This window comes from Capsella rubella, unplaced genomic scaffold, assembly GCF_000375325.1.
Source record: "Capsella rubella cultivar Monte Gargano unplaced genomic scaffold, Caprub1_0 scaffold_6, whole genome shotgun sequence".
Lineage (NCBI taxonomy): Eukaryota > Viridiplantae > Streptophyta > Magnoliopsida > Brassicales > Brassicaceae > Capsella > Capsella rubella.
Genome location: NW_006238918.1, coordinates 14,816,429 through 14,882,991, shown reverse-complemented (window position 1 = coordinate 14,882,991; position 66,563 = coordinate 14,816,429). Strand labels below are relative to the sequence as shown.

At 35.8% G+C, this 66,563-nt stretch overlaps 11 protein-coding genes and 1 pseudogene across 16 annotated transcripts; 5 read left to right on the top strand and 7 right to left on the bottom strand.

Annotated features, from left to right (window-relative positions):
* Nucleotides 1–2,669: 2,669 nt before the first annotated feature.
* On the top strand, nucleotides 2,670–6,060 carry LOC17883194 (uncharacterized protein At4g04980). Its single transcript, XM_006286992.2, has 8 exons — nucleotides 2,670–2,848; nucleotides 2,945–3,325; nucleotides 3,453–3,548; nucleotides 3,712–3,835; nucleotides 3,918–5,109; nucleotides 5,180–5,345; nucleotides 5,424–5,741; nucleotides 5,813–6,060. The coding sequence occupies exons 1-8, from the start codon at nucleotides 2,777–2,779 to the stop codon at nucleotides 6,032–6,034; spliced, it is 2,571 nt and encodes an 856-aa protein (XP_006287054.1). The 5' UTR covers nucleotides 2,670–2,776; the 3' UTR covers nucleotides 6,035–6,060.
* Nucleotides 6,061–6,168: 108 nt separating this feature from the next.
* On the bottom strand, nucleotides 6,169–7,166 carry LOC17884369 (transcription initiation factor IIE subunit alpha). Its single transcript, XM_006288844.2, has 2 exons — nucleotides 6,626–7,166; nucleotides 6,169–6,518 (listed from the first exon to the last, which is right to left on the bottom strand). Exons 1-2 carry the CDS (start codon nucleotides 6,777–6,779, stop codon nucleotides 6,301–6,303), a joined length of 372 nt encoding a protein of 123 aa, XP_006288906.1. The 5' UTR covers nucleotides 6,780–7,166; the 3' UTR covers nucleotides 6,169–6,300.
* A 178-nt stretch (nucleotides 7,167–7,344) lies between these two features.
* On the bottom strand, nucleotides 7,345–11,946 carry LOC17883903 (annotated as a pseudogene).
* Nucleotides 11,947–12,150: 204 nt separating this feature from the next.
* Nucleotides 12,151–14,527, bottom strand: LOC17883102 (L-type lectin-domain containing receptor kinase VII.1). Its single transcript, XM_023781367.1, has 2 exons — nucleotides 13,761–14,527; nucleotides 12,151–13,670 (listed from the first exon to the last, which is right to left on the bottom strand). The coding sequence occupies exons 1-2, from the start codon at nucleotides 14,386–14,388 to the stop codon at nucleotides 12,328–12,330; spliced, it is 1,971 nt and encodes a 656-aa protein (XP_023637135.1). The 5' UTR covers nucleotides 14,389–14,527; the 3' UTR covers nucleotides 12,151–12,327.
* A 4,517-nt stretch (nucleotides 14,528–19,044) lies between these two features.
* Nucleotides 19,045–22,383, bottom strand: LOC17882113 (allantoinase). Its single transcript, XM_023781545.1, has 15 exons — nucleotides 22,242–22,383; nucleotides 22,037–22,136; nucleotides 21,704–21,827; nucleotides 21,542–21,615; nucleotides 21,351–21,427; nucleotides 21,217–21,253; nucleotides 21,041–21,126; nucleotides 20,885–20,944; nucleotides 20,646–20,785; nucleotides 20,426–20,552; nucleotides 20,185–20,340; nucleotides 19,995–20,105; nucleotides 19,739–19,849; nucleotides 19,522–19,620; nucleotides 19,045–19,420 (listed from the first exon to the last, which is right to left on the bottom strand). Exons 1-15 carry the CDS (start codon nucleotides 22,335–22,337, stop codon nucleotides 19,292–19,294), a joined length of 1,527 nt encoding a protein of 508 aa, XP_023637313.1. The 5' UTR covers nucleotides 22,338–22,383; the 3' UTR covers nucleotides 19,045–19,291.
* Nucleotides 22,384–24,594: 2,211 nt separating this feature from the next.
* LOC17881496 (monothiol glutaredoxin-S17) lies at nucleotides 24,595–26,821 on the top strand. Its single transcript, XM_006287558.2, has 3 exons — nucleotides 24,595–24,871; nucleotides 24,966–25,040; nucleotides 25,377–26,821. Exons 1-3 carry the CDS (start codon nucleotides 24,701–24,703, stop codon nucleotides 26,592–26,594), a joined length of 1,464 nt encoding a protein of 487 aa, XP_006287620.1. The 5' UTR covers nucleotides 24,595–24,700; the 3' UTR covers nucleotides 26,595–26,821.
* A 5,536-nt stretch (nucleotides 26,822–32,357) lies between these two features.
* On the bottom strand, nucleotides 32,358–33,422 carry LOC17882003 (putative FBD-associated F-box protein At1g05080). Its single transcript, XM_023780362.1, has 2 exons — nucleotides 33,237–33,422; nucleotides 32,358–33,086 (listed from the first exon to the last, which is right to left on the bottom strand). Exons 1-2 carry the CDS (start codon nucleotides 33,420–33,422, stop codon nucleotides 32,358–32,360), a joined length of 915 nt encoding a protein of 304 aa, XP_023636130.1.
* A 1,337-nt stretch (nucleotides 33,423–34,759) lies between these two features.
* Nucleotides 34,760–40,890, top strand: LOC17881716 (WD repeat-containing protein 36). The gene is made up of 18 exons (XM_006286958.2): nucleotides 34,760–35,074; nucleotides 35,175–35,202; nucleotides 35,295–35,395; nucleotides 35,619–35,822; nucleotides 35,939–36,182; nucleotides 36,328–36,503; nucleotides 36,586–36,668; nucleotides 36,979–37,051; nucleotides 37,470–37,535; nucleotides 37,728–37,770; nucleotides 38,120–38,259; nucleotides 38,546–38,758; nucleotides 38,870–38,954; nucleotides 39,115–39,409; nucleotides 39,513–39,777; nucleotides 39,890–40,115; nucleotides 40,205–40,422; nucleotides 40,544–40,890. The coding sequence occupies exons 1-18, from the start codon at nucleotides 34,949–34,951 to the stop codon at nucleotides 40,691–40,693; spliced, it is 2,736 nt and encodes a 911-aa protein (XP_006287020.1). The 5' UTR covers nucleotides 34,760–34,948; the 3' UTR covers nucleotides 40,694–40,890.
* Nucleotides 40,891–45,762: 4,872 nt separating this feature from the next.
* LOC17881667 (sphingolipid delta(4)-desaturase DES1-like) lies at nucleotides 45,763–47,820 on the bottom strand. The gene is made up of 2 exons (XM_006289467.2): nucleotides 47,512–47,820; nucleotides 45,763–46,914 (listed from the first exon to the last, which is right to left on the bottom strand). The coding sequence occupies exons 1-2, from the start codon at nucleotides 47,689–47,691 to the stop codon at nucleotides 46,087–46,089; spliced, it is 1,008 nt and encodes a 335-aa protein (XP_006289529.2). The 5' UTR covers nucleotides 47,692–47,820; the 3' UTR covers nucleotides 45,763–46,086.
* Nucleotides 47,821–48,897: 1,077 nt separating this feature from the next.
* LOC17883105 (mediator of RNA polymerase II transcription subunit 16) lies at nucleotides 48,898–56,863 on the bottom strand. Of its 6 annotated transcripts, none has more exons than XM_023781787.1 (16): nucleotides 56,214–56,863; nucleotides 56,049–56,117; nucleotides 55,858–55,946; nucleotides 55,641–55,753; nucleotides 55,401–55,502; nucleotides 54,969–55,059; nucleotides 54,186–54,782; nucleotides 53,391–54,009; nucleotides 53,235–53,314; nucleotides 52,803–52,885; nucleotides 52,119–52,355; nucleotides 51,549–51,720; nucleotides 50,695–51,194; nucleotides 50,259–50,435; nucleotides 49,717–50,094; nucleotides 48,898–49,596 (listed from the first exon to the last, which is right to left on the bottom strand). In XM_023781787.1, the coding sequence occupies exons 1-16, from the start codon at nucleotides 56,537–56,539 to the stop codon at nucleotides 49,450–49,452; spliced, it is 3,780 nt and encodes a 1,259-aa protein (XP_023637555.1). In that variant the 5' UTR covers nucleotides 56,540–56,863; the 3' UTR covers nucleotides 48,898–49,449. The 6 variants fall into 6 exon arrangements, with proteins under 6 accessions (XP_023637555.1, XP_006286915.1, XP_023637556.1 ...); XM_006286853.2 differs by having other exon boundaries at nucleotides 50,695–51,197; nucleotides 56,214–56,862; XM_023781788.1 differs by lacking the exons at nucleotides 55,858–55,946; nucleotides 56,049–56,117; nucleotides 56,214–56,863 and having other exon boundaries at nucleotides 50,695–51,197; nucleotides 55,397–55,502; nucleotides 55,641–55,732.
* Nucleotides 56,864–57,430: 567 nt separating this feature from the next.
* LOC17883649 (vesicle-fusing ATPase) lies at nucleotides 57,431–63,327 on the top strand. Its single transcript, XM_023781792.1, has 21 exons — nucleotides 57,431–57,658; nucleotides 57,978–58,073; nucleotides 58,157–58,238; nucleotides 58,326–58,376; nucleotides 58,766–58,936; nucleotides 59,124–59,278; nucleotides 59,367–59,475; nucleotides 59,695–59,794; nucleotides 59,884–59,939; nucleotides 60,176–60,241; nucleotides 60,312–60,394; nucleotides 60,563–60,696; nucleotides 60,910–61,120; nucleotides 61,569–61,700; nucleotides 61,773–61,833; nucleotides 61,917–61,976; nucleotides 62,059–62,117; nucleotides 62,220–62,307; nucleotides 62,380–62,502; nucleotides 62,757–62,822; nucleotides 62,923–63,327. The coding sequence occupies exons 1-21, from the start codon at nucleotides 57,483–57,485 to the stop codon at nucleotides 63,064–63,066; spliced, it is 2,223 nt and encodes a 740-aa protein (XP_023637560.1). The 5' UTR covers nucleotides 57,431–57,482; the 3' UTR covers nucleotides 63,067–63,327.
* A 1,629-nt stretch (nucleotides 63,328–64,956) lies between these two features.
* On the top strand, nucleotides 64,957–66,268 carry LOC17882430 (CRIB domain-containing protein RIC10). The gene is made up of 4 exons (XM_023781674.1): nucleotides 64,957–65,032; nucleotides 65,288–65,391; nucleotides 65,559–65,658; nucleotides 65,793–66,268. The coding sequence occupies exons 1-4, from the start codon at nucleotides 64,975–64,977 to the stop codon at nucleotides 65,996–65,998; spliced, it is 468 nt and encodes a 155-aa protein (XP_023637442.1). The 5' UTR covers nucleotides 64,957–64,974; the 3' UTR covers nucleotides 65,999–66,268.
* Nucleotides 66,269–66,563: the final 295 nt, after the last annotated feature.

Here is a 66,563-nt window from a genome sequence, read left to right as displayed (position 1 = left end):
TGTTTATTTCATGTGTTGCTACAGCATGACCGATTGTCTATGCTAGGATTACAGACAGTGCATTGTGAATGAAAATGGTGCGAGCATGTGACTTAGATTGATAATTAGATTTTTATTAGTTTGATAAAAATAAATATTTAAACGAGGAATATGAGTATCCCGTCTAAATCTTTTGCCAAGTTTCTTATAATAAACATTGGCAAATGATTATATTTTAGAAAGAAACGATTATGGAATAGAAATTTTATGACAGATAGAAGACGGGAAGGGACGGGACGGGTCAGGACGAGACGGAAAGGAACAGGACGGGTTTCCATTCTAAACTACACATAAAACAATTCAAAATAAAGCCAAACCCAAATCCGATTGAACATCTCTAAGCAAACAGTTAGAAATGTTTTGATTAGTTTAAAAAAAAAACATGTAATATCACTTATCATTTTCATTTAAAAAATGTTAAAATTGTAATTTTAAAATTTTATCATGTAATACAATATCTATATTTTACAACTGTATATCTATATATAGTTTATCAAATAAACTCATATAACAAAATTTTACCGAAATAACATCTACTTAAAAAATCGTAATTTTGTAAAAATAACTTCGCACGTACGTGCGGGTCCATCACTAGTTTTTAAATTAAAGGGCCAATGAAAGTTTCACTATGCTTTAGATATATATAATAGCTAGTATTCTAGTGTTAGTGTGTGTGTATGTAGATATAATATGCATGCCTTAATGTACACGCATATGATCGTCAAGTAAATATACTTTATTTACACTCCTGACGTTGCATGGCAATCCTGTTTTATAATTTATGATACATAATGTTTACACAATTAAATTAACGCATTCGGCATACATTAATTTATATAGTCTATATATGAATCAAAACGAATATGAATAAGCTTATAAACGAACCAAAAATATGTTTTTTTTTACATAATTTGGTAATATATTAAACTGATATCAATCGACCAAATCGAATATAATAGTGAATTCCATTTAAAAAAAATTCGCATTTAGTTAAACTTTGGAAAAAAAAAAACAATCTAAATGTATACAACCCTATCAATTCACTTATTATACACATGCTTAATTAAGCTTAGTAATATTCTATCTTTTTAGAGCAATTTGATCTTAAAAAAACTAATTCACTTGAGAAAAGATTGCCATATATTGATATAGGTGAGGAGTCAATTCTCTTTGGACGAAAAAATAACTAATCCTTCCAATGGTCCTGTCCATATGTTGTCATATTTTACATCCATTACAATATCATAAGGATGAGTGAAATACTCAATAATTATACCCATCTGAACAAATTAGTGATAAAAGTCAAAATCATCCCCTGATTATTGGAAAAAATTGATCTCGTAGAACGAAAGTCACAATATGAGTTTCGCAAGTGGAAACAGTATATATCTTTAACTATAAATGTCTAAAAGCACAAACTCTTCTGATCCTGCTGATCAATGCATCATGCATGCATGCATTTGGCTCATCAGTTAGGATCTGTGTTCTGCTTGACTCTTTCAATATAACTGATGGGAATTGTATTTAATAAGAGAAACTATCATATCAATACAGCTAATTTCATCTTATACAAATTCTCATGGAAAATGATGTATGAAGTTTCGAGGGCTCTTCTTACCTGTTGAAACTAGATTGGATTTTCATCACCTAAAGATCTCAATCGGTCATCTTGAGTCATTGTGACGTTGACCAGTCAAATCCATGTCGAGTGACGAAATAATTTGCATTGCTATACAATTTGAATCTTGACTTATAATTATATATATAAATCTTCATGTCGAAAAACAACATTTAGAACCATTTTTTTTTTAATGCTCACAATTTCTTATCAAGAACAGGGATAAATGTATGTTTAACAACGTAAATGGCTGTACAAACAATGTCGAAATCGATTTATCTTTGATCAATCTTTTTGGTTATTAAAGCTTTGGATTGATTTCTATTTTCTGTACAACATTTCCTAATTATGGTCCGTCAGATCATGCCCTGCCACGACGAAGGGTGCACCATGCATATAGAGTATTTTGTTTATAACTTTTTATAAACCCATAATATTTTGGAGTTGGTATTAGTGAGTTGGGCTTGTTAATAAAGAGCATTAATCAGGGTTTATGAGTTATGACTCAATCCACACACTTTTAATTCAGTTGTTTCTTTCTCAAGAAATTTATATAATTAGGTTTCTGCAGACTATATCCTTTGATCCCATGTTTTTCTCCTTATATGTCTTGAGCTTGTTAAATCGATCGATTTGATGATATAATTGGAGTAAATCTAACTTTTAGAGTCTCTAATTATTTTCAACCGTTCAAAACAAAAACAAGCTCTTAGTAAACCTAAGAATAAACACCTAAACTCCAACGGTAATATATACTCTTCGCTTCTACAATATTTAGCGTAATTAACCTTAAGGAGAATCCAAAGTGTTTTAAATAGATTTCACAGAAGTGATAATAATAGTCAAAGATCTCTATCATTCGAGACTTTCTAATAATAAACCAAAAGAGTTAGAGATCGAGATAGAGAGAGAAAGAGATTGATTCAATCTTTCTAGGATTTTTCAGACTGATCTTGTTTTTTTGAGTTTTTTTCTTGGCAAGAGGGACTTTTGTTTAACAGAATCACAAATATATTCATTAAGAAAGAGAGTCCAAATCTCTTTCTAATGGATTCTCCTGATTAACTCTTCTTTTTTTTCTTGGTCGAGAAATCGTTTTTTTCGATTTCAAAACTCGCAATGTCAAGCGGGAGGCTTTGCGGCTTCACGCCAAATCCAATAACCTTCTGTCGCAAGATCTCAAGATTGCAGGTCTTTTTTTTCTGACGTCTTTTATAAACTATACACCAAGTGTTCATTTGTGTTTTATAAGTTTAGTTGTGTTTTTGACAATGTTGTTTCTTATAGGTAGCAAGAGGGCTTGCTCTAAAAAGGCTTATCAAGGGAAAACACGATTTTAGACGAACAGCAACATCAAAGAACAATGTTGAGAAAAGGAAAAACAAAGAGATCAAACGCACAGTTTCAGAGATATCTTCTGTTGTAGAAGCTTCTCCAAAGAGTTTGAATTCTATAAAACATGTTTCTACTCCCCGTGCCGCGGCTTCTCCTATCTCGGTAAAGAATGGAAACAAGAAAGTGAATACACCTAGAAAGAACAACTTAGATGATTCTTCGCCAAAATGTATGGCAAATTTCATTTTGATGGTGGAGTTAAGGAAGAACATCTTTGCTTTTAGAGACATGATTGATTTACCTTCTCTTGATGGTTCTCTATCCGTCACCGAGGTTAGTCTGCGAAAAATAAACCTTTCTCTTAACGAACTTGTGTTCAGTTTATATGGGCATCTCTTCTTGAGTGTACATGCTAAAAACTTTAGGTCTTTTTTTGTTTTGTTTTTGAGTTTTTTTATAGATTATTACACAAACGATGAAGGATTTACAAAAGCTTTCTCCTGAGATTGTAACCATTAATCAATCTTTTGAAATGGAAGGAGCTGACATGGATAAGGTACACACATATATATATGATTTTAACCGATTTTTTGGAGTTACTTTATATAAACATACCGACAACAACAAAAAAACATAACAGTTCTTGAGTTAGTGTCATTTGTTTAGTTGATGAGTCTTGTTAATCTGATTGATGAATCCCAGAAATGCCCCAAAAACAGATGTTAATTTTCTTCTACGAAGATCTCAGAGCTATTGGGGATTCTTGGATTATGGATAGTGACTGGATATATCGATCTAAGTACAAAAACAGTGGTGTTGGCAAGAATAAGTCTGATCGTCTAGGTTTGTTTACTTCAACACTTTTTGTTAAGTTGAGAGTTTTGGTAATCATATAGAGACTAAGGTTTTTTTTTGATGTTTTCAGTGGAGCATGTATTAGCAGCTCTTGATGGACTAATCAAGACGACTAGAGAAAGGTTTGGTATGATGGATCTTGAATCTGAAGGAAGAAAGAGTTTTACACCAAAAGGTGTTACATCAGAAGCAAGAAGAAGCTTTACAAGATCTGCTTCTTATTCTGAAAGTAACAACTCTTTTTACCCATCTCCATTAACACCAAGATCAGTACTTCCAGGGACAATGCTAATGTCTAGTAACTCAACATCTCCAAGTCTCTGGAACTTGAGAGCTCAAGCTTTGGATAGGTTAAGCCCTGTTGATTTGAAGCGGTTTACTATGCAGATCTTGTCACAAAGAGATTCAGAGAGTGTTAATGATATGAAGATTGGTATCGAAGAAGAAAACGAAGATACTGATAAATTAGCAGAAGAGGAAGAGGAGGAAGAAGAAGGAGATAATGATTTCTCTGTTTTGGAAACAGAGAAGCATGATATTAAAACAGAGGATCATAGGGAAGGTTCTGAAACAGAGCATGACACTGAAGCAGAGCATAAAATCAAAGGCTCGGAAGGAGATAATGACATTGAAGCAGAAAATCACAGCGATGGTTCTGAAACAGAGCATGAGATTGAAACAGAGCATCACCATCATGAAGGTTTTGAAACAGAGGACCATAGTGAAACCACAACTTCAGAGACTAACTCAATAGATTCTTCCCAAAGAGAAGATTTCGTAACTAAATCGCCTCCACCTCCTCCACTTCCATCACCGCAGTCGCCTTCACCAACGGCCTTAATGTTAAACAATAAATCAACTCTTCTCTCACAACCACCACCCCCACCTCCATCACCACAGTCGGAACTCAAAGCTCCAGCTCCTCCACCGCCGCCTCCTATGTCAAAAGCCTCTGAAAGTGGAGATTTTTGTCAATATCCGAAACCAAAATCTATGAATGGATACAATGCTCCATCAATGCCGGCACCTCCTGCTCCACCAGGTAGTGTAAGATCCTTACGTGCCAAGAAAGCAACTAGCAAATTGAAAAGATCAGCACAAATCGCAAATCTCTATTGGGTTCTCAAAGGGAAGCTTGAAGGCCGAGGCGTTGAAGGGAAACCAACAAAAGCAAGTAAAGGTCAAAACAATGTTGCAGAGAAATCTCCTGTTAAAGGTGCAAGATCAGGAATGGCTGATGCACTTGCAGAGATGACAAAGAGGTAAATGACTTGCGTCACAAGTCCTATCTATATATTTGAGTTTACCTAAACTCTTTCATTTGTGTCACAGGTCAAGTTATTTCCAGCAAATCGAAGAAGATGTTCAGAAATACGCTAAAGCGATCGAAGAACTGAAATCTTCAATACAGAGCTTCCAGACAAAAGACATGAAAGAATTGCTTGAATTTCATAGCAAAGTAGAATCTATTCTTGAGAAACTAACTGATGAAACTCAAGTATGTTTTATCCTCGTCTTTTGAATTGGCTCGCGGTTTCTCTCGGGAATATAATTTTTTTTTCTATTGATTATATAGGTGCTTGCGAGGTTCGAAGGTTTCCCTGAAAAGAAACTAGAAGTAATAAGAACAGCTGGTGCCTTGTACAAGAAGTTAGATGGGATTCTAGTTGAGCTCAAGAACTGGAAAATTGAACCTCCAATAAACGATCTTCTAGACAAGATAGAGCGTTACTTCAACAAATTTAAAGGAGAGATTGAAACAGTTGAGCGAACAAAAGATGAAGACGCTAAAATGTTTCAGAGACACAACATTAACATCGATTTCGAAGTTCTTGTTCAAGTCAAAGAGACTATGGTTGATGTTTCATCAAATTGCATGGAGTTAGCACTAAAGGTATATATAGTTATATATAAATCAAGAAAGTGATTCGTGAGAATGATTGATTGACTCTTCATGTTTTCTAGGAGAGGAGAGAAGCAAACGAGGAAGCGAAGAACAGTGAAGAAAGCAAGATGAATAATATGAAGGCAGAGAGAGCTAAGAGGCTATGGAGGGCATTTCAGTTTGCTTTCAAAGTTTATACATTTGCAGGAGGTCACGATGAACGAGCAGATTGCTTAACAAGACAACTTGCACATGAGATTCAGACAGATCCTGATCAAACAAATTCATCGATCATGTCTTGAAAACAACGACATAAAAAAAGCTTAGCTTCGTCACATGTTTTACTCTTTGAAACCAAGAAGAGATTGATGCGTGAAGATGATTACAATAGTACATTTTTGTGTATCTCTCTAGTTTTGAGTTGGACCAATGCAAAGAGACAGAAAACAGATTTTGTTTTCCTTCATTTCCTATATACATATATAATTACACGACAAAGAAGCAATCAAGCAAAGATCTTGAGAAACGAAAAAGTCAACATAGTGGTCATCTTTAGAGAAGACAAGTTTCAAAAGAATCCATCAAAGTCAACGACATAGTCTTCTTCAAGAACATTATCTTCCATGATCTTGTCGTTAACTCTATGATCCTCTCTTTCTGCTTCTGTATCTTGTTCGATCATATCCATATCTTCTTCTTCTTCTTCTTCTTCTTCTTTTTGTAGGGCTTCTTGAGAGAAGGCTATTCTCTTTACTTCTCTTTCATCTTCTGTCTTAGTAGTCGTATCTGTCAACAATATCAAATCATTGTGATCGATCTATCAGAGTCAAATAAATCAGACAAAACAAAGCACTAGACTTGAGTCTATGGGTTTTGTAATAATAACAACTTACTTATCTTTCTTTTTCCTAAAGAAGTTTCATCTTCATCTTCTTCGGATTGGAAAAGAGTTTCCACTTCTGGGATCTCTTCTTTGTTTACTTCCATTTCCATGGGAGAAGAGCTTGAGAATTCATAGGAAAACATAATGGTGCTGTCTTTTGACATTTCGAGACGAACATATCTCTTTACACAAAAAAACAAAAGCCTAGTGGATATATCCAATAACGAACTCTGGCTTTGAGTAGATAGAGGACTTTGTAGTACTGTAGTACCTTTGTTTATCTTAAGGACTTTCAAATTACTAGAATATCCCCGGTCTAGCTCTACTCAATGTTTTATGGTTTATATAGTAAGAGTACTAATCTTGTCAATACCAAATTGAGTGGAGAGCCATTGAGACATGCTAAAACTTGATTTTATGGTTCGATCTTTCCAACTCTCCAGAAGGTCTGCGTACATACTCATGAAACCAATGTTTCTTCTCTGCATAAAGCTCAGAATTTGAAGTCGTTCTTCTTCTTATCATGCTTCTTCCGCCTCCTTTCCAAGTCATTCTGCAATCATATATCCAAAACTCCAAATATTATTAACCTCAAAATTATTATCAGTGGTTACTGTTCTTTATTTGGGAGTTTTTTCACAAGCTTGTACAGTACCACTACAACCATGTCACTAAATCTCTCTGGCTTAATCAGCAATTTCTCCTCCTCTCTTCCTCCTGGTACTTTCAAGCATCACAACGTTAACGTTTTTTTGGTGGTTAAAAAATTCAACTGTGTTACTACTTACTTGGCAGGTAAAACGTTGTCCATGGCTTCTAACTCTTCTGGCTGTAAACTCACCTCCACTTGGTCCGTCTTTTGCCCTCTCAGCACATCAACCTGTACTCAACACCATAAATCGTCACTTATCAATTTGTTAAATCGCAAATTTAAGGATCCATACACTAGGCCTAATTACAACTACCCTGGTCCTAACAGCATCAACGTTTCAACACAGATTATAGCTAATATTTCATGAGCACTTGTCAAGAAACCTTTTTCCCGTTAAACCTTCGCCTCTAATCCGCATCTTATACCATATCATTATTCGCGTTTATGATATGGTAAAGACATGAGAAGCTGGCCAAATTAAACTATCTACCCAATTCAAATTTCTACCTCATGAACTACAATACAGCCACAGATTGCTTACCCTTTTGGCTCCTGTCTTCTTTTGAGTACCATTTTTTATGACATATGTATGAGTGGTTCCCAGTACTGTTCCAGGAGTGTTATGTTCACTCTTTTCTTCAAGTGCCTTCAAGAACAAACAGAAAACAGAAAGTATCATGGTGAAACAATTCCCAGTATCAAAACAATATAATTACAAAATCGAGAAGATAATATGAAACTGCTACTTATAAACACAAGGTTTTGCACCTGATAAAGAGGCCTTTCAGGCTCCTTTCTCTGCTCCTTACGAAGTTCAATGCCATCAGGCGTCTCAATGCCAGTAGGATTGCTGAAAGGAAGGGACAAACTAAACAATAAATACAAGCAAAACTCATCAATATGTATACCATACAACTAAAATTTGTACCTTGACAGTGAATCCATAGATTCAGTGCCATCTTCCATTTCATCGTCGTCCATCTCTACTTCTTGCTCCTCTTCCTCCAAATCACTCCAGTGTGTTCTCTTGTCAATAGGTTCTTCCTAAGTTATTGACAAAAACACAATTCATCATATAACCTTATATCTTAGGAAGAATTTTACAGTTTCTAATTAACTTGATCACTGCCACACAAGCTATCTATTTGAAAAGCTAGCTTCCACATACAATATTTAAACATACACGGCTAGGCATACTATGAAGTTGTTAAAGGAAGGCAAAAACGGTTACCTCATAGTCAGGCTGATCTTGGTGCTGACACCAAAAACATCTCCATTCAATGGACGTCCGTACTGTATAACATAATAGGAGCATTTAAATCAGGAATTTTGAGATGTGGATACGACGGAGGAGGACCATATCTCTGTTCAATAGGTATTAAAAGCAATAAACAGCTCAAACAAGTATCAGAATCACCAAATAGATAGATAACAATAAACTCACTTGCATATTAATTAACTTTGGGGGAGGAGCAGCTTCAGGCATACCAAGAGCTTCTTTTAGGTTTCATTTTCCTCAGCTTAACCTATTAAACAACTCATAGTTGGATTCACATACATAAATCATATAATATAGAATGAAATAAAGAGAACACAAAAAAATGACTTCGAATTCTTTCCCATCAAAATACAGTTCACCTGGTTGCATCACTTTGCTCACTTTGCTTTTGCTTTAGTTTCGTATCATCTTCTTTCTCAATGTAAGCCTGCATGTCAAACACATACAAGAATTAGCTCAATTTTTCACTAACTTGATCCAACTAATAGGACGACAGGCGTTAAACATCCGAACTTAAATCAATGAAACATGAATTTAAATTTGAAAGTTATAGTGCTCTCATTAGGGACACCAATAAAAGAAACAGAATGCATTTAAAATTGGGCAAAAATATATATCATTTAAAACCACATTTGTATGAACACTGTCTATAGTTAGTGGTCCTAGTGATCCTTGTGTATAAGGAAGGTAAAAAAGGATGGCACAGCCTAGATCAAACCTGAACGTCAAATACATGCTTGCAAAGTTGAAGTGCAAATGTAACTTTTACTCAATACCCCGATGGCTTTTCCTCAAGCATAAGAACTAAACCTTCTACAGATATGAGCTAGTTATATATGAAGGTCAATAGACTATATAAATCAAAACTTTCATTAGGAATTTACCTGTCTAATTTTCTCTATTCCGGTTGCAGCAATAATGAGGAAAGTGAAACGGCTGCTTCTCAATACCCTGCTTCCCCTGCATTCAAGAAACCCCGTTGAGATGCCACTAAGTTGAGAATGAGCAATCATTACAATTGCTAACACAAAGAAACTTACTTGAACACTAAGATTAAGGGAAACCAAGGTGCATTTAAAAGAAAGACCATTGGCAAGACAGCAAAGAACAAACAATGATTAAAAAAGAATGGCTCCAGATGTCTGCCTAAACTACAATGCAGAAACTCTTTTCCTCGAAAAAAGCTTAATAGTAGTCTCAAACACCATAAAATTTATAGGCAGACAAATGAAGACACCTCTTCAGAAACACCAACAAGTCCAGGCTTCATGGTCATCACATATGTTCCCCTGCAAGAAGCACATATATGGGTATAAGGAAACATAATTGGCATCATGAAATGTACAACACTCACAAACCACAGACACACATTCTCAATTACAGAATCAATTTTAAAAGATCACAAACCTGCAAATATGTTCTCTTTTGAGACCAATGCCTTGGCACAGGAACTGTATTCCTATAAGATTTAGAAACACCAACAACTTTGGATCACCCGAAAAAGCATCCCAGACCTAAATGTTACAAAAGGAATAATATTAAAATAAACAGGAAGAGCTACACGAGAAGTAGGGATTTACTCTCTGTAAGAGAAAGGGCCTGGCTTGTAATTTAACCACAGCATAAAAATTCCAAATTACAAAAGAAATCACATTAAAGTTGCAATGCCACAATATTACCACTTCAAACTTACTGAACACAAATCAAGTTCATCATCATAGTAACATAATTCCAGTAAGATACTCACTCATGTTTCCAACCAACATTCCATAGCTCAAATCAGAAAACAACATATGAATGCAATGTATGAGTCCACTAGAGTTAAATTAAGAAATTTGAAATGCTCAGGGAGAGACACAATAGAGAGAACCAAAAAGAGAGTCTGTAGATATACTATGCCAGTATGCCGTCAAGAATATTGAGGAAAATAATATATTGTTATACAGAGGATAAAAATACTCACATACCTCGACCATATCAGGCCTAGCAGAAACCTGTTTCCAGCTCAGCAATCTTCGATTCTTCATCCTCCGATGTGTTTGCTAAAAAGTTAGTAGCAAACGAGAAAAAAGAAACCAACTATAGCATCTCATCGAATACAAGGAAAAGCAGTGGTTTCATGACATACCTTTTTCTTCTTATAAGAGATGCTTTTTTTTTTCTGCTGCCCTTCCTCATCTGAACCTGAATGCAGAAACTCTTTTCCCCGAGAAAAGCTTAATAATAGTCTCAAACACCATAAGATTTATAGACAGACAAAAGTAATGAAGACTCCTCTTCAGAAACACCTACAAGTCCAGGCTCCATGGTTATCACAGCTCTGCAAGAATCACATATATGGGTATAAGGAAACATAATTGACATCATGAAAATGTACAGAACTCTGAAACCACGGACACACATTGTTAAGTACAGAATCATTTTAAAAGCTCACAAACCTGCAATTATTTCTCTGTTGAGAACCAATATCTAAGCACAGGAACTGTATTCCTATAAGATTTTAAAAACACCAACAACTTTGGATCCCCTGAAGTAGCATCTTTAAATATACTATGGCGTCAAGAAGATTAAGCAAAAAAATATATTGTTATACAGAGGATAAAAATACTCCCATACCTCAGACCATATAAGGCCTAGCAGAAACCTGCTTCAGCTTAGCGATCTTCAATTCTTCATCCTCCGCTAAAGGCTGAAGCAGAGAAAACAGAATTTAAAGATTTATATTGCCTAAAAAGGTAGTAGCAAAGAGAACAAAGAAACCAACAATAGCATCTCACAGAATACAAGGAAAAGCAGTGATTCCACGACATACCTTTTCTTCGTATGAGAGATGTTTTTTTCCTTCTGCTGCTCTTCCTCATCTGAACCTGAATCCGAATCAAGCTACTTCTTCACACCTGCCTTTTCTTCTTACCATCCTCCTAGCAAAGAAAACAGTTTCGTTAAGGTTCAAAGTCGACTAACTTTAAGGTCATCCTCAGGGGCAGAAAATAGTCATACCTAATATATGATGCAACAGTTCGTTATCCACAACATATTCAGTAACCTACGAAAAAAACTCAATCGACAAAAAAAGATAATTGATTATTACCTCTAGAAATCAAACAGCCTCAAAAACTACACAAGAGAATGGTACATGAAACGAAAAAAAAAACCCTAGAAATACCGTGACAAGATAGAGAGTGAAAATAAGTACACAAAACTACCTGCTTCTGTGGATAAACATTCTCCTTGGAATCAGAAGCACCAGAAACGTTCCCTTCTTCTACATCGACTTCGGATTCTTTCTGCGACGATCACTCTCGCGAGAGTTTTTGGAGGAAACGGAAGCGTTAGTTGTCGAGAAAGTATCGCCGTTGGGAGAGACCCCATTATCAACCATTGTGTTTCGACCGTTATGTTCGTCCGAGTCGGATGCGATCAAGAAAAGTGATGATGCAAACATTAAATACACAAATACACCGACGTCTCAAAAAAGGAAAATTTACTAATCGCATCTCGGTTTGGTTTGGTTTAGTCCGGTTCAACAATTGTTGTTCTACATCACTGGTTCTATTGGGTTCTTTGTCACAACGTTAGTTATTCAAGTTATAAAAAAACATTCTTGATTCGAAAATTATTTATTTACATATTTAGCAACAAAAAGAAAAAGAAAAAACTAACAAACAGATGTATAATGAAATGTGTGTACAAAAAACCTTGTATATGTACTCAATAAGAAACAAAGTAAAGCCACAAAAATAACTAACATCTTTTGAGGTTCCTTACGCCAATTCATCCATCACCTCCCGTCTAGAATTGAGCTGTTCCAAGACGAAATAGACACAGACAAGGACTGAAGTCTGACCTGCTCCATAGTCGGATGCGACGAGCTTCCATACCAAAACTCCTGTGAGCTCCCACGAGATCCCATCTTCATCAGCATCCATGACTCTATATCTTCACAACTTTCCGCTTCAAATATCTCTGCTTTGTCACCTTCAAACACTTGTACCACTTGTCTCATCGACGGTCTCTTGGCCGGGTCAGGATGTGCGCAAAGCAATCCAAGCTGCAAAACTCTCTCGGCTTCATCAATCGCATGATTCATGGCTTGTGTCTTCATCATCCTTGGATCAAGCCCATTTAGAATCTCACCTTTTTCCATTAATCCCCAAACCCAATCCATCAACTGTTTCTTCCCTTCTTCTATAGGTCTTCTCCCACACATTACTTCAAGAACCAGTATCCCGTAAGCAAACACATCTGTTTGTGTTGATGCACGCCCAGTCTTAACCACTTCAGGAGACAAATAGCCAGCCGTACCAACCACCCTAGTGGTCCTCGCCACTTGCTCGTGTCCATGAACCCGAGCTAACCCAAAATCACTAAGCCTCGGTATCATATCTCGGTCAAGCAACACGTTGCTAGCTTTGATGTCTCTATGTAAAACCTTGGATTCCCATCCTTCATGCAAGTACAATATTCCTGAAGCCACACCTTTCAAAATCTGGATCCTCTCTTCGCAGCTAAGTATAGTTTTGTTCTCATCGCTTTCGAAGATCCATCTGTCTAAACTTCCATTCTCCATGTAATCATAGATCAACATGAAACTACCAATCTCTTTCTTGCACCAACCTCTTAAAGTAACTAAATTCCGGTGCTTTAACCGCCCAAGACTCGAGATCTCAGCCACAAACTCCCTCATCCCATCACTACTCTCCTGCGAAATCCGCTTAACCGCAACTTCCACAGCCCCTCCTTGTAACAAACCTTTATACACTTTCCCATTCCCACCAATCCCAATCACATTCTTCTCATCGAACCCCTTAGTCCCGGATTCAATCTCCTCATACGGAATCCGATGAGGCCAATACTCCATTTCCCAATCCTCCATCAACGCTCTCTTCCTCGCCCTCTCTAGTCTCCTTCTCACCACACCAAACAACATCAAACCAATCAAAGAAACGATCAACATACAGATCAATGCCAATACAGCAATAAACCATTTCTTTTTAACAATTGAGTCCTTTGGTAGAACAAACGAAGGCAAACCAGTCGTGATCAAACTATCACTCAAGGAGAAATTCGAGTTACTAAAACTCCAAGCTAGAATCTTATGACTCTGAACTAATCTCCCTGTAGCTGCAGTGAATCCAACAAACATCTCATCTTCCACAACGCCAGAAAGATTCAAAGGCGTACTAAGCAAAGGAGACTTAGGTCGAATCTTACCAGCGACTTGCATAGTAACATTAAGTACAAAATCTCTGTAATCAATCCAAACTTGATAGTTTCTTCCATCGTTAAGCTTCAACGGCTTAAACACTCCGTCATCAGACCAATACCCAGATGTGTTTGAATACATTGAATGAAGCGAATTAACATCGATGCCAACATGATTAGCATCGATGTCGCTGAACTCTTGATTAGCAAAAACGTCAAACTCAACTCCAAAGATGTGATTACTAGGGTTACCATTGTTAGTCAAATTGAAGAGACCCAAGTGTTGAGCAGAGCTAGAACCGTTAATTCCAGTGGTGGGTGCGAAGAGGAAGACGATTCCGTGACCAGGAAGCGTGTTCTTGTAAGGAGCCATGGCGAAGATGAAAGAAGTAGAGAAAGGCAAAACAGAGGAAGTAACTGGATCTTTTGTCGGGATGATTTTGCTGTACAGAGCACGACCAGTCTCAAACGATGTCTGGTTGGTTAAAGTTAGGATATTGGATTCGATTGTGGCGATCCCGTAGAGGGAGATACGAGATGAAGAGTCATTGAAGCCGTTGAAGACGAAATCAACGGCTGAAACTGAGTTTAGGAGGATGAGAGAAAGGGTAAGAAGAAAGAGAAGAGCTTTCTTCATGGCAGAGGAAGGAGACGAAGACGAAGAGGAAGAGAGTAAGCGTGAGGATGTTTGGTGTCATAATTGGGGTAAAGAGGCACTGAAGACAGTTGTTGAAAGGGAAAGTTGAAACTTGAAAGGTTTCCAGGCAAAGGTTTGATCTTTCTTTTTCTTTTTTATTTATTCTCTGTTCACTGTTTTTTTCGTCAAAGCTTGTGACTTTTGGGATTTGGGTTTTCTACTTTGGACTTTTTGTTTTTGGTCGCGTCACTTATCCGTATTAATGATTTTTAAAATGCGGACTGAAGCGTGTTACGTAGACTATAGTGTTAAAGCATAGGTTAAAATTAATATATACATTTTGATTAAAATAAAACATATAGATTTTATATAGTATAAATTGTATTTGATAACATATTTATGTAGTAAATAACTAAATCTAGTAAGTTATCTATTTTGGCGGATGAATATAGTAAGTTATTTGATATAACATTTTTATGGCAGAAGAAGAAGTTACACTTCAAATTCTTCTAAGAATCTTTCCAATCTTTTAAGATTCGATTCCTTCCGAGACTTTCTAATTTCAGGGCGGATTTCCTGGCAAAAAAAGCTCGACTCCGTAACTGCCTTTTCTCCTATATGAGTACTTCAAGGTCCAGTTGGCTCACCCTAGCGGAGAGCTGCTTTCCGACAATGCCATAGTTTGGTTGTTTCTTTTGTCGACAAAAAAAAAAAAAATTTACACTTCTTCAACAACAACAAAGGAAGAAGAAGTTACACTTGGGGTTAAATTTAGTTGTTATATTTGAGGATTGATAAAGGTTTGAGCAGTAATGCAAGCTGTGAAGTGGGAAAGTTAAATGCTTTCGTGAGAAAGGAAAGGTTTGATTGTCTTTACTCGTCAAAGTTTATGACTTTTAGGACTTGGGATTGTACTTCGTAATTTCTCATTTGTACTCTTGGTCTCATTTTGGTTGTTGTGGAGTATATATTAAGACTATATTAATACAGTTTAATACAGAAGAAAGATTTGAAAGTTTCCTCTTTTAAGGAAAAAATATCGATCGTATGCAGACTTTTTTTTGGAATAGTTGTGTTGATGTTACCAACACGTGACATTGACATATGAATACCATTTCAGTATAAACTCTACACAACGTGTTTGTGTTGCCTAGACAGAAGCTTTGGATCGGTGTCGACGTAAATGCATGGCAAGTTTTTATAGACGTAACACTAAAATGAGAAACATTGACTTTTACTACTTATAAAATAGATTGTACCGATCTAGCTAGTGGACACTGGACAGGATCTAGCTATCACTACTAGTGAGTAGTGACTACAAACACAAAAATCGTATTTTGTATACCGTTGTGGGTTGTGACCGAAACCATTTTAGTCATAGAGAGTAGTCAAATGCCCAAATATTGGAAAATTGTGAACATGAGTAGTATATATTACTAGTATTTTTTGAGTTCTTGTACTTCTTGATCAGAGAAAATTTTGTAACCAGTAGCCAACTCAAATACCACCACTAAATAGCTTTATTAACCCCCAAGGCAGAGACATTTCGAGGAACTAAAGTCAATTTACATAATATGAGATAAGGATCAAAATGTGAGTTTGACTAATAGAAAAATCAAAATATAGTAGCTATTTATATCGAGATGCGTTGAATTTTTGTAAATGTCAAGGATCATTTATTCATATCAGACATGAAAAGGACCTTTTCGTGACCTCGACGAATAATGTGAATCTAATTTATTGAACTCATTTGCTATTTTCATAACTCATCAAGATCTTATATTTATTATATCTTCAGGAGATATATACATGAAAGTCATCTAAAATATTGTGACGTCTACAATATTATAACAATTATATATTATTGGAAAATTCCATTGGTCGTCTAAGAATTCTCTCATGATGAAATATTAATTTATGTCTTCCAAAAATTTGTTTAAAAAAAAAAAAAAACAATAATATAAAGTATCGATGGAGGACGACGTTAGATTTTGTTTTTTATTATCATAACAATAATTATTGTGCTTTGAACATGAATGGTGACCCATCGAATGTTACTAGCACAAATATAATTCAGTATTCTACATGTTGGTAATTAATTGTAGAAATATGCATGTCAACTAATCGTTAGTATAGATTAAAGATTATTTACTGTATAAAATATCAAATAACAAATATTTTACTTCATGAGAGATGATGATATTACGTACATTATATATCCCAAATACGTCTGAAAGAACACATAACACACCAAGGTTCACTAAAATACAGAACGAATGAAGAATCTGCCGAACTTCCCACCTCTATTTGTTTATAAAATATGTGCAAAGTCGTCAATGGCGTAACCACAATTATTACGTTCGTTGACTTTGGCTTTGTTTGTAGTATTAAAAAAAAAAATTCAGAACCAACCATTGTTTGATATAATCTGATATTTCCAATCCAAATCAATCTCCTAAATATAAATAAAATTATATGTTTTTATCATATACTCCATTAAGGAGAACCTTAATGGAGTATAAGAGAACTCAAACCTTAATGGCTTCAACTTAATTAAAGATAACATAATTCATTCAACAATTAGATTGCCATAATTAGGTTTTGACCAACACATATAGCAAAAACCTTTTACTTAGCCAGCTTTAACATGACTTATTACTTAAGTTCCTTGATTTCTTGGAAGCTATTATTAACAATCGTCAATACTCAATATTGGCCAATAGGGTTCTAGAGTAGTTATCTTTTCTTTTGTATATTTTAAATTATATTTTCTTATGCAAAACAATATCTGAAATAGTTTAGGAACAAATGAGAAAATACAAACATAGTTATAATGACTCATTCATGAATAGAGATATGATTTATTTTATTCTTCTCGGTATTTTTCCTTCCTCTCCGTCTCTCTTTCCCCTCTTCCTCCTATTTTCATAAATGAAAACTTACCACTTGTTATACAATACCGTTTTAACAATTAACATATAGCATAGACAATATCAATTATTTCAAAGTGAAGTATTTGTACAAGAGAGAATAACAATTTTTTTAGTGTTCTATATTATTAGTGAAAACGTTGATGACGAGTTCAAAATTTTTGAGTCGCAATTCCGAAAAAATCACATAGTAGAGAATAAAATGAAACATAAGAACTTTTTACAACTCTAAGAAAACTCAAAAACTAAAAAAATGAGAAAAAAAAAACAATGACTATGTTCATATTGTTATGAAAAAGGATTTACCCACATTTATGAACCAAATGTAGGTGTAGAATTAAGATTTTCTATATATTAAAAAAAGGAAATAATGGAGAATTTTTTTTGCCAAGGTGTGACCATCCAATTCATTTTCAACATTTTTAAAAACTTAATTTATCAACATTTATTTTCTTTTAGGACAAATAATTTTATTAATGTTATATCGAAATTACAAAATTAAGATACAAAAAAAGTGGAAAATAAATGATTACGTCAAAAGATATATGCGCCATATAACTAGAAGATACATTTAAAAATGAATTTGACTATGCTTTTAGCCTTAACCATTAAAAACTTATTTAATATATTAAGTTCATCAGCATTTAACCTAAAAATGTCGGTTTTAAATCTCTGTTTTTTTAACAAACTTCAGAGATTAAGGCGAATCTGCTTCTCACCCATGGAAATAATGCAAAACCCCACATGGCTTCAGCAACTAGGCTCAAGCTTCTCAACCATTAAACTTCTTCGTTCTCGTTTTGTCTTTCCGATTGTCCTATGTTTTTCACTCTTCATTATCGGAAACAGGCGTTTTCGAGTTTTTACCTTTTTAGGGTTTTTTCATTGTTATCACCTTCACCACCACCATCATGATCATCATCATCACGAAGAACAACGATGTACAGTAAAACCTCTAAAAATTAATAATGTTGGGACCATGAAAATCTATTAATTTATAGAGGTTTTAATTTCTCATAAATTAATAATTGTTAATTTATAGAGAGATTTTCGTAATTTGGAAAGTTTTTCGAAAAAAATAATTAAAAATAAAAAGTTTAATCATGATAACTACTATTTTATATAATCAATTACAAAAAAAATTATTATTATTATGTATTGAATTAGAATGCTAACAATTTTTTATCTAGTAAAATATTAGAAATAAAATCTAACAAAAACTAATGTGTATATATATATATATATATATTGAAAATTTTACATAATTATTAATTTATAATATTGACGGGACCATATATTTATAAAAATTATTATCTTATTGTTTTATCGAAATGTGTCTAAAATTACATTGGTCCGGAGAAATTTCTTAATTTATAGAGATTATTAATTTATTGAATATTAATTTATGGAGGTTTTACTGTATTTGGGTTTTTTGTTTTGATTTTAATATAATATAAATTTGGGGAAACAAAATAAAAATAAAAATGAACTGATATACAGTGACTGTCCGATGTGAATTAAAATCCAAAAACTAATTAAAAAAAAAACAAACAAACTGTAAATTCATCAGATTGTTTCTTAAATGGTCTTCGCATCTGCAAGTTCGTTCCTCATCTTGTTAAATATGTTCAGTCAGTATGTGTTTTTTGATCGAATTGGTCCATGCGACCCGAGGGAACTAATTATGTATTTAGCGTTACAGTTATTGGAATTTATCCAGTCAGAATATGAATTTGAATGTTTTCCCTATTAGGGATCGATCAAATGTGAACCGGTTATTTACATTATACACTTAAACCATTATTACAACAAATCTACTGAGTCATTCCACTTACATAAGTGAGTGAGTCTTGACCTCATTTGCATCAATCTGAATAAATCTCAACATTCTTGTTTCTTGATTTCAATCGCCAGCCAATACTAGCTTGATCATATATGTTTCTTACAATGCTGCGGATAATCCCTTTTTAGTTTCAAGCCGCGAGTTGCAGAGACCCGCAAGCATCAGAAGCATGCTTGCCTTCTGTAAAAACCAAGTTCCCTCTCACAAATGTTGAAACCACTTTGCCTGATAATCTTCTTCCCAGATAAGCTGAGATACTCTATATAAATTCACCACAAGAAAAGCAAACACAATATTAGGCATTCGGGTTTCAACATTAGCTCTAATTTGGTATTTTTCTTGTAAAGACTGTCTACATACGGGGTGTTTGAAGTGAATTGGATGATCTTCGTCTAGCTCGAATTCGGCTTCAGGTTCCCACACTACAAGATCTGCGTGTTTTCCAACCGTAATAGCTCCCTGTAATTAAATCATTCACAACTGTTTCTTCCTTCTTTTTTTCTTGTTTCCATCAATACTTAAATGCTGCGATCAATAGAGAATATTCAAGCTGTGGTTCTTATAATAAGGCAGGCACCTTGGAGTGTAGTCCAGCGAGTTTAGAAGGCCTATCGCTCCACCAAGAAGCTACCTGCTCGAGCGTCACTCCATGCTTTTTTCCGTAAGACCATGTTACTGGAAGAACAAACTGCAATTGGCTCCAACCAGATACAATTTCATGAGTTATTTGTGCTCGCTCTCACAGTTTCTAAATATTACCGACTTCATCATTACTACGAATATCAATATGTACAACATCGATAATGAAGACACTGTTAAGACTTGTAACGAACCTGTAAAGACGATATCCCACCCCATGCTTTCAAGAAGTTACCATCACTCAGGAGTTTGAGTTCAGGCTTTGTAGGTGAATGATCTGAGCTCAACATATCAATGTCTCCTTCCTAAATCAAATCAAAAATTCAGAAACAAGGAACTGAACACGCATACGGTATAAAGGATTTCAAATGGAAAAAATTATACCATCATAGCTTCCCACAACTTTTCTCTGTTGGCTGCATCACGTATAGGAGGAGAGCATTTGAAACGAGTATCACCTTCTGGAATCTCTTCGGCTGAGAAAGCTAGATAATGTGGGCATGTTTCAACAGTAACACTGTCTCCTTTGCCTTTTGCTTCCTTTAATCCAACAACCAAATTTAGGACAAAATATAATGAGGTACACCCAAATGATTGTGATTTAACTGCTCAAAGTCTTAACTACCTTTATCAAATCCAAGGATGAACTGGCATCAGATAAATGAACAATATGAACATGAGCTCCTTCTGCAGAACCACCAATCCTTGTATTTCCAGTAACAGATAATAAGTTTTGGATTGCTCCCTCCTCCCTAATTGCTCAAATAAAGATTCATTTCAGGTATAATGACCATTCTAGTAGCCTAGTAGGAATTTAGATAGAGTGAAAGAACTCAGTGTCTCACCATGAAGTTGGCCTGGTTTTTAAATAAGTCAGATAAGAACGAGGATCGCTTTCACTGCCCTCTTCAATCTCTGAGTCTTTCTCAATCTCTGCGTGTACAAGCAATGGTCGTCTATATCTAGCTAGTACAGAGAGTCCTTCCTGCAGACACAAACAATATGTACGAGAAAGAGTCAATCCGCGATGCTATAATAATCCTTCAATCATGAGACAAGAAGAATAAGACTCAAGAAAGAAGACCTTTATATGAGTGATGTTTGTCATTGGAAAGTCGTTGATCCCTGACGGACACATAAAGGACTGAAAAAATTAAGATAAGTCATGTTAGAAAAGACTCTTAAAACCTGAAAAGCAAGTCGCAGCTTCATAAAGCTTCATAGGACACATGATGCCTACCTTGAGTCCAAGAACTCCAGCATCTAAGAGAGACTCAAGAGCACTTGAGTTGAGTGCATTGTCAGGTACCAGACCTCCCCAAAACCCTGGAGAAAAATGGAAACAAAGATTTAGGGAACACGTGTTTTGTCTTGAATCAATATATGTGGTAAGGTTTGATAGCTAAGAGTGCTTACCAACATCAACATGAATTCTGTTTTTCGCAGCTTCAATCTGCAAAAGATGCACGCATTGCTCGAATTCAGATCAACCAAAGCTATAAGAATAGTGTGGAACTTACCAACTGGAAAACTAAAGTGTATCACTTTACCTTGAGTTTCAAAGTATCAGGAGATACAGTAGAAGGGCAACTGTTTAAGGGCATATCAACCAACGTAGTTATTCCCCCTGCCAGACAAAGACAAATGTCAAGAAGTTGAACAAAGCAGGTAAGCGCGAAGAGACAAAACAGAATACTCTTGAAACTAGAAAAGTCTCAGTACGAGAAACATATATGATTACCAGCAGCTGCAGCCTTTGTTCCAGAAGGAAACCCTTCCCATTCACTTCTTCCAGGATCATCAAGATGAGCATGTCTTTACAACAAGAGGGGAATAACAGGTGAATTAAAGTTCCAAGATTCTAAGCTACCAAACATAACAGATGGTCTAAAAGATAACTTACACATCAATGAGACCAGGCATGAGGACAGCTTCTCCATAGTCAATCACTTTCACTCGACTCCTTTGGCTCTTATGCCAATCAACTTCCTTCACCACCGACACAATAATGCCTCCATTCACCTCCACTGATCAACAAATCAAAATCAAGAGTATGCTAACTAGAATATAGATGCTTCTAAAGATTTCCAAAGCTTTGATCAACCATCAAAACTCAATAAATCAGTGTCTTGGATAACAAGCAACCTAATTCAAAGTCCTAATCATGTGTTGTAATTGATGAATTCAACAGATGGATTCTGATTCGTTCCATGGAAACAAACAAAAAAAAACGTACCAGAACCAGAGATGAGACCATCTGGAGTGACGATGCGTTTACTTGAGATCCAGTAATGATCATGAGGAAGAAGACTACACCTATTGATCCCCTGAGTTTCCTGCAACAACAAAAACATCGGAATTAGTGGGAGAAATAGACAGAGCCGCCATATCCGCCGGCGAATCAGATAACAGAACAAGGCGGTTATGGAGAGATCAGAAACCTGGAAAGAGCGAGGAGAAGCGAAGAAGATGGAGAAAAGAGCAGCGATGAGAGCTAGAAGAGGCAATAATCTCCATTGAAGCAAAGTCCTCTCCATCTCTCTCTATCTCTCTGTGAGATAGTGATGAGAGAAGAGAGAGAGCTCTCTTATTGGTTATTAGATGGGCCTACTCGGATTATGAAAAACATTATAAAACCAAAAGATTCCATAAGATTCGGTTATCGAACCATCTCGGGCTCTATCAAGACCGTTCGATTGTGTAAATCATTTAGAAGATTTAACGGTTGTGGTGTGATGTCAAGCAACTTGGAGTATGCCCAGATTCTGTCATGTGGTTCACTTGTGTATTTACTGCCAAATTACTTTCTTGTTTTTTTCTTACTAGGATAATATTTTCAAAATTTTCTTTGTATATAATACTATAATATATTTTCAAAATTCTTCTCTCCATTTTTATTTACTAGGTAAGGATATTAATAATCAGAGAAATAATGTCAATAATATCAACGGAACTAATCATCATTATACTTTGTTTGATGTTACTATTTATTTACTAAAATTGAGTTTGTCAAAGAAAAAAAACAGAGATTTAAAATCGGTATTTTTAGGTTAAATGATGATGAACTTATTATATTAAATAAGTATTTATCGAACCATCTCAGCCTTTATCACGACCGTTAGATTGTGTCAATGATTCAGAAAATCAACGGTTGTGGTGAGATATCAAGCAACTTGGAGTATGCCCAGATTATGTCATGTTGTTCACTTGTGTATTTTAGTGTTAGCCTAAATTTTGCCAAATTACTTTCTTGTTTTTTTCCTATTAGGATAATATTTCTATTTTTTATATAATACTACTGTATAGTTTATTTTAAAAAAATTTCTCTCCACTTTTTAAAATTTACTAGGTAAGAATATCATTAATCAGAGAGATAATTTATATTTAGCAAACTTTTTATGTCAATAGAATCAATGGAACTAATTTTTATTATATTTGGTTTGATGTTACTATCCCTTTTTATGAAAATGGAAGTACGTTATAAAAATAATCTTACTAATGGTATGTAATTACATTCAAATGCCATTACAAATATAGATTTTAAAGAATGAATTAGTAATAATCATTAAAGATAAAAATGTGAAATAATAATTTATTTAATTGAATTTAACTATACAAAATAAAATACATTATTATTATTATTATTATTATTATTATTATTATTATTATTATTATTATTATTATTATTTTAAATCAGTGACCAATCAAAATAAAGATAGAAGATTTGATATCTAACTTATCATATTACTTTTTTCAATTATTATAATTCACCTTTCATCTTTATAAGATTATATTCTTGTCAAAAAATAAAACTATCATATCATTCATATAGTAATAAAAATGTAGATTTTTTTTTGCATATGCCATGATTTTTTTGAAAACGAGTATAAATTGTTCTGTTTACAAAAATTATGATGCGTATAACAGAAGGCAAAAATAATTATAAGTAACATAACATATCAAAATTTGATTAACATATAAACATAGAAATTATGTATAAAACAAAATATAACACGTGCTATTGCACGGATATTGATCTAGTTATCGAGTAAAACTGAAGTTTGTCAAAGAAAATAACAAATTGACTTTTGTTAGTTAAATAGTTTCTTAGTAAGTAGCTAAAAGCCTATAAGCATTGTCAAATACAAATTATAAATTTATTTTTTAGTTATGTGGCTATATCTTCTATGTATCATTTATTTTACCAATTTTTGTAAATTAATTTTGTAATTTCAGTTTAACATGAATGAAATTATTTGTCCTAAAAGAAAATAAATGTTACTAAATTAACTAAGTTTATTAAAAAAAATGTTGGTCACACCTTGGCAAAAAAAAGTTCCTCCAAATTTTATATTCTTGATGTATACTTGTATAGTTGTATTTGAGGCCAAGATGAAATATCAAGTTGGATTATACAAGCTTTACACTACCTTGTGAATTTGTTTTAGCAGTGTATATATGGGACAATTACAAAGAAGTGTTTCAAGCTATGTCTTTGGACGAGGAAGAAGAATTAAGCGTTCTTGTTTTGTTATCTTTGGACGTTGGACGAATCTTTTTGGATGTTTGATTCAGTACTAAAACTCAAACATCTAATACTAGGTTTTATGAGAATCCTAATTCGAGGAGGGTTGATTTAACAATTTATCTAATTATTATCCTAATTCGTAAGGTTTACTAAATTAGTAAGGTTTACTAAATTAAGAGGGTAACTAAATAAATATCGTAAACTATGATTGAGCAATATTAGCATCACATCAAAAAGGAAAAAAAAAAAAACCTAAAGTACTTTTTTTTCTTACATAACTCTCTCGTCCCTTGGTTCTCCAGCAACAGAAGTATACTTTGTGTGTAATCTAAAATTCGAAGAAGAAGATCGTCTCGTTGGTTTTTTCGGAAGATGAGTGGTACGGTGAAGGATATGGCATCAAAGGCGGAGCTTGATAACTTGCGCCAGAGCGGCGCACCAGTGGTGCTTCACTTCTGGGCTTCTTGGTGTGACGCTTCCAAGCAGATGGATCAAGTTTTCTCTCATCTCGCTACTGATTTCCCTCGTGCTCACTTCTTTAGGGTTCGTGTCTCTTCTCTCTCTTTTACAACCAGTCAAATCTTTTGTTGTCTTTCAATTGGGTTTTTTCTAATAGAAATTTATGGTTTCCTCATAGGTCGAAGCTGAGGAGCATCCTGAGATATCTGAGGCTTACTCTGTTGCTGCTGTCCCCTATTTCGTCTTCTTCAAGGTAAGTTTATAGGTTTTAATTTTCCCTATGTTTTGATCGAAAGTTTTGGATTTAGGGTTTTTGTTTTGGTTAGTTTGTGTCTCTGTTAGATTTTAGTTAATCTTGTAGAAGAGGAAGGTGATGATTCCCCTAACAATCTAGCTTCAGTGTTAGAAGAAGACATTATTAGCAGTACTTCTTGATGAAATCATACTTATTTGGTTGAAAAGTTTCTGTCTTTATAGCATTCAGAGTGTGCTTAAAGCTTTGATCTTTGTAACTGTACTGTAGTGATTGTTTTGTAAGGTGTTTACATCTTTCTGATTTTGGGTTTTTGTTATGAATTTCTTATTGAAGGATGGCAAAATTGTGGATACACTTGAAGGGGCAGATCCATCAAGTTTAGCCAATAAGGTTGGCAAAGTTGCTGGTTCTAGTACGTCTTCGGAGCCTGCTGCTCCTGCAAGCTTGGGGTTGGCTGCTGGGCCAACGATTCTTGAAACTGTGAAGGAGAATGCGAAAGCGACTGTGCAAGACCGAGCTCAGCCTGTATCTACCGCAGATGCTCTCAAGAACCGTTTGGAGAAACTCACCAACTCTCATCCTGTCATGTTATTCATGAAAGGTGTTCCTGAGGAGCCTAGGTGTGGGTTTAGCAGGAAAGTAGTTGACATCTTGAAAGATGAGAAGGTTGAATTCGGAAGCTTTGACATACTTTCAGACAACGAAGTGCGAGAGGGTTTGAAGAAATTCTCTAACTGGCCAACGTTTCCCCAGCTGTACTGTAACGGAGAGCTTCTTGGTGGAGCTGATATCGCAATAGCGATGCATGAGAGTGGTGAACTTAAAGAAGCTTTCAAAGATCTTGGTATCACTTCAGTTGGTTCAAAAGCAAGTCAAGATGAAGCGGTAAAAGGAGGAGTAAGTTCAGACAACACGGGCTTAAGCGAGACCCTTCGAGCTCGGCTCCAAGGTCTGGTCAATTCCAAACCAGTTATGTTGTTTATGAAAGGAAGACCAGAAGAACCAAAGTGTGGGTTTAGTGGGAAAGTAGTTGAGATTCTCAACCAAGAAAAAATCGAGTTTGGGAGTTTTGATATACTCTTAGATGATGAAGTTCGTCAAGGGCTTAAAGTGTATTCAAACTGGTCGAGCTATCCTCAGCTCTACGTGAAAGGTGAGCTTATGGGCGGGTCAGACATTGTCTTGGAGATGCAAAAGAGTGGAGAGCTGAAAAAGGTTTTGTCCGAGAAAGGGATCGCTGGAAAACAGAGCCTTGAAGATAGATTGAAGGCGTTGATAAACTCCTCGGAAGTAATGCTTTTCATGAAAGGCTCACCAGATGAACCTCAATGCGGATTTAGCTCCAAAGTTGTGAAAGCACTGAGAGGAGAAAACGTGAGCTTCGGATCGTTTGATATCTTGACTGATGAAGAAGTAAGGCAAGGGATTAAGAATTTCTCGAACTGGCCAACTTTTCCTCAGCTTTACTACAAAGGTGAGTTAATTGGAGGATGTGATATAATCATGGAGCTTAGTGAGAGCGGTGATCTCAAAGCAACTCTATCAGAGTGAGTATCATAGTCAGTCCAGTCCCTATGCGTTTTGCCTTGGTGAGAGAGAGAGAACATTTTTAGATCTGGTAATAATATGTTTAGGTTACCCACATTGAAAATTGTTGCTACTCCGAGCTTTGTCCTGTTATTTCTATGGTTGAATCTATCATATTCATGACTTTTTTTTTCCTTCCTTGTATTAACAAAACTTTATGCCTGGGATATCTTAAACATATGTTTTTAAAACTGAGCAAGAAAACCAAATTACAAGAAGTGTTGCAAGTTATGTCTTTGTCCTGAGGAGTCCGAGTAGTAATCTATCACAACAGAACAAGACAGGGATATGTGTATCTTTTTAAAAGGTTTGATTCGTGGTCTAGCTGTGTATACACGCAAGATGTTCCATTATCTTTGTAAAACATGAACATAAAATTTTATTCAGTACATAATCATGTTTTATTTGATTTTTTTTCGAAAAAACTCAATTATAAGCTGGGATTCTGTTGAAACCCGAGGAATGTCTTTCAAATTCTCCATTGTGAACTCCTTTTTCATCTTGGAGGAGCAACTCAGATAGAATGTTGCAGTCTTTAAACACACGGAGTTTGCGAAGATGTATGTCACGAACTCTTCCTCGATACTTCTCCTTTCATATCCATTCCATTCAATAATCTCGAGTTGCGACGACAAGCATCCAGGAACAGAACTCGGTTGAATCCATGAAAGTGGAAGATCCTTGGTGGTAAAATTCTGCAAAGCAAAAACCTGTTATATATATCAAACGCATACTTATTTCAACACATCAAAGTTGGAGGAGGGAGGCTACGTACGTAATCGTTTACGATCGTGAGAGATTTTAATTTCGGAGAATTTTGAAGCAAAAGCATAGTTGGTTTCACCCAATCTGTTTTCTCTGGACATATCGTGAAGTGTGTAAGCTGGGAAAATTTGATAGTGCTGCAACACCCAACCTGTGATGAACAAAGCCAACATATCAGTAGCAAGATGCAACAATGAGTGAGAGTGAGAGAGATGTAGAATTGGTTATCGAACTAACTTGATCTTATTAACATCCCAAACTTGGGTATTTATACAAACGTTTATGAACATAAGATAGACACAAACTCTCCTAATCCTTATCACAATATATTTTCATAATCCTTATCCTCAATACCCCCCCTCACGTTGGAGCATGTGGGTCATGAATGCCCAACTTGGACATTAAAATTTGAAACTGATCCCGACCCAAAGCCTTGGTCATTATATCAGCAAGCTGTTCATTTGTACGGACATGTTGTGTTGTAATAATGCCGTCACGAACAGCATCACGAACCGAGTGACAATCATTCTCAATATGTTTCGTACGCTCATGAAAGACCGGATTAGAGGCAATGTGTATCGCAGCTTTACTATCACAGAAGAGACGAGTGGGCGTTGTTTGTTCGATACCCAATCCTTTCAACAGTTTGCGCAGCCACTTTATTTCACGAAGAGCAACAGACATAGCGCGATACTCAGCCTCAGCAGAAGAATGAGAGACGGTGTCTTGCTTTCTTGTCTTCCAAGAAATAGGAGAATCACCCATAAAAACCACAAATGCACTTAAGGAACGACGAGTGAGGGGACAAGCAGACCAATCTGAATCACAATAGACCGTGAGAGTAAGGTCTTGATCAGATTTAAGAAACACACCTTGACCAGGAGAGCCTTTGAGATACCGGACAACACGCAAGGCAGCATCCCAATGCGCTTCACGAGGCGTTTTCATAAACTGAGCTAACACATGAACGGAATATGCTAACTCTGGTCTAGCATGAAGAAGATATAACAACCGACGATATGGTGTTGGATCAACAAGAACCGGTCCATCATCACGTGCGAGACCATGGTTCTGTTCAAGAGGAGTAAACGCCGGTTTGCAGCCAAGATTACCACTGTCGGCGATGATATCTAAAGTATACTTCCGTTGGGAAAGAAAGATGCCGTCGGGACCACGACCAACCTCTATTCCGAGAAAATACTTCAACTTGCCCAAATCCTTCATAGAGAAACACCGCCCTAAGTAGTCTTTAAATTTATGTAGCATGTATCCGTCATTGCCACAAATAAGTAAATCGTCGACATAAATAAGAACCCGAAGTTCAATGCCATTACGAGTATAGGAGAAGAGCGAGTAGTCATCATAGGATTGAACGAAACCAAAACGGAGCAAACAGTCGGAGAGCTTCTTAAACCAACATCGCGGAGCCTGCTTTAAACCATAAAGAGACTTCCGAAGGCGACACACTTTACCGGGATGAGAGTGACGAAAACCCGGAGGAAGTTTCATGTAAACTTCCTCATGAAGATCCCCATGTAAGAAGGCGTTATGAACATCCATTTGAAAAACCTCCCATTTGTGTGCAGCAGCCAAGCGAAGCAAAGTACGTACGGTTGTCATCCGTACCACCGGAGCAAATGTTTCATGATAATCAATGCCTTCGACTTGTTTATTGCCGAGAACAACCAATCTCGCTTTATAACGTTCGACGGTACCATCCGCATTAAATTTGGTCTTATAGACCCATTGACTACCAATGGCAACTTTCCCAGGCGGCAAATCCACAATATCCCACGTCTTATTTATTTCAAGGGCATCAACCTCCTTAGTCATAGCATCATTCCAAACTTTAACAAGAACGGCCTCCTTAAAATGTTTAGGTTCAACATTAGAGGTTACAGCTGCTAAGTACGCCCGATGTCCTAAAGTAAAATTGTCATCAGAAATATAATTTGTCAAAGGGTACAAAGACGTACCTTGGACCGAAGACGAGGACGAAGGAGAGGAAACGGGAAGAGCGTGAGTGTGATCGGGTGTACTAACAGCATTGTAGAGAATGTAGTCATGCAAACGAACTGAAGGGGTTTTCTGACGTTGACTTTTACGATGCGTAGGAGGAGGAATGATAGGAGAAGACGGAGAAACTACGTCTGTGGGAGCAACCGGAGTTGAATCATCAACACGTTCGACCACATCATCGACAACAGTCGTCGGTGCATCGACTAGTGTTTCGTTAGGAGGCACAGGACCAACAACGGACGTTGTTGGTGGCGAGTGATCAACAGAGGAACTCGGCACCTCAGCAGGACTAGTAGTTGTTGTAGATGAAAGCACAGTGTCGACCAACCAATCGCCGTCTAGTGGAACAACAGAATTAGGAACACCAGAAGAGACACTTTCAGTAGAGTACGGAAAATCATCTTCACAGAAGACAACATCTCGAGAAACAACAAACTCATGTCGTTCCATATCGTAAACTTTCCAACCTTTCTTGCCAAAGGGGTAGCCAAGAAAAACACACAATCGACTACGCTCCCCAAATTTATCTTTATCACGGGTAAGGCGATGAGTGTAGCAAGCACAGCCAAACACACGCAGTTGAGAATAGTCCGGTTTACACCCATGAAGAATCTCATACGGCGTGCGACCCTTGTGAATAGAAGATGGAGTACGGTTAATAAGAAAAGCAGCTGTTAAGACTGCCTCTCCCCAAAATTTGATGGGCAAGTGAGCTTGGAACAACAAAGCTCGGGAGACATTAAGAATGTGCCGATGTTTCCTTTCAACTCGGCCATTTTGTTGTGGCGTGCCGACACAAGAGGTTTGATGTAGGATCCCTTTTTCACGGAAATAGGAAGATAGACACATACACTCCGTGCCGTTATCACTACGAACCGTCTTCACTGTTTTTCCAAATTGTTTTTCAGCATATGCCAAAGAATTAACAAGAATTCCACGTACTTCTGATTTTGCAAGTAACAAATACGTCCAAACTGCTCTTGAAAAGTCATCAACAATTGTTAAAAAATAAACTGCTCCGCAAGAAGAAGGAATTTTATATGGCCCCCAAACATCACAATGGATTAAAGAAAAGCATTCTTGCGTTTTATTAATACTGTCTGGAAAAACCTCTCGTGTTTGTTTTGCCCGAAAACATATATCACACGAGTGAGAACTAACAGCGGAAGAAGAAGAAGATGAAAACAAAGGCAAAGAAGAAAGCACTGAAAAGCTCGGATGGCCTAAACGACGATGCCACAAGGCTGGATCAAAAGAGACTTTAGCCGCATGTATCTTTGTGGAAGCAACATCCGTAAGGTAGTACACACCGTCACGCTCTTTACCGCTTCCAATCAGAGTCCTCGACAAACGGTCCTGCAAATAACAAATTGTATCAGTAAACAGAGCAATTCCCTTTGTTTGCTTCAAAACTTGAGAAACTGAAATTAAAGTGCAATTCAGAGAAGGCACATAAAGAACATTAGTCAACGAGACTTTGTTCGAGAGTGGTAATACTCCCACACTTAGAGCAAACGTCTTGCTACCATCAGCGAAACCCACGGGACATGGTGAGATAGACACCATATTAGTCATCATAGAGAGGAGACCAGTCATATGATGAGACGCGCCAGTGTCTAAAATAACATCACCAAATTTATCCTTACCAGACAAACGATCGGAGTTAGGAGTACTTGACTTTTCTTGAATCATTTGTGTCAAAACACGCAACTGATCGGCTGAGAATTCCGGAAAAACAGAGGAATTAGAGCTTGTGGCATGAGCTGAGACGACTGGACCAGAACCACGACCACCACTTGAGCCACGGCCTCCTTTGCCTCGACTGCCAGACCCGCGGCCACCAGTAGAGCCACGCTCAGAACGCTCCACCCACCAATCTGGAAATCCAACCAGTTGCCAACAATCTTTTTGTTCGTGACCTGTTCGACCACAATGAGCACATGAGACACGTCCCTTTCCAAGAATCGAATCCGATTTTGCAGAAGATTGATCATGTTGATCATGGCGAGCGACGAAGCCAACTGCTTCATTCTTTTGCTCACGAAGACGAGCAGAGGCAAGACGTTGTTCCTCACGAACCACCTTGGAGTAAGCAACAGCAATACTTGGTAAAGGGTCCATACTAATGAGGTTTGTACAAAGCCCACCAAAACGTGCATCATCAAGGCCCATTAAGAACTGATGAAGCTTTTCTTCATCTCTTTCTTTCACAATTGCAGACAATGTTACTCCACAGGAACACACCGGGTTTGATCGATAGCTCTTCAATTCGTCCCAAAGCTTACACAAACGGCCGTAATACTCGACCACAGATTGACCATCTTGACGACATGAGGCAAGCTTGGACTTGATCTGATGAACACGAACATTATTTCCCACTGAGAAACGATGTGTTAACTCATCCCACAATTCGTGTGCATCAGTTATGAAAGTAACTGTGGATTTCAACTTTGGTTCAATGGAGGAACGAATCCACCCAACAATCATCGAATTCACCGTTTTCCAGTTTTCAAGATCAGAACTGGTGTCTGGTGGCTTCGGAATCGAACCATTGATGAAACCGGTTTTTCGTTTGGCCTGAAGAGCGTTCACCATCTCGTGAGACCATTCATTGTAATTTGTTTCGTTCAATAGGACAGAAGAAATTACAGCACCAGGGTTGTCAGAACTAGCCAACGTGTAAGGAGAGATGACCGTCGGTCCTTGGGTTTGAGGAACAAGAGAGGAAGAATCATCAACCATCTTTTGTTCGAACAAGGGGAAGAAAATCGAAACTATCGATTGAAAGAATTTAGAAAAATTTCTGTGTGTTTAAAGAGATCTTAGCTCTGATACCATGTAGAATTGGTTATCGAACTAACTTGATCTTATTAACATCCCAAACTTGGGTATTTATACAAACGTTTATGAACATTAGATAGACACAAACTCTCCTAATCCTTATCACAATATATTTTGATAATCCTTATCCTCAATAAGAGAGATGTATACCAATTCAGGAGTCAAATACAACTTAAGATGCACGACCGAGGAAAGAGATATTACAAACTTGTCATCAGGATAAGAACCAGTGTCGATAATTGCAGTATCAAGACAAGGCATCTCTATCGAGCAAGAGTCTCCGGAAGTATCATAAAGTCTAAAGAATGTTAATGCCAGAGTATCTATGGCCAAGCACCTACCAGTATCTCCTACACCATAGCTGTCTCTATAACAATTGTTATACGATAAGTACAATAAATTAGGCATTTGCACACGAAAGCTCGTCACATTGTCATCCTCAGCCGTTCGTATCACCAACAGTCTCTCAAGAACAGGGCAGTTCGCTAAGAGCCTAACCAGAGAATCATCATCTTTGTAAACCACCCTGTAAAGCTCGAGCATTGTGAGGGATGGGAGGGAAGCGGAAGGAGGAACATCCACGAGAATCTTGTTGGAGAGAGTCAGTGTCGCGAGATGTTCGCAGGAGTAAAGGCTCTTGGGCAAGCTGGTTGGCTCAGCGGACCAGAGGAGATTGAGTTTCATATCAAGCACGAGGCGATCAACAGCGTATGCAACCCACTTCCCGACATGAGCATCAGTAGGACACGTTGGACCGAGTTCCATGCAGAAGCTGTCAATGATAGGTGCTCTGTGGAGTTGCAATGAATTTTCAAGAAACCACCAAACGCTCTTTTTGCTTTCAACCTCCACTTTCTCATCATGCTCAGGCTCAGCAGCAGCAGCAGCAGCACCATCATCCCAATAGTTAAAAACATAAACATCATCATCAGCATCATCATCATCATCATCATCATCATCATCACTACTACTATCAACAGCCTTCTCTTCGATGTCTTTATACTCAAGTCTCTGTTTCATCGTCCAAACATAGAACCATCGTTTAGACAGAACCATGGTGGCTACTGCGTCTTTTGTCGGGACAAGATCCAAGATAGTTATGAGCAAATCATCGGGCAATGCACTAATCCTGTCGATTTCTTTAGTTTCCCCAACGGTTTGCAGCATCTTTGGATCTTCACAAGACAGAGCCCTGAGAGAAGAACTTTGTAAAGGTTCTTTTTCTTCTTGTCGAGCAACTTGTCAAGGCTTAACCTATTATATGTACAATATCAAATATTCCGTTTTTTTTATTACAGAGAAAAGCAACTAAAAAATTTCCCTTTTTGTCAAAATATGGAATATTTCCCGATCTAAAGAGGAGGAATAATAACAAATTGCATTTTGTTAATTCACAATCCAGCGAAAACCCTAATCAGGGTTTTATTTATTAAAAAAATAGTTGAGGGTTTAAAAATGGATCCGACCAATGTTGAGGGTTTTTTTCATTAAATTCCCATTTACTTTCGATGAGGGTATCGCTTAAATCATTGGTGTAAACTGTAAAACAAAGAAAGCTTTGATCCAACGGTTAGGATTTAACTCCAATCTCACTGTTTAGACTAGAGAGAGTTCCTGATGATCCGACGGCTGGGGATTAAAAATCCTTTCTGTCATCAAACCAAAATTTATTTAAATCAAACCGAGTGGAAATCATTTTTGATCAAAACCGAGTTACAATTTTGGTGTGGTTGTAAAGTTATCAATACAGAGGTCGATTGGTAACGACTGTTACTTGTGACTGTAGAGACTTTAACTTTAAAATTTTGGCTGTAGAGAATTTGGCTGTAGATGCTCTGGCTGTAGAAACTTTTACTGTTAAAATCTGATTGGCAATGAATAGCTTTTAAAGTTATGTATGTTATTATTATTATTATTATTTTATATTTCTAATAAATATACATTATATCATAAATGAATTTATAAAATAAAAGTATTATTGAAATGGATCTTAAAAGAACAAGAAAAAAATGAGAGTAATTAATTTATAAAAATAAAATATATAAAATATATTTATAAACTTGTGAAAAGGTTTTAAATGTAATGGGGATATGAAAAATAAATCTTTTTAATTGATTAAATTTAAAGTCAGGTTTTTGACGTTTTAAGAAAAATGAGAAAAAAAAGAAAAAAAAAAAAAGTGACTTTTAATGCTTTAAAAAAAATAAAAGAAAAAAATGTTGATTGGCAAATTAATTACTGTTAAGGATTTAAAATGGTTTTAAAGCCTTAAAAGTCATCACCAATCGCCCTCACAGTAATTTACTTATGACTTTTATCTGAAACCGAGTAATAATTTCACCAAACCAAACCAAACCGAGCATTCTCCAAACCATCAAAAAAGAAAAACTATAAACCGAAGGGGGCACTTAACCGGAATCCAAAAAATTGGAAATAAAAATTAAAAAATTCGGACAAAGGAAATTCTTTTTACACCGTTAAACCCTAAACCCTGTTTGTGACTTTGTTTTGTTCTATCTCTCCCTCCTCCTCCTCACCATTGCTCCTCCGCCGCCGCGTTTTCTATTTCTCTCTCTCTCTCTTAATCAAACCTTTCTTCGAATTTCTTCTTACGCCTACACTTACATAAACCTTAATTTGTTTCCCCTACAACAAACCCTAATTTCTTGTTCGAAGCAGTTACTCTCTGGAAGATGGGAATCTTCGAACCGTTTAGAGCAATTGGTTACATAACGAGTACGGTTCCGTTCTCCGTCCAGCGATTAGGAACCGAGACCTTTGTCACCGTCAGCGTTGGCAAAGCTTTTCAGATTTATAATGTAATGCCCCCATCTTCTTAGTTTCACTTTCGTGTTCTTTATTCACTCCATTCCTTGGTTTTTTATTTTTTTTGGATTCCTTTGTCTCGTTTTCTTGCAGTGCGCCAAGCTCAATCTTGTCATTATCAGTAAGTTTTTCTCTTTTTCTAATGCCTAAACTCAAATTTTTATGTTAACGATCGATTGTTTTTCTAACAATCTAATTTGGTGTTATCTGAAGGTCCTCAACTCCCAAAGAAGATTAGAGCTCTAGCTTCTTACCGCGACTACACTTTTGCTGCTTTTGGTAATGAAATCGCTGTCTTTAGGCGTGCTCATCAGGTAAAAAAACTTAACTTGACCATGTTTGTGTATTCATTCCTTTTGGCTTACAACTTATATAAATAGGTTATAACGGTGACTTTTATATATATCAAAAAAAAAATTTCAAGAACCCTTGATTTCCACAAGTTCCTCATTGTGATTATAAGTTAAGTTGGGTTTCCTGCTTTTTAAATCTATGAGTATTTTCCTTATAGTTAGAATTCTTGTGGATATTAATCAGGTAGCTACTTGGAGCAAACATGTTGCTAAAGTTGACCTGCTACTGTTGTTTGGAGAACATGTGCTAAGTCTTGATGTTGAGGGAAATATGTTTATATGGGCATTCAAGGGAATAGAAGAACATCTAGCTCCGATTGGAAATCTTCAGCTTACTGGAAAGTTTACCCCGAGCTCTATTGTTCACCCAGATACTTATTTGAACAAGGTAAGTCCTACTTGGTTTTAAAGTTTCATCTTCTTTTCTCTTTTTCTTTTTTGGTTTCCTCTGTTGACAAGCCGATATAACTCTATCCATTTCTCTTACTTGGAGCCACATGGTAGGTTCTTGTAGGGAGCCAAGAAGGTCCGTTGCAGCTATGGAACATAAATACTAAGAAGATGCTCTATGAGTTTAAGGGTTGGGGTTCATCTGTCACCAGTTGTGTTTCGTCCCCTGCCCTGGATGTTGTTGCCATTGGTTGTGCTGATGGAAAGATCCATGTGCATAACATAAAGTTGGACGAAGAGATCGTAACCTTCGAACATGCCTCGCGAGGTGCTGTTACTGCTTTGTCTTTCAGTACAGGTAAAAACCTTAGTACTGTAGTTCGTTTTTGAAAATATCCTTGACTCTAAGTTGTAATTGTACTAGTAGCTTTTTTCTCTATGTAGAGAGAAATATATTCACATGTCCACTTTCCAGTGCTAATATGTGTATCCTGTCATGTTAGATGGACGTCCCCTTCTTGCGTCTGGAGGTTCCTTTGGTGTCATAAGCATCTGGAATCTTAGCAAAAAGAGACTTCAGTCAGTCATTAGAGATGCACATGACAGTTCGATAATCTCATTGAACTTTTTAGCAAATGAGCCCGTGCTAATGAGTGCATCGGCAGATAACTCACTCAAAGTAAGCTGAGATTTCTCTTACCTGTTGGACTTATTTTCATCCACTGTGCCTCATATAATATTTTTCATTCTTATACCTGTAGATGTGGATCTTTGACACAAATGATTCTGATCCTCGCCTATTACGCTTCCGCTCGGGGCATAGTGCTCCCCCTTTGTGTATCAGGTGATTAGTTTGGACGTCCACATCTTATTGAATTGTCTGATGGCTTCCATTTAGCTTTTCTTTATTTATTTATGAGATTTTTTTACTTTTGGTGTGTAAGTAGCATTTATGATCCATAGTCGTTGGTAAAGTAACTAATACTGTTCATCCTGATGATAATTGAAAACTTAAACTGATGAATTTCTGCCAGTTGACTATTTTATAGTGATGAATATTTGTTTTCTTAGAAAGAGTAGTTTCTTTATGGTGGCTATATCGAGGGCATGCCAATAAAGGTTTTCTAAACTTATTTGACTTCTACATTTGGTAGGTTCTACTCTAATGGACGGCATATATTGTCTGCTGGACAGGATCGTGCCTTCCGCCTGTTCTCTGTCATCCAAGTAAGATATGATGCAGATTTAGTAATTCTTTATCAGGATTATGAAATTTCAGACAATGACTGACTACTCATTTGTAGCTTTGCAATCACTAATTTCAGTATTGTCATATTATTTATCAAGCAGTAATTTTCCTCATCATGTACTGGTATATAGGCAAATTTTACAAATTGACTAGTATTTTTGTTAGATGTTACTTTCAAATATTTTGTGTTTTTTTTTTCTTGTCTCTCACTCGCCATACCTGACAGTTCTTTTGATGGGAATTTCTTGAACATCGTGTTTGTTTGATTTTTCATGAGTCTGATTGTTCTTTTAGATGTTGAGTTTATTGTTTCTTAATTTGTGGTCTATGTTTTTCCTGAGGATCTGAAGTCCATTGACGATAATAGTCATTACCTTATATTAATTACCTCATCAGGAGCAACAAAGTAGAGAGCTTTCTCAAAGACACATATCCAGGCGAGCCAAAAAACTCCGACTGAAGGTATAGCCAGACAATTTCTTTTGATTTCTCTTATGTTTTCAAGGGCCAGTTAGCATCCTTTTAAGTGGTTCTGGTTCAATTTAAAAAATGTTATACCTAAGATCTTGTGTTTCGATATATTTTGCGTTCGTAGTAACTTGTGTACTTGGAAATGATATATGTTTTGCTAATATATTTATTCTCTCAATGTAGGACGAAGAGCTGAAGTTGAAGCCTGTTGTTTCATTTGATTGCGGTACTTGATCTTTACATTTTCTGCAATTATGTTGCTTGGCTTCTTTCTGTCACATTCTAAGTATCATGATGTCTGAACAAATCAAGAATTCTAGATTGAAACCATTTGATATCTACAAAATGTGTTGAGTAGTAATTAGGTCCAACGTGGCTGTCTCTTTGTCAATAGAACGAATGTTTATTGGTTGATCCCTTTAGAGAAAGTACCTTTTTGTGAAGTGGAGCTTAGATTTTACCTTATGTTTTACTATGTGTTTGCATGCTGACGAGAAAATCGCATCTCCCACAACTTGTTATTTTCTTGTTATACATCCTAATTACTGTAACTATTTTCTTTCCAAAAATTGAAGCTGAAATTAGGGAGCGTGATTGGTGCAATGTTATTACTTGCCATATGGATACAGCAGAAGCATATGTATGGAGACTTCAGAACTTTGTTCTTGGAGAGCATATCCTCAAACCATGCCCTGAGAATCCAACTCCAGTCAAGGTTCAAGATTGAATTTGACTATCCTTACATCTGACTTTTATCACTATTTTTAACAAGAATTGTAGACGTGCTTTATTACTTATAGGTTGAAATTGATTACTGTGAGAACTTGGACTTTAGATTAATCGATCCTCTTGAGTTACCAATTCCATAAAGATAAGTTTTAGTTACAGTTCCTTCAGCATGTCAGGGGTTCTTGGTATCTAGGAACCATCTTTTTTAAGCAATACTGGTCTTTTTCTTCTCTCTAGTGGTTGTTGACTCTTCAAAATTGCTTTTCGGATAGGCATGTGCAATTAGCGCCTGTGGAAACTTTGCAGTAGTCGGAACAGCGGGTGGATGGATTGAGAGATTTAACCTCCAATCTGGAATCAGCCGGGGTAGTTACTTCGATATGTCAGATAACAGAAGGTACGCCCATGATGGTGAAGTTATCGGAGTTGCTTGTGACTCCACAAACACACTCATGATAAGTGCAGGATATCATGGGGACATAAAGGTTTGAAAAGTTTTCTTTGTTCTTCCTTTAAGTAATTAATTGCTTAGTTGATAAAGCATTGAACCTATTCTATGACTCAAAATAGACTGTAATATATCATCTGTAATACAGGTTTGGGATTTCAAAAAGCGGGAATTAAAGTCCAGGTGGGATGTTGGATGTTCATTAGTTAAAATTGTCTACCACCGTGTAAATGGTATATTCTCCTATCCTTTTTTTTTTTGTCGACATATATTCTCCTATCCTAACCCTACTTCTTTTCCCCTTGTACGGTCTCACTTTTGTATGTTTTCCTGTCATTTTCGCCTAGAGCACCACTGTATGTCTGACTTTGCTAAATCCTTATCCCTTTGTAGGTCTTTTGGCTACGGTGGCAGATGATTTTGTTATCCGTTTGTATGATGTTGTGACAATAAAGATGGTTCGTGAATTTAGAGGTCATACAGACCGTGTCACGGATTTGTGCTTTAGTGAGGATGGCAAGTGGCTCCTCTCATCGAGCATGGATGGAAGTCTTAGAATTTGGGATGTCATATTGGCAAAGCAGATTGATGGAGTGCATGTTGATGTACCAATAACAGCATTGTCTTTATCACCAAATATGGACGTTTTGGCAACTGCTCACTCTGATCAGAACGGGGTCTACTTGTGGTAAGTTCTCAAATCAATCATCCATTCTTTTTTGTCGCAGTTACAGTTACAATTTCTCAGTAATAGTTTAGTGAATTCACTCTCTCCTCTTGTGACCTGTCAGGGTTAACCAATCCATGTTCTCTGGGCTTCCAAGTGTTGATTCTTATGCTAGTGGGAAAGATGTTGTAAATGTTAAATTGCCTTCAGTCTCTGCACTAACATCTTCTGAAGCTGATGAGGATATGGAGAAGCAAGTTCTAGAAAATTCTGGGGCACAACAAGCTAGCAGTTTCTCAATTTCCCATAAGCAGATCCCAGAACTTGTTACTCTGTCTCTATTGCCAAAAAGCCAATGGCAGAGTTTGATCAACCTGGATATAATAAAGGTTTGCATATTCTCTCCCTTCTCAAATTTTTTTGATGTTATTCGCTTTGTTGGTTCTGGCAATTTTTTGGTGTGGAAATTAATCGCAATTTATGTTTGATGTTGTTTCATAGGCCCGGAATAAACCAATAGAGCCTCCGAAAAAACCCGAAAAGGCTCCTTTTTTCTTGCCCTCAATTCCCTCACTTTCTGGAGATATATTATTCAAGTCAAATGACTCTGAAGCTGATGGGGAGAATGAGGAAAAGAATAAAAAGGACCATAATAGCATGAAGAACTTTGATGCATTGGAATCTCCATTCTCAAAGCTTCTAAAATCCTCATGGGATTCAAAACACTGTAAGTGAAGACTTTGTTTAAGTTTACAGATTCTTCTTGTTGTTGTATGCTCTGGCAATACGATTCTAAGCTCCTTGTACTTTTTGCAGTTTTAGATTTTACCAACTACTTGAAGAGTTTATCCCCGTCGGCTCTCGATATGGAGCTAAGAATGCTTGAAATTATAGATGAAGAAGATACTGAAGAAGAGCTTATCAAAAGACATGAGTTTATATCGATTGGGCAACTGCTGGATTACTTCATCAACGAGATCTCTTGCAAAAACGACTTTGAGTTTATGCAGGCGGTGGTGAAATTATTTCTGAAGGTATATGAAACTTCGTTTCCCATATAACCAAAGAAACTGTCTTCACACATTACAGACACCTTTTGTGCCTTTCTTTCCGGGTGGAGAATTCTTAACAAACATGAGTTTATCTGTTCGACAGATCCACGGTGAGACCATAAGGTGCCACCCAAGTTTACAAGAGAAGGCGAAGACACTTTTAGAAACTCAGAGTTTGGTGTGGCAGAAAATGGAGAAGCTTTTCCAGAGCACAAGATGCATAGTTACCTTCCTTAGCAATTCACAGTTTTGAAGTGCTCTGTTTTTGTTATGCTCTGTTTTTTTTTTCACAAAATAGCAGTTTTGTTTGGAGAAGCTTAATATATTTACCCTGTCTTTTAGCTTTGAGATGTATTCACAGTGAGGAAAAGAAAAATAGATAACGTCGACGCTATTCTGAATGGATGAAAAGGTTTTAAATTAGTGAAAAAGTTTAAACTTTGTGGATAATTATTTAGTACTTTTAGACTTAATCCATTCCAAAATCAGATGATTAGCTTTTCTATTATAGTGATACAGTGACCTAATATCACAAATGTGTTCCTCCAAGTAACCCAAATCAACGTGTAAGTAAACCCCTCAAGCAAAACAGAACAAAAAAACAGAGAAAACATATAAACCTCATAAGCTAATTATCCATTTATGATTAAAAACACCTACACAAACTGAAATTCTGTGAATAAAACGAAAACATGAAAATTACTGTGTAAATATTCGCTATGTTGATTTTTTTTGAGTTTAATTTCTTTTCCCGTACCAAGTTCGTGGTTAATACTAGTAATGTATATAGCGTCACCAAAAGAAAATTAATATTTTCATATACTGTAATTATTATTGGGAAAAATATCATAAAAATTCCGAACTTTTAAATTTGGGACGATTTAATCCCGAACTTTCAAGAAGTTATTTTAATCACAAAGTTTATGTTGACATTTCTTTAAAGTAGGTAAGTTTTGTTGACTTAAGCCAATTTAAACACGACATTTAGTTTCTCTTAAAATTGCGAAGACGGGGTTAACTATCCGTGAGTTGCTTCCGTTTCAAACTACAAAACGACGTCGTTTAACAAACTGAAGAATCTAAATCCCTAAATCGATTCATAATTCACAAATCTAACTCCCTAACCCTAGAAAAATCCACAAATTCTCTTTACTTCTTGTTGAATTGTTGCCATAGCGCGGACCTATGGAGGAAGAAAACGACTTCCAACGTCGTTTTGTCGTCTAAGAAACATGGTCATTTAGGCTAAACAAAAGTAGCTCACAAATAGTTAATCACATCTTCAAGTTTTTAACAAAAATTAAATGTCATGCTTAAATAAGTGAAATCAACAAAACTTAGCTATTTTACGGAAAAGTCAACAAAACTTTGTGATTAAAATGACTTCTTTAAATTTCAGGACTAAATCGTCCCAAATTTGAAAGTTCGGGATTTTTATAACATTTTCTCAATTATTATTCTTGCATTTACTTAAAACGTAAAATGAGAAACTTAAAAACATCTTTTTAATTTCTTCACACAAAAGATCCAGCTTTATGTTATTTCTCGTCTCCTTCTTCTCAATCTTCTTCTTCTCCCTCTCCTTTGCCATGTCGTGAAATTTTTGGTCGAAGATGGTGGAGTAGTTGTCAATCCACTCACTCCTCATTTTTCTATCAACCCCTCCCACAGTTCATCGTTACTTGGAAGCCTTTTTAGAGCTTTCAAGGCGTCCTGGATATATCAGATCTCATCAGACTCATAAGGAAAAAAGCAAAAAAAAAAAAAAAAAACAGTGTGTTTGAGTGACGAATCTCTCACCTCACGCTTGTTCCCTCCTCCCTGAGCGACAACGTTGAGACGATACTCGAGAAACTGTAAGAATTTTCTCCCCCCCCCCCCCCAACGGTGATACCATGATAGAGATGCTAAATTTTTTTTTAAATAATATTTTAATTATATAATTATGATTTAATTTTTTTAATAAAATTGGACCATTCACAAAGATACATGTATACTTTGTCAGAGAAATAGTATTAGCACCCGTTCTTTAAAGGAATAATTGGAGATTTAGTACATTTTCAAAAAGATATTAGCAAGATAGTACAAAGACTATTTATAATTAGAGAAATAGACAATGATTACTATTAGACACTATTTGAATGACTCTCAAACCCTTAATTGAATTTTATAATTACAAGAATGCCATTAATGTTATAATACTATTAAATTTAATCATTTACATAGCATAATATGATCTGTACGTTTATTATAGTGTACGGTTACACATACATATACACAATATACTTATATTTACTGTATATTATATGAGTTATACGAATAATATATATATATATATATATGTACAGAAAAATATATGTACATGTATAATTATACAAATATAAACCATTGTATAGTTAAAATATTTGTACAGAGACGTACAACCGTACAGAATAATGTATGTACAAGTACAATTGTACATATATAAACCTCTGTACATCAATATTTCTGTACACAAATATGATAAAAAACCTCTGTACAGCAGTATTTTTGTACGGGCACGTCTTTATGTACAGACATATAATTGTACGAATCATAATTTGTATAAAATATTTTAGAAATTATAAAACAAAATGCATATCAAACTGTAGAGAAAAAAATGATAGATTTTTATGTTTATGAAGTTTTTTGAAAAAAAAATCATGCAATTAGTATTTTAGTTATTAAATTAGTGGAGATGTAAGAAATAGAAAAAAACTATATATATATATATATATCTATATATATAAAGTTAGCTTTTTCTCTCTTCTCCTTAAGCCACATCACCATCTACCCCATTTTATTATTTAATTTTTAAAATTAATTATACCATTTTATCATTTAAATTTAAGATTTAAACCTATATAAATAAGTATTTCAAAAAGGAATATGAAAGGTCTTTTTTATATTATACATTATAAAACTAAAAAAAAATGATTTGTTTAAAAGTAAAAAAAAACTTACTAATTATCGATTATACAAACAAATATATGAATAATAGATTATAATTTGTAATGAATGTTTAAAAAAAAATATATATATATATATATATATATATATATGATTATATTTACACAATGAAAACCTAAATATAATGGGATTAACGGGAGTAGAAAAGAAAGTAGGGAGATTTGCACAACTAACCTTTATTATGATACCCTTTTCTATAAGTACCCTCTCTTGGTGTTCATTTTCAAAAATACTATCTTCAATGTACAAAATGACTAAATTACCCTCCTTTATTATAACTTATGATGAAAAAGGAATATTCTTTCCAACAAAAAGAATATTCCTTCCGAAAAATTTCCCACCAAATTTTCCCGCCAAAAAATTCCGACAAAAAACTTTTCCCGCCAAAAAATTTCAGCCAAAATTTTTCCGCAATTTCTTTAAAAAACCTTGTAAATATTTATAAATCCCTTAAAAAATCCTTTAAAAACCCTTGTAAATCTTTTAAAAGTCATCCAAAATCTTTCAAAACTTGAGTAAACCTTTTAAAACCATTGTAAATCATTTTATAACATTTATAAACACTGGTAAATCCCTTTAAACCACTTATAACCGTCATAAATCATTTAATAAAAACTTTTGTAAACTTCTAAAACCCGTTAAAAACCCTTGTAAATCCTTAAACCCCATTTTAAAGAACTTGTAATACCTTTAAAAACTTTTGTAAACCCTTCACAAACCTTTGTAAACTTCTAAAACCCTTTAAAACTTCTTGTAAATCCTTTAAAACTATTTTTAAATCTTTGTATGCCTTTAAATATACTTTTAAATCCTTTTAAAAACACTTGTAAATCCTTTAAAAAAACCTTAAAAATCCTTGTAAATTTTTAAAATCCTTTACAAATTCTTGTAAATCCTTTAAACACTGTAATAAACTTATAAAACTTTTAAAAACCATTGTAAATCATTTAAAAACCATTTAAAAACCTTTGTAGGCTTCTAAAACTCTTTAAAAAACCATTACTAATCTTTTAAAAACCATTTAAAAACTCTTGTAAATCTCTTTAAAAACCCTTGTAGACCCTTTAAAAATCTTGTAAACCCTTTAAAAAAATTTGGCGGGAAAATTTTGAATTTTATTTTTTGCGGGAAATTTTATTGCGGAAATTTTTTGGCGGAAAAATTTTCTCGGAAAAATTTTTGGCGGGAAATTTTTTCTCGGAAACCTTTTTGGCGGGAAAGTTTTGGCGGGAAAGTTTTTGGCGGGAAATTTTTCGGGGGGAAATTTTTGGAAGGAATATTCCTTCCTTTGGGAAAGAATATTCTTTCAAATAGGGGTAAAATAGCCATTAAAAATTAAGAGAGGGCAAAAATGAAAATGGTAAAAAAAAGGGTATTTTTAAAAGAGGGTATCATAAAAAGGTTATTGCTATCAATTTCTCAAGAAAGTAAGAAATTTTGAGAATATAAATCTATCTAATTTATGTCTCACAAAATTTTCTAACATAAATGAGATAGGACGGACCGAAACATGAATTCTCATTTTTTAAAAACGTATAAAAACGTAAAAATAAAAATAATATTTCTCTAAAGGTTTCCAATATGAATTTAACTAATTTTTTTCCAATACAACACATATATTAAACTAATAAACAAAATAAAAAAGTTAACTATATTTCATAAAAATTGTAAATTAAAATAAAAAACATTATTAAATGAAATAAACTAAATATAAAGTAAATCTTACTAATATGTTAAATTTAAAAATTGTTCCATATGAAAAACATAAAAAATATATATAAAATATAAAATCAGAAACAAATAAATAATAGTATAAAAATGATCATTACGAGATATAAATTACGACAAATCCAAAAAAAAAAACGTAAAAAAAAATAAAATTATGACAATATATAAAGAGATAATGTAAACAATTAAAAATATAACAATCCGTCCGAAACCCACAAATTATGTTCAAATTTCATGCCAACATATAAAAGGGCCCAAAATATTAACATTTATATCTATATTTGGTAAAAACCCTAATAGCACACGTTTCTCAATGATTATTCACCGCACTTCCGTTTACGCCAACACTTCGACTTATATTATACACACTTAATTTCTCAACAACTAATGAAGTTAAAACTCAATAGTTTTTCTATACAAAATCTAAACAACAATCTAAGTTTTAAAAAAGTAAAGTATGGTATAATGAAAAAAATAAGTAGCAAATAAAATACGAACCAACTTCTCATAAACAACATAATAAACTCCCGCGCGTAGCGCGGGCAACCGACTAGTATATATATATATACAACATACACACTATTTTGGTCTTTTAACCCACTCTCCTCTACCCTACATCATCTTCTATCTCACAATTCTTCTATCTCACAAACAGTAAAATCAACTCAAATCTCTAATTTTAAATAGTAAATGTAGTATATTGCCTATTTTGTTTCAAAAATGTACTAAATGACAAACTTTCCCTTCTTTAAATTAGCCCTTGTTAAGCCATTCCAAAATAGGATGATTAGCTCTTAAATGCTGAATAGTAAGATATAGATACCTAAAATATCACAATTTGTTCCTCCCATGTTACAAAAATCAACCCCTCAAACAAAACAGAGTTTGAAGTTAAAAAAGTCAAGTACTGAAGAAAAGGAAAAAAGTAGATTAGTCAGACTTCTGTGTAGTTGAGAGCTTCCTCTTCATTCTGCTAAAAGGTCCAACGGTCCTATCCATAATATACATGTAAATCACTTGTGACCATGACTTATACGACTCCGAACCTTCATAGTACTCTCCTGCAATCTCCTTCACCAAATGTAGTTTATTTCCCGGTATCCTCGGGAAATCATGGTGCTCGTTATGGTATCCAACACTCCATGTTAGCAGATTCAATGGACCGTAATACGAATAAGTCTCTTGATTCGGGTTGAAAACATAATGTTCCGAGATAAAATGTCCCGCCATTGGATGCATGCCGCCTCCAACAAACGTGGATAAGATTAGATACGCGAAAGATCTCCATCCAAAGAAGATGACAACTGATACATCTAAACCGATCTGGATGAAGAAGTTGACGAATTCCCAATAACCGGGTGGTTTAGGTTTGATGAAGATGGGACGAAGAGCGTAAAAGAAGAGTTGTAAGAAGACCCATATGGTTTTGGCAAATATGTTGGTTACTAAATGAGCTTCTGTGTAAGTAGGAACGTCCATGTCAATACCATCTACACCTTGGAACCGATGATGCTCGAGATGGTATTTTTGGAAAGTTACCGACATTGGTACACCGATTGGGAGGTTTGCGAAAATGCCGAGCCAACGGTTGTAGACAGGAGTTGAAAAGGCAAGGTTGTGACTTAGCTCATGGATTGCTAAGAAGAGGTTGTGGTTTAAGAACGATCCAAAGAAGTAAGCAATGGTTAGAATCTTGAGCCATCCTGAGTTGTGAAGGATTGCAGCTGTTGAAAGTTGAAGAGTGACTACTAACGTGATCTGTATTGACAATAAACCAAATGTTGATTATTCATGTGAGTTTAGGTAACAAACGTGAGGAAAAAAAAAACAAATTTTGAGATTTTTCAATATTTGGGTAAATGTGACAATTCATATATAGTTGTTTTTTGGGTCAACGTGAGTACGTGACTTTCATATAAATTCGCAAAAAAATGACGTCTAACGATTAGGAAATATATATATATATGCCAAATAGATTTTAAAGAATCTAAGGTGTCTAACTAGAATATATACAAAAAAAAAAAATAGAATACATGAAAAATAAAATTAAAAGTATACTAAAAATGTATAATATTGAGTACTGTATTAAATTTATCCGAGCTCAAACCATAAAAAACCCTAAAACACAAACTAACCAAAAAAAAATAGCCGACTTTTAAAACCCTAATTAATGGTTATGGGATCAAAAACGTATAGAAACTTTTATAAAGATTCGTTTGTTTCTTCAACAAAAACTTTCTGTTTATGTATCAACCACATTCTAAAAAAAACAGACGTACGAGAAAAATGTAAGAAACAAAAAAAAATGGTAATCCAAGAACAAATGGTAGAGACAGAGATAAGAGAAGAAAGAACCTTAACGAAAGCCCAAGGATCAGGACCAAAGAGTTGTCTAATCTGAGGATAACGAGACAAAATCTGACGTCTCCTCGAAGCATGAGGCTCATCTGTGTAAGACCAGAAGAAATCTGTAGCCATGACTCCTTCTCTTTCTTCTTCCTTTGATGATATCTTCTCACGTCCTCCTTTCCCCATTATGGTTTATTTCTTCCCTTGTTCGTCTCTCCCGTCGGGGTTTTTATTGTTTTTTTTTGTCCGGTGTGACGACGGGAGAGAGAGAGAGATAGAGGTTGGTTTTGAAGAATGGTGGTGCAATTTAGGAGATGGTCATGTAGAGAGATATTATTCAATGAGAGAAGAGAAGAAGTTGCACGTGCACATGCACGTGTGGTGAGAGGGGATTAACTCAATAATTTGCGGGGTTTGCTTAACTATAATTAGTCATTTTTGTCCTTTCACGTTTATAATTTTTGAGGTGAATGAGTTTTTGTTTGTGTTTGGTTCGTTGTCTATTATTGGATGTGGTGTTTTTTGATGTGGCTGGATTTGAAGTTTCTTTCTTTAGATGTTGTTTTGTCATATGCTTTGATATTGAAGTATTGTTCTCAAAAAAATGTGAGGGTTACGTCTGATCACGTAAAATAATTGACATACGGTAGCCTCTCTTTTTTTTTTCCGATGTCGATTGTAAATTTATAACTTCGTAAGGGAAAAGAGTTTGTACAAACGCAACGTTACCGACGGTATAAAAGTGTTAGGTTTTTGTCAATGAATGAATGTGTATAGGATCATCTAAAGCAATGGCCAATGGGAGATTTATGCTCAAATGAGCCTTTTTTGTATATCAAGAAAGGTATATACACAGAACTAAAAATGAAATAGGAAAAAATTAATTGAAGAACACCATACACCAAGCTTAGTATATATTTTTTATTGATATATAACATTAAAGGGATTGAGGGAGTTGTTATAAACACATAATTATACTTGCTAAAAACCCTAGTTACATACATAAGCCAATGGATTTTTCATTGGACATCATATCTTGAGCTTCTATGGATCTTTTCATAATGATAGTCCAAAATCAAAATAACCTTTTCATGACAAACATGATATTGCATAAACTTACCTAGCTTTGAGCATTTGAGTAATCAAGTCAGGTTTTTGAGTCTCGGATTGTAAAATTAAGTTCTCATTGGGTATAAATCGATTTTAGTTTTTTGCCTTAAACGACGTCGTTTCGTCTCAATCAATTGATTTTGTTTTAAGAAAAACCGACGTCGTTTTAGTATTCGGTAATTACGAAGCCTAAGATTTTATTGCCGAAATACTATCTACCTGGGTAATTTCAGGTATTTTGGATATTCATATTTGGTTCTCAGTTCAAGTTTTTTGGGTTAATAAATTTAAATCTTGTTTATTTCGTCGATTTGGGTCAAGTCCTCGATTTTAAGCCCCAGGGACCAGGGTCATGAATACTAACACCATAAGTCCATAGCCATCATTCTACACCACCTTCTACGGTCTTAACTACACCACTTTCAAAAGGTTACAGCCCTTAAATAAAAAAATGTCGTGGCAGCCTCATGAATTTTACAGTCCACAAGAAGCAAACTCTATTGAGTAGACCATAATTAAGGGCTTCAACCAAGTCTAATAAATCACTATACACCAAGACCTGTTTCACCAGTCTTGAATCTTGCAGAGACCCTCTTGCTTTCGATTCCATTCAAGACTTGCATATTGGACAGTGGTCAGATCATATGGGTTCGAGATTAAGGATTAGGAGTAACAGGGTAAACTTGCAGAAGCCTGTCGACAGCATCAACAGTAAGGTGAATCTTGTGATGTCTTGCCTATTGGTTTGGTTTGCACTCTTTGCTCCACATAGTTACTGATTTTCTGGTTATCCGATCAAAACCGGTATAGTGGATTGGAAGTTCATATGCCCGGCTATACAACACGGACCCATGTTCCACCACACATGGGGCAGCAATAAACCCAACGGCTGGTCCACCAGGTTTCTCGTTCATTCGGATTTGGCTGCTTTGAAGTACCCGGTGAAGCAAATGCAGATGTCTGCCTTAGACATCTTATACACTGTAATACGAACGACAACAATGTTACTAAGGTATGAGTCGTGTGACAGAATATTTTATAAAATTATTTTATCACATTAAAACTGTAAAGAAAATGCTTAGGGAAATGTATGAGAGTAACCTTGTACCAAACTCCTTCAAGACCAGTTTTCCATGTCGCGGTGACAACATCCCTACGAGAACCCATGATTCCAAGATATGCACCCAAACCCACAGAAGTATTTGAACCAAAAGCTGCATCTCTTTCAGACATCCTGCGTTTTCTTGGCCAAAGACTATGGACTTTGTTGTATCCATCACATATTCCAGAAAAGGTTGAATCAGGCAGATCTAAGGAATTACTCAGTTTGGAAGCATCATCTGTCAGGACCATATCCTCAGGCTCGGATCCAGGACCACCAAACAAATTTCTTCGATGCCATTCTTCGGAAGGGGGATGAAGTTCTAACTCTCGAAGTAGAAGACCAGCAGCATCAGCTCCTCTTGGGCGAGGCATGTTCTGTAAATTCAGTTTTACAACAAATTGTCTTTTGAGAAACCAGTTACCAGAGAATAGAGATCAAAAGATGTAATTTCATCTTGTAGTTGACCAAAACAGCTATATATAATTCACTACCAAGAAAAACAATTTAGCTTCAATATTTTACTATAGTCAAAAAGTACCTGCATATGTGGTCCTAGAGCTGCTTCTACCACCTCAGGCAACACAGTGTAATTTCCATCAATATAATGCAGCCGAACTTGGATGTTTCCACTACCTACTTGAGAGCCAGGTAAGGGATGCGCAAGACCAGATGTTCGCTTGCAGAGATCCATTAGTATATGGAAAAGAACTCTCACCTGGAATATCAGAAGTATACCTTGTCATTAAAATAAACTCTCTAGATTATTGTACCATCAACATGGCAATGTTTTCATCGTTTCAAATTAAATGAAGTCTATTATATTCACTCAGTTTAAATTTTCACCAACCTACCGGGGGTTCCCCTTATTCTAACCCATATTGATCAGATTAAGCCTCTACTCTTGAGGTAACAACAAAATGGTTCCACGAATAATAGTATAAAAGTAAAGAGGACACCAGAATATATATACCAACCTCTTCAAAAGTATATCCTTGACCTGCATTCCCAGAACCCATCTTTGTTGTACGAGCAGAATTTTCGTCAATCCCTTTCACTCCAGCACCCAACTGGGAACCTCGAAATCCCTGGGCTTCCTCTATCCTGTTCAAGGCCGGAGTAGGTTTAGCAGAGTTGACCTCTTCCAACTTGCTGGTAGCCCCCGTTTGAAGTTTTTGTGAACTAACATCAGCATTTCGCTGGGGAAATCGTGACAACCGCTGGAAATAACAGAAGAGCAACAGCTGGCATAAGCGATGAAGGAAATGACAGTCCCCAATAAGCCGAACAGCAGGCGTTCCTGGAAATGTTCCTGTATTGATGCTTATTGGCATGAAGGTAGCTGAACCACTGATTGGGTTAGCAGTAGGGTTTGACACTCCATCATTCGAGCTACTAATTTTCGCTATGGCACCCTGCATCCAAGCTTGCATTTGTGTGCTTCCGCTGGAGTTTGTAGTCGGTGTAGCAGGTTGGCCTGCTGCATCATGACACAGTGACTTGTCAGGAAAAACTGTACATAAAGGAGTTGGGATATCCCTCAATGCATCCCTACAATAGACATGCCAAGCCCAACAACAAAGATAACCAATTGTACCTCCCATCACCTACGTAGAAAAAATAACTGGACAATAGCTATTGTTTACAGGAATGAAGAGTATCTAAACTTCTGAAGTTCATCTCATATATTCATTAATTCTAGCACAAAACCTGTGATCCGTATCATCACCAACCCACATGGGAATGAAATTTTCTAAAGCTATGTACCATTCAAACTCCCACTTGACATGCTACAGCAGATTAGACATGAAGAAATAAATGGTATACTGACCCTGAGTTGTCGCAGGAGAAGATACATTTTGCGTGGGACTGGTAACTATGTTGCGATTACTGCCAGTTCCAGCAGAAGCAGCATGGCTCGCAAGAGTCCGGCAAAAACTCGCATAGCGCCTTAAACGTGTAATGAAATGAGAAGCAAGATCAAGAACAGCATCTACATAAGCCTGAAAAAAAGCGGAAAAGAAATTAGAGTACAGAATGTTTTGCAACAGGAAGCCAAACTTGTATCAAAAGATAGTGTATGGTCTGTTTCATATTTAATAATATGAGATCCATGATTCAATGATATCGACTACATGGAAACCATCTCTAACACAGTTCTCTGATTTAAACTGTCATTAGATAGTGCCAAATAACCAAATCTAATACACGTACAGCATGTGTTGGCTGGTTATAAAAAGTAAAAAATTAAAATACATCAGGCAAACTAACACAGCAAAGCGCAACAACTCTTTAAATGAAAACACTGCATCAAACCTTCCCAGGTTATGATCCTTAAATTTCCATATTTCATAAAAGAAAAAACCTAGATAATAATCCTCAGACGTGGAGGCAAAGGTACCTGAATACTGGAGACAAGAGCAGGATCAACAGCCATTGCCTCGGGATTGATGCCTGATATTGTCTCCCCATCTGATCGCCATGGCTCAAAAACCAACGCGGAAGGGTTTACAAGAGCTGATTCAATTCCTTTGCCAAGCATGTCTAATAACAACCTAGCTTGCATATCTAAAACCATGGCACGCACTTCTTGAGCATTGGTTCCTTCAAGCAACCGACATTTGATCCTGTCTAGGTTCTGAAAACCATGAAAACACAAGTCCTTACAAACAGCAACCAACCATTAAATGCAAAGAACGCCCAAAAAAAAAATAAAAAAAAAAATAAAATAATAATCTCAATGGGACAATAGAATAGACTGCCAAGATTCTATTCATCATCTTAGAATCAGTCAATCAGATGCATTGTATCCATAGTGGCTAGTCATATAATCCAAAATCAGATTCACTACAGGCATATTAGTTTTAAAATCAAACGTAGCTGTATAAAGCTACACTATCTTATAGTCTGATAAAAGAACAGATGAACTCTGCATGCTCATGGAATAGAGTACATTTATAAAGCTATATTATAAAAACCCAGAAAAAAAAGAACAAGACATAATGAACGGTCTGCCATGCGAACAGTTCAGACATAAAAAAGGTGAAAATATAAATGAGTTGGGTAGGGGTTTAGAAAAACATACAGGTCCATATTGTTGTCTGTGCTGTGTTGAAGGAAGGGAGTGGAAATCAGCATCCATGACAGCAATCACGCTGTTCAGTGAAACTGTAATCATCAAGAAAAAGAAACACATCATCCAATGCTTCCAGCCGTATATAACTCAAACAAGACAGTATAAAATTCGGACCACTATGTTCCTCAAAAGTAATATAATTCAAAGCTTAATTTAAACTAAAATAAAATAATTAACAAAATAAATAAATAGAGAAAAGGTTCTTTGAGAGACACTCTGCCATTAAAAACCAGAACTTACTCCGAAACTAAAATATAAACTATCATTCTCTAAGCAAATTAAAAATCTATGGCAGCTCACTCATTAACTACAAATAACTAATTTATGACTGCATTTAATAACATACTTATTTAAACCAAGAAACTTATCACTAAGGTATACCTATCCCGTCTTCTGCAGCACTCTGTGTACAACCAACTGCATCCCACCAATCAACTCCAACCAAAAGACTCCACCAGAATCTGTTAAGTAAAAATGCAGAGTCATATCCCGAGTCACCATAGAAGAGCTAGCCAATATATACCAGAGATGACATACCTCTCAGCAATCGCCCGCTCCCATGTTGATTGATCAACCTTTGATTGGTTACGCGGAAGAGCAGGAGGAAGAACACGGATGATTTTCAACATTGTGCAGTCTTTAACAGCATCATGCCATACAGACGCCGAGCAACAGCTTGTTGGAGAAAATGCAGGTGCAGCAATTGCAGATCCAACATTTATTTGATAGTTTTCAACGGGTGAAAATGTTGGACCAGAAAAGATATGAACTCCACCACGAAGAAAAGCAATCGCAATTTCACCACCATGGGCAGAATAGACAATCCGTGCAAGTGTACGAATATCACTTGGCAAATCAAAAGGATCAAAAACAACCTTGTTACCCTTATCATCACCAGAATCAGGCTCCTTTTCTGCATCCACACTTGGTCCTGCTGCAGCTATTTGATGATTCTTAAAATCTTTAGTCGGTGGTATGCTCATGTCCACTCTGGATACCCAGACAGTTTGTGTGGGGACCTTTCCACCAAAATTTGAAGTTGGGTTCCCAAATATCTGATGCAGTACAACAGGTTGCACACTTGATTCCCAGCGCTGTACTCTCCAGCCTGTGATTGAAGGACCTTCATCCGGATCATACGGAGACATGTACTGCCCTGCAGGAGCAATCAATTAGTATTTATTTTAAAAACAGACTGAAACTGTTGCGCTTCACCACACACAACAATATATGAGCATTTCTATATGATTAACCAAAAACTCAATGCAAACCCGAAATTGTTTATTCTATCATGGAAACTGTACGAGGTTCAGAGAAGGATGAGAACAATACCTTCAACTATAACAACTGCTATCACTGAACCACCACGAGTTGGATCAAAAGCAACAGCGGTAACTCCAGATCCCCATGTTGTGGTTGCTGCAGACTGAGCTGCAGCCTCTGGACTTACATAAGCAGAAAAATTGGAAACTGGCGAGCAACTTAGCGATATAGCATCACTGGAATCTTGATCTGTGGGCTTCTTCCCTTGCTTTATCTCGGATATCAAGTATTCTTGCCAGCTGAACAAGTAAGCAGCTAAAGGAGCAAAGCCTGTCCAGGAAGAAGAACTAAGGGATGGTGGAACACGACTGCCTGTAGAGATTTTTGGAGTTGCCTGAAGTCCATTTCCAGGGCCAGGGGTCACCTCCCATACTACAATTGTTGAAGGGTTTACAATTGGAACTCCTGCTACATGCATGGCACCACTGTCTGTTATAATAGCATCAGCAGCCATAATTCCACTAGGTCCTGCACCTAAAAGACCTTTCTTTGTACTAAACCACTTTGGTGCAGTGTCTCCCTGATTAGAAGGCCACTGAGACCAATGAAGTTGAACAGAGCCGGATGAGAAAACAGAGCATACACAGAGAAAGTTGGGCCACCGAGCTGCAATAAATGGACGAGAATCAGAACCGTCACAGAAAGTAAGGAAAATGCACTAATGTCATAACATGTTGCATTGATCGTGACATATATATGTATGTCAAAGAAACTGGCATTATTAAGTTCCCTTAAGAGCATAGTTCTGAATATATCATCAAAATGAGTCATGAGAGGTGAGTAGAAGAAAACCTGAGCTTTCAGAGCTCTGCGAGAGAAATTTCTCCTCGAAAGTTGACTTTGCATTTGTACCAGAACTTGGCTTCGAAGACAACCACCTATACTGATTTTCAATTAAGAAAAAAAAAAGAATAGAAAACAGGATAAATTTCCTTGGATAAAACTAGAGCTGTAAACCAGGTGGCCAGCAACAACGTTATTTTAACCTTTCAGAATATATACTTTGCAATGGCAGTATCATCTATCCATTACTCATTCATTATGTGTTCATGCCGATCTATTGCAATGCAAAATGGAAGATCCTTTAGAACTCTAGTAATTTCGCAATCAGAGAGTTGTAGTTTATCCATCTCCGTTATAATTTAATGAACTAGTGAATCGTGAGGGCACAAACATGCCATGCATATGATAGAATGGCATATAAGTAAAACTTAAATTACATACTGGAGAAGCCCCCGCCAGCCACTTTGTAACAACAGCAATGTCCTGACGCCATTCATGCTCACACTGCCAGGAGGTAGCATCGTGCACTAGATTAGCCGAACCCTGCAAAACCAATCCACACAAAAGATCATCTGAGTGTGTGGTAAAACATCTTGACACAAGTGCGACAGTGAAATAAGATACAGAAGAGTTATAAAGGTGAATAATCAATAGTAAATCCCAGTGATCAAGAGCAATAACCTGAGTAGGCTGCGTCCAGATAGTTATCCGTCCATGAAAATTAGCAATGAGTAACGCACGAGGACAAGAAGTGGGAGACCATTCGATAAATTGGACAGAATCACGAGGCGAGTCTACGTAAACAAAATTTGCATCGTAAACATGTTAAAAAGCAGACTCAAAAACTCAAGTTACTAGAGCAACCAAGTTCATAAATAAGCAAGTGATATCAAAATACCTGCCACAACATTAAACACAGCACATTCAGTTGGGCGTTCAGGTATCATGATATGTATTGGGATCCAAAAAGGTGGATTAGCTTTCGAACTGCAAGAGATGAGAAGAATTGATAAAGATGATAAAATCATCTCTAAGAAATCTTCAAAATTACTAAAAGACACAGAAAATTAACAAACAAATAAAACAAACCTTGGAATCCTGGCACAGGTCTCGGAAGCACAAGCTATAGCATTCAATTTGCCACACCAAGCAACAGCACTGACAAGAAAGAAAAAGGAGAAAAATTTACAGGAATTGACGAATTTGCAGGTGAAAATTCAAAAACTTTAATTCGATCTGAGAAAGAGTTCAAACCTGAAGTTACGACACAATTCAGGAACGCTCATCTTATGAAGCAAATTGGAATTGGGCTGCTTAAGCTTAACACAGAAAACTGTAGCTGGACTCACAAGATCAACCTCCATGTTATTACTATCGTCCTCTTTCTCTCCTTCAGCTGATTTCTCTAACGATTTCTCCTCCGAGACGACAATTGGATCCTTAGACACAGTCTCCTCCTGCTTCTGCTGTACTTCTTCTTCTTCTTTTTCTTCCTCCTCCACTGTAGCTGGAGTCTCGATGTTGTTACCACCTTCACCGTTATTGCCCAAGGAAACTTCTTCTGGGGTTTGCTGATTCATGTCAGCGAATGGAAACAAAGCCCTAAATTTAATAGAAAAATCAGAGAAAAGAGAGAGAGAGAGAGAGTGACAAAAAAGTCGCGATTGAAGGCGACAGAAAGCACTGTGCGTAGAAAGAGAGAGAGAAAGTGAAGAAAACTGCTAGTGGGGTTAACGAGAGACTTAGTGCGGAGATAATTCCAAAAGTCAAAATCAAAATCGAAATCGAAAAAATTCAATTTTGATTTTTAGGGTTTGCGTCACAGGGTTCGTCGCTGGCCTCGCCGGGATGAAGAAAAGAAGATTCAAAAAAGAACTCGGTGAATGTGATCCGAAAACGCCGTGGTGACTCTCTCTATTTTATTACCTCTCCTTTTGGTTTTTTGCAATTTTACTCCTTTTTCCTTTTCTTTTTTTAAATATTGTTGTCAACCTTCCGACAAAAAAAAAACAAATATTTAATATATGAAAATTATCATAAATTTCTCAATTGTTTGGATAATTGATCATAAGTGACTATTGATCATAACTAATGAATTATGATTTTCGAAGTTTCAAATATTTGTTTCAAAAACTGAAATAAATGTATTTAATCCGGATTAAAAGTTTAAAACTACTATGTGATGCTTGGTAGTCGGAAAAAAAAACAGTCTTTTTATTGTGTTGTTTGGTGTTATAAGCCAAAAAAATCAACTTATGACATTGTTGATTTGTTACTCTATTGGATCAATTGGGAGGTGTCTCGTGATAGCAAGTAAGTCCTATAAATGTTGTGAACCGGAGTTTTTAGCTCAATTCAGCTCCGGCTACTGATCAAACCGGCCGGTATGGTCCGGTTTTCAGAACATCAAAAGATCTTTCTTTTATAAACATCGTGTCTTATGGTTTTAGACTCCATCTCCCTCAAATTTGCTTCTTCGTTAAGAGATACAAAAAAAAAAGACTACCTGAGATCGAAGCAATCATGGCGGGTCGTTACGGATCGCAGGTCATGACGATGACTGTGACCAATACTCCGTCGGCAGATCTAGCTTTTACTAACCTCGCTTACTGCTCCTCTTCCGATCTCCGTCAGTTCTCCGTTCCCGGCTCCGATCTCTTCCTCGCCAACGTTGCCGATAGCTTCATTCTATCTCTCTGATATCCTTTCTATTTTTCATTTTCGCGATTCGCTTTTTATCACATTGCAATGCGATTGTACGAGTTGGTTGTTCATGTGAAATGGTCTTTTTTTTTGTAAATTACTGCTAATTTTACGAAATCAGGTCTTGGAATTTTGAATCTCAGCCTTCTTGTGTTTGATGGAATGATCTATGAGCGTAGTAGTCACTAGTTTTTTTTTGAATTAGAATTTTGGTTTCTCTTGATATCATGGATGATAGAAACCTGTGCTTCTACAATGTTGAACTTGTTCCTTGTGTTATTCTTTTCGATTTTTGTGAACTTAACTGGTAATTACTGGACATGGAAGCATCCGTGATGGAAACATTGCTCTCAATGCTATTCAAAGGCGGCATGCTAGAGTTTCCACTGGTGATATGGTCTCTGTTAGCAGGTAATTTTCACACAGTTTGTTTTATCATAATCTTCCGGCCTGAAGATGTGTTTGGTTTGTAAATATTGTCTTTTTTCTTGCAGATTTGTTCCTCCAGAAAATTTTGATCTGGCTATGCTGACGCTCGAGTTGGAATTTGTAAAGAAAGGGACTAAAAGCGAGCAGGTTTGTTTTATATCTATGTTGTGTTGCTTGGGATCTTCGTAGGCTTTGTGTTTCAACTCAACCTTTCTTTACATTATTACTTCACAGGTTGATGCTGCTCTGCTTTCAACTCAACTTAAGAGGAAATACACTAACCAGGTAGAGAGATTATTGTGCTGCTGTCTCTGACTTTGTTACATGTTTGGCTTCTAGAGATAAATGTGTTCCATGCTGTGCTTTAAGCATGCACATGAGTGAAACAATGGGTTTTAAACATTGAAGGTCTATATAAACAGATTAGGTGGTATAAATTTTCAATTGAAGCAATGTGTACATGGATCTTGTCATTCACATTATTTTTCTGAGGAAGCATTGGGTTTTGGTGAATGCTTTTGGTGAACATTCTGAAAATCCTGTAATATTCTGCCTAAGCTTATTCACCCATATGTTTCTATAATAAGTAGTATCATTTATATGGTTATTTGGCCTTCAAATTCTCACAGAATCATATTGGCCCGAATTTATTGAACCATTGCACACTGCTTCAGGTCTTGACTGTAGGCCAAAAAGCGACATTTGAGTATCATGGAACTAATTACATTCTTACGGTCAATCGAGCGGATGTAGAGGGTCTTGATCAATCAAAAGGCATTGAAAGAGGGATGCTCTCTAAAGATACATATATTGTGTTTGAAGCATCAAACGCAAGTGGCATAAAGGTCTGATTTTTATAAGCTCTGTATAGTTGTGTTGTTGAAGCCGTTACTCTTAAGAATTCCTTTCAAATGATTCAGCATTACATTTAAAATGGCAAACATAATATGTTATCTGATGCTTGCTATTTTGTGGAAACAGATGTTGACTGCTATCTTGTATCATATTTTTTAAACGTATGTTCTTCTGCAGATTGTCAACCAACGGGAAGCTGCTAGCAGCAATATATTCAAACATAAGGAATTCAACCTTGAGTCATTGGGCATAGGTGGTCTGGGTGCAGAGTTTGCTGATATATTTAGAAGAGCATTTGCTTCTCGTGTATTTCCTCCTCATGTCACCAGCAGGTTTCTTGTTCATTTTTCAAGTAAGTGTTAGACTGTATTTGTTGTATATATATATTCTGTTCTAAGTTTATCTTTGTTGATCTTGCAGACTGGGAATAAAGCATGTTAAAGGAATGCTTCTATTTGGACCTCCTGGTACTGGTAAAACCCTTATGGCACGGCAAATTGGAAAGATGCTCAATGGAAAGGATCCAAAGGTATTTCTGATTTACATGATATTCTCTCAAAAAAAGTTATGAAAACTTACAAACTTGAAACTTGTAGTCCTGAATTTCATTGTATGTTGTTATCCAGATTTTCACACGCATTAATACACCTAAATGTTTTTTTCTAACTTAGTTTCTTAGTGATTGACTGCCGTTGTTCCTGAAATCTACATGTTTAATGCTTTTGTGGTTCTTTTGCTTCCATAATAGATCGTCAATGGTCCTGAGGTGCTGAGCAAGTTTGTTGGTGAGACAGAAAAGAATGTAAGAGACTTATTTGCTGATGCTGAGCAAGACCAGAGGACCCTTGGTAAAGGAACATTGATTTTTCTGATCTGTGCTTTTGTGTTGTTTTTTGCTTATCCATATGATAATTGAGCACTGTTATCTTCTTTTCAGGTGATGCTAGTGAGTTGCATGTCATTATTTTTGATGAAATTGATGCCATCTGTAAGGTACACGACTTTATAATCTTCCTCTTTTGAATTTCTAGGAGATTTGCGAATTTGAAGTTGTAAATATGCTGTAAATTTTGACGACCAGTCCTATTAATTCTGGGTAATAGATCTTGCTTCTGACTCTGTGCTTTGACTATATTTTGCTCTGGAGTTTAGATATTAATTTTCATGGGATCTGCTGGTTATATGAGGTTAAACAATAAATTAAAAATCATATGCTTTGTGATTTTCAGTCAAGAGGCTCGACAAGAGATGGCACAGGTGTCCATGATAGTATTGTGAACCAGCTTTTGACAAAGGTCAGTCAAAGATCAAGCTATTGTCAGTTTAGTTGGAAATTTTACGGATGTGGCTAACACTTTTTTCCAGATAGATGGTGTGGAGGCCTTAAACAATGTTTTGCTTATTGGAATGACAAACAGAAAGGATTTGCTTGATGAAGCTCTTTTAAGGTATCTCTATCCTTCACTAATAGATAGCGCTGTCGTTTTTTTATATCTTGGTTTTATTTCTTTTATTCATTTGAGAAGATACCATTCAAGGTGTATTTCCTGCTTACATGAACTTTGGGAATAAGAGTAGTACATGTGAATTTAGACCTTTTATTTTTTGGACTATAGGCCTGGAAGATTGGAAGTTCAGGTTGAAATAAGTCTTCCTGATGAAGCTGGACGCCTACAAATTCTTCAGATTCATACAAACAAGATGAAGGAAAATTCTTTCCTTGGTCATGATATCAATCTCCAAGAGCTTGGTATGGTTTCATAATTATACTTGTTCAAATCATGGAATATTGATAGAACATTTTTGTAAACCAACTCACTAAGTGGCAAATATAAACCTTGTTTTCAAAATCCTCTTTAATTTTGTATCAGGAAGACCTAAAAAATTCTGTCTTTATATTTTGGACTAGCTACTTACTAGCATAATTGTGTCTCTGACGTGATTTATTAATATTGTCTGGCAGCTGCTCGAACAAAAAATTACAGTGGCGCGGAGCTTGAAGGTGTTGTTAAAAGTGCTACATCATACGCGTTAAACAGACAATTAAGCATGGATGATCTTACAAAGCCTGTGGAAGAAGAGAATATCAAGATCACTATGGAGGATTTTCTCCATGCAATCTATGAAGTTCAGCCTGCATTCGGAGCCTCCACAGATGACCTGGAGCGCTGCAGGTAATTTTCCTTAATGTGTGTCGGTTTGGACGATTTGGGGATAGTTCTTGATGAAATGGGACTTTTGCGCACAGATATGCTGATATTAGTTTCAAAGCCAAACTTAATTTTTCTTCTTCTTTGTGAGTCATGCTCAGTTTGCATTACTAAATTCAGTTACCTAGGGACTGCTTTTCTTATCTCTTTAAGCAATTTCCATGGATTTCTGAAATTTTAATTAATGGGTGACTTTAGGCAAAGTTTCATTTCAAAACTTGTATACAAAGGAATGGGGTCTAGTATTATTGTTCGCTTGTTCGTAATTGCTCAATATTACTCCTATATTTTCTGTTGTTTCTGCCTAATACATTCGTGTTCCCAGTGACCACTTGCAATTTATGTACTACATTTCCTTCTGGAATTTTGATTTGTCAGTGATTTAGTTTTGACATTTCTGACATGTATGTAGACTCAATGGAATGGTGGATTCTGGTGATCGGCATAATCACATTTACAAAAGAGCTATGCTTCTAGTCGAGCAAGTTAAAGTTAGTACTAGAAGTCCTCTAGTCACTTGCCTTCTGGAGGGGACCAGTGGAAGGTATGATCCGTAGTTTATATAACCTACATTTATTTTTAGTCTTGCTGAATGCTAAACTTTTTTCCTGGACAGTGGGAAAACTGCTTTAGCTGCAACTGTTGGTATCGATAGTGATTTCCCATACGTTAAAATAGTAAGTGTCCATCTTTCTTTGTGCAACATTTTTAGACCTTGCCAGCCTTTCTCTTTGTGTGATATTGACTTGCTAATTTGTAGGTCTCTGCGGAAACTATGATTGGTCTTTCTGAGAGCACAAAATGTGCTCACATTGTCAAGGTCTGTCCTTTGGAAACACTTTAATTCTTATTATTGTGTTGTTCTGTCTACTGATAATCAGTTTTGGTATGAGTGCAACCAGGTCTTTGAGGATGCATATAAATCACCCATGAGCATCATTATCCTTGACGATATTGAAAGGTTATTACCTGCTGTTTGTGTTTGTTCAGAATTCGGCTCACTAGTTGAAGCCATATGTGTGTAGTTTTCTTCTGCGCAGTACTTAAATTTCTGATACCGCAGATTGTTGGAATACGTAGCAATTGGTCCTCGTTTTTCAAACATAATTTCACAGACATTGATGGTCCTTCTCAAACGACTTCCTCCTAAGGTTTGTTGTTCGCCATTTAAGTTAATTTCTTACAGTGGAACATCTCTAATTTGGTAAAATCTTTGTTCACAGGGGAAGAAACTTCTTGTCTTTGGGACAACAAGTGAACTAACCTTCTTAGATTCTGTTGGTATCTGTGATTCCTTCTCTGTCACTTACTCTGTTCCGACATTGAAAACAGAGGACGCAAAGAAGGTAAATGCTCTATAGCAACACATTTCCTTCTTCATATATGGACTTTTGAATTTGTTTTATCAATTCTACCCATTGTAAACTCCACCATCCGTTCTCTTTATTTCCTTTTCATTGTTTGGAGCTGGCAACGTGATTAGAATTTGCTTAACCATGATAATTACTCTCTCATTCTTTTCTAACATTACCCATCTATCGCCATTCTTGAGCAGATTAAATTCTCAGTTGTTTTTTCTCCTTTTGTTTCTGTGCTTCAGGTGCTACAACAGCTTAATGTCTTTTCAGAGGATGATGTCGATTCAGCTGCAGAGGCTCTCAATGACGTAAGTTCTCTCCTTCTCCACACGGAAATTAAAAATGACAAAACCCCGGTGAAATCGTTTTTGTTTGTTTATCTGACAATGGTCTTACTTCCGCATGCAGATGCCAATCAAGAAGCTTTACATGCTAATAGAAATGGCTGCGCAAGGAGAACACGGGGGATCTGCAGAAGCTATCTATGCTGGGAGAGAGAAAATCAAGATCACTCATTTCTTTGATTGTCTACAAGACATCGTTCGATTCTAAAAACTTCCAACATATACGTCTTCAATCTCTTGCTTCATTGGCTTGACCTTTTCAAGACTCCCCTTGGAGTGTCTTTAAACCGATCTTGGTTTTGTTTTGGAAACAAATTTGACCCTCGGATTTTTGTGTTTTCTGGTGGAGGAATGGAACTGAGAAGGGCTATATGGATGATGTATTATTCCTTTATTTTCTTTTTGCGGCTGAAACACAAAATGTCTTTTGGTTTTAGTTATTAAATTCGTGGTTGGTTTGACTCCTGAATTCCACTCAATGTGATGATGGTCCATCTCCCTCTTTGGTGATATGTCCTTAAAGGACCACCTCGGCGACCATTACTGCTATGTTCATGACCCTTTTAGACTCCTCATGCACCTTATAGATTTGGGACAGCTAGAAACATAGACTCCCACGTTTTTCACGGTCTGCATTTTCGACAATGTGCCCTGCCCCATTCGTCTTCTCACTTGTGATCTCCACCATTGGGATCCCCTTTCAAAGATGCAAACCGTGCTTAAGAAACTGTATTGAAATGACCGGGACTAGATAGTTTACAAAGACTTAGTATTGTGCAAGTCAACTTGGGGTTAAGTTTCTTTGCAGTCTCTAATTCTCTCTATAGATCAGAATTCTTGTTTCGTTTGCAAAAATTTGTATATGAATCATTTATCTATTTATAAACCAACGTACAGTTACATTTTTGTATTATTTTTCATTCTAGAATACATAATCCAGTTAAGAGATTTATACCTACAAGAAAGCTAAAAAAAACAGAACGTGAGTTCAACATATGTGATAAAATCTAAGATTTGTATATTAGAATATGCATGCATTAAGAACTTGTACAGTTGTCTATAATACTGGTCTAAACCCCAGATTAATTCCCATCGCCAGATAATAAATCTTAAAACACTTGAGGTTAATTTCTTATGAAACTAGTTGGTTGCTAGTTAATAAATCGCACATCAAATTTATAGCTGGTGAGATATCATTATCAGCTCCTCATATACTATATCTATGTGTCATATTTATAGACAAACTAATCATTGATTAGTGATTATATCCCCATCCTGAAATATTCCTTCATTAATCTTTTTTATTTAAAACTATATATATATGTGTAGATGCCTTTTCATGGTGCTCCACTTACTTATCTTTTACCTTCAGCTTGACTTAGTCTCCATCTTCTTCTTCTTCTACGACTTCTTCCCTTGGCCTTCAATATCTTCGCTCTTTTGAAACTCTCTTTTTTTTTTTGACATAATTTCGTAAGAAATTATGTTTTCTCATTGAGATTCCTCGATTGTACATAATATGTTTTGTGATTTATCAAGAGAGGCTTCTCCAAAAGATGAAAGAAGCATAGAATCAAAGGAGAGGCTGTTTCTATATTCTTCTATTATTGTGTTTATTATACGTTTCCCGACAGATCTATAAGATTACAGGTAAAAATTTCTCCTAAGTTTCTCAATGTTTGATCAAAAATATTTTCAAAGGAGAGGATGTATATATGATCACCCTTACCAATACATTCATGTTGAACTAAAAACATTTTTGCGTTTTATAATCCGCTTTTATAAAGTTTAATTTTGACGCTTGGATCTTTTATCAAACGAATAAATTCCAATCTTGTTGCATGGGAGAAACTTTATTCATCGATCACATGCATTATATCTTTATAATCTTATGCTACGTACGTACGTTATAACTTACGTACGTGTTTCTCTTTTGTATATATGATATATTAGTAAATACTAATACCATAAGTTTTGGTACATCGCAGTTTGAAGTAGGAGAGAGGATATTGTTGTTGAGCTTCTTCAATCTTGGCAATAGAATTTTCGGGTAGGAGAGAAGAGAATTCAAGGAAATAATCTGCATATATAGTTTGGCGGTTTTGTGATCTTCACCATGTCAGTAAAAATGAAAGGCATCTATAAAGGCTTTAAATGTATCTCTCAAATATTTGGTAATACTCTTTTTTTACCATTCTTCTATCAATTTAAAGGGTACATAATTATGAATCCATTCATATGAGTAAATTACTGCATACACTATGAGTCAAAAAAAAACTATAGAAGTAACATAGTTTGATATGTAATAATAACAATGATCACATATACAAAAATGACTACATATATTATAGTTTGAGATAGTTTTCATGTATTTGCTCTGGTTTTTAATTAATACATTAATGAAATAAAGATATAAACTTATTTTACAGCCGTTGAGAAAGAGAGGGATGAAATAGAAATTGGGTTTCCAACAGATGTAAAACATGTGGCTCATATTGGCTGGGAGGGTTCCTCTGGTAGTGCTCCTGGTTGGGTAAGTTCTTTAGTGTTATTTTTGTAGTATGTGACAATTGTAGTTTCTAACAAAATAAGTAAATCCTAAATTTAAATTAGATAAGTAATATTTACATAGCTAATCTATGTGTATATTTTTTTGGTAAATCTAATCTATGTGTATATATATTTGTATTTATTGTGAAGATGAGTGAGTTTAAGGTCGGAGCTGAGGTTTTATCTCCAAGAGCATCATCTTTTAGTAATGCAAGACCTTCTACTTCCTTTTTCACTTCTTCTTCCACCGGTAAGTTTACTCGTTTTCACCTTTTACATTTTTGTATTTCTCTTTACACTTCTGAATTTAATATATGATTAACCATCCACTTAGATTTTTGATAGAATAAAACTAACTACCTTATGTAATGTTTATAAATGTAGATTTTGATTATGGATCGAGTCAACGAACAATATCAGATACACTAAGAGATATCCCTCCAGTTACACCGATAGATTTACCAAAACATAACAAGAAGAAAAGTAGTAGAAGAAAAAAGTCATCGTCATCATCAACATCTCCAAAATCTTCAAGATCATCTATATTATCCAAATCTTCGTATAAATCAACTGTATCACGACTAATCTAGAACATATAATAACAGATGGAAGAGAAGGAAGAAAAAAATCAAAAGTTTGGTCATCTTTGTGCATACTTAAGGGGATTTTGTTTGCATGTTCTACTGATTTTCTTTTGAGATTTTTTTTAGGTTACATATATAGACATGTTGTAACGTTTGGAGTTTGGTTTCTTTGGTGTAAACATAGTCAGAATTATAGAAAGGAAAAACAAGAAAAATGTATGAAAAATGATTGTCATGAATTTGAGTGGTTATTAAAAAGTGTTTTTGTTTGTGTCATTTGGGAGAAAAGAAAAAGGTCAAAACAGAAGAACCAACAAAAAGTAAACAAAAACATATAGTAAGAAAAAGTTAACTAATAAAATAGAAACACCAAGAATGAAAGATAGACCTTAGCATATTGCTTCCTCTAATCTGGTTGTGAAGTAACATGTACACTAGCACTAATTAATTTGTTATAATGTAATTATGTAATCCTCTACGGCACATGACTTCAGCATTTCATAAAGAGAGAAAATAAGTAGGATTTTTATACATTAGTTTGTACTTTTATTAGTTTTGTATACATGTCTTA

Bases quoted from the DNA above. Each gene is read 5' to 3' on its own strand.
- LOC17883194 (XM_006286992.2), top strand. From the start codon at position 2,777: ATGTCAAGCGGGAGGCTTTGCGGCTTCACGCCAAATCCAATAACCTTC. The intron at 2,849-2,944 runs GTCTTTTTTTTC...TGTTTCTTATAG, and splicing joins GCAAGATCTCAAGATTGCAG to GTAGCAAGAGGGCTTGCTCT. The intron at 5,742-5,812 runs GTATATATAGTT...CATGTTTTCTAG, and splicing joins GCATGGAGTTAGCACTAAAG to GAGAGGAGAGAAGCAAACGA.
- LOC17884369 (XM_006288844.2), bottom strand. From the start codon at position 6,779: ATGTCAAAAGACAGCACCATTATGTTTTCCTATGAATTCTCAAGCTCT. The intron at 6,519-6,625 runs GTAAGTTGTTAT...TATTGTTGACAG, and splicing joins TTTAGGAAAAAGAAAGATAA to ATACGACTACTAAGACAGAA.
- LOC17883102 (XM_023781367.1), bottom strand. From the start codon at position 14,388: ATGAAGAAAGCTCTTCTCTTTCTTCTTACCCTTTCTCTCATCCTCCTA. The intron at 13,671-13,760 runs GTAAGATTCGAC...GATTCACTGCAG, and splicing joins TGTTACTATGCAAGTCGCTG to CTACAGGGAGATTAGTTCAG.
- LOC17882113 (XM_023781545.1), bottom strand. From the start codon at position 22,337: ATGGAGAGGACTTTGCTTCAATGGAGATTATTGCCTCTTCTAGCTCTC. The intron at 21,828-22,036 runs GTACGTTTTTTT...TTTGTTGATCAG, and splicing joins TGGTCTCATCTCTGGTTCTG to TGGAGGTGAATGGAGGCATT. The intron at 20,786-20,884 runs GTCTTCTTTCTT...TTGTGTCTGCAG, and splicing joins CAAACATCACTCATATAAAG to GAAGGACTCTCTGTACTAGC.
- LOC17881496 (XM_006287558.2), top strand. From the start codon at position 24,701: ATGAGTGGTACGGTGAAGGATATGGCATCAAAGGCGGAGCTTGATAAC. The intron at 24,872-24,965 runs GTTCGTGTCTCT...GTTTCCTCATAG, and splicing joins CTCGTGCTCACTTCTTTAGG to GTCGAAGCTGAGGAGCATCC. The intron at 25,041-25,376 runs GTAAGTTTATAG...TTCTTATTGAAG, and splicing joins CCTATTTCGTCTTCTTCAAG to GATGGCAAAATTGTGGATAC.
- LOC17882003 (XM_023780362.1), bottom strand. From the start codon at position 33,422: ATGCTGCAAACCGTTGGGGAAACTAAAGAAATCGACAGGATTAGTGCA. The intron at 33,087-33,236 runs GCTGTTGATAGT...GAAAGCAAAAAG, and splicing joins ATAAAGACATCGAAGAGAAG to AGCGTTTGGTGGTTTCTTGA.
- LOC17881716 (XM_006286958.2), top strand. From the start codon at position 34,949: ATGGGAATCTTCGAACCGTTTAGAGCAATTGGTTACATAACGAGTACG. The intron at 35,396-35,618 runs GTAAAAAAACTT...GATATTAATCAG, and splicing joins TCTTTAGGCGTGCTCATCAG to GTAGCTACTTGGAGCAAACA. The intron at 40,423-40,543 runs GTATATGAAACT...TCTGTTCGACAG, and splicing joins TGGTGAAATTATTTCTGAAG to ATCCACGGTGAGACCATAAG.
- LOC17881667 (XM_006289467.2), bottom strand. From the start codon at position 47,691: ATGGGGAAAGGAGGACGTGAGAAGATATCATCAAAGGAAGAAGAAAGA. The intron at 46,915-47,511 runs GTTCTTTCTTCT...TTGTCAATACAG, and splicing joins ATCCTTGGGCTTTCGTTAAG to ATCACGTTAGTAGTCACTCT.
- LOC17883105 (XM_006286853.2), bottom strand. From the start codon at position 56,539: ATGAATCAGCAAACCCCAGAAGAAGTTTCCTTGGGCAATAACGGTGAA. The intron at 52,356-52,802 runs GTATGTTTTTCT...CATGGTTTTCAG, and splicing joins ACAGACAACAATATGGACCT to AACCTAGACAGGATCAAATG. The intron at 49,597-49,716 runs GTTACTCTCATA...TTCGTATTACAG, and splicing joins TTGAAGGAGTTTGGTACAAG to TGTATAAGATGTCTAAGGCA.
- LOC17883649 (XM_023781792.1), top strand. From the start codon at position 57,483: ATGGCGGGTCGTTACGGATCGCAGGTCATGACGATGACTGTGACCAAT. The intron at 57,659-57,977 runs ATATCCTTTCTA...ACTGGTAATTAC, and splicing joins AGCTTCATTCTATCTCTCTG to TGGACATGGAAGCATCCGTG. The intron at 58,074-58,156 runs GTAATTTTCACA...TTTTTCTTGCAG, and splicing joins GATATGGTCTCTGTTAGCAG to ATTTGTTCCTCCAGAAAATT.
- LOC17882430 (XM_023781674.1), top strand. From the start codon at position 64,975: ATGTCAGTAAAAATGAAAGGCATCTATAAAGGCTTTAAATGTATCTCT. The intron at 65,033-65,287 runs GTAATACTCTTT...CTTATTTTACAG, and splicing joins ATGTATCTCTCAAATATTTG to CCGTTGAGAAAGAGAGGGAT. The intron at 65,659-65,792 runs GTAAGTTTACTC...TTATAAATGTAG, and splicing joins TTTCACTTCTTCTTCCACCG to ATTTTGATTATGGATCGAGT.